This window comes from Brachycentrus maculatus, unplaced genomic scaffold (assembly GCF_059751285.1).
Source record: "Brachycentrus maculatus isolate JH-2025_06_01 unplaced genomic scaffold, ASM5975128v1 h1tg000166l, whole genome shotgun sequence".
Classification (NCBI taxonomy): domain Eukaryota; kingdom Metazoa; phylum Arthropoda; class Insecta; order Trichoptera; family Brachycentridae; genus Brachycentrus; species Brachycentrus maculatus.
The window spans coordinates 2342169-2395537 of record NW_028280919.1 but is presented as its reverse complement, the minus strand read 5'-3'; the positions used below and the strand labels follow the sequence as shown (position 1 = coordinate 2395537).

The window sequence follows — 53369 nt, the reverse complement described above, 5'->3', positions numbered from 1 at the left end:
AAACTATGTATTGTAGATTTCTATGAAATTTGAAACTACAATAATACATATTTACAACATTAAGATTTGAAAACTACGATGTGAAGATTTGCAAAACACAGATGCAGTCGTAAGTTCGCATTTTAGTGTTGTTTACATGAAAGTATAATAGAACATTTAGGCCAGGAAATAGATAAGCATGATTTTTTAGCCATCTTGGAAAATGGAAAGTCTATTACAATTAAGAAAATATTTAGTATTCTCCTACAATCCTCTTCTATTTCACAATTATTTCTGACTAATTTCATGATTTCAAGGAATAGTCACAAAATTATTAATTTGAGAGTACTAGGCTTGTTTTTTTTTAAATACACATTTATGCCCTACTAAAAAAGCTTGGAAAAAATATCGCTTATGGACTTAGTATTTATCCTTAGTAAAAGGCAAAAAGTTTATTTGTACAGAAGAGGAAACAGAGTTTCCCTTTTCTTGTTTTTGTTTAACCCGTAAGTTGTGAAAGACTATGACTAGTTTAAAAAATATTTTATTTTTAACATCAAGAAGTTTAGAAATCACTAATTTAACATATTATTACGATAATATTATATTAATTAAGCTGAACAATTTGAAGGTTATATTATAATAATGAAATCTTATCTCAATTAAATACACTAGTGGACTAGTGTTCATAAATTAATATTATTAAAACATATTATTGCGCTAGATAGATCGATGTATCTATTTTAGATTTTATTTGAATTAAAAACTTGAATGTGCCAACTATGATAAATAAATTTATTTAATTTAGTCCGTATTTATTTTTAAAACCGAGGAATGTATTGTTATCGTCGGATGAATTTCCTATTCGTTTATTTGGTTTGTGATTTAATTTTATTTATCTTAGTAGAATAAAATAAAGACTTTCGACTATACAATCAACCCTAAAGAATAATCCATTTGTTATTTGCTGTATTGCTTATAAATGTTTTTTCAAAATATTATATAGATTTTTATAACATTTTGAAAACCAATATAAAAAAAGAATATAAATATAAATATAGAAAACCTATAGAGCAAAGATAATTTGTTTTGTTATGCTATTTAATTCCGTGCATTTCGTAAAATAAGTTTGTTAAAAGATGATTCAATGGGCCTAGAAGAGTGGTTCATCTAAATATTAGCAGTTTCGCTAACCACAATTTTTTCTAGAAATAAATTAATGACTATGAGAGAATGAGAGACTGCTGTATAATAATTATGAATTGTATAATATTGGAGTACTCATAGGTATTTTACATATGCATGGTTTGTGTGGCCGATTAAGACTTCAATATTGTAGTAAGTCTACCCTTATCCGCACGCATGTAAGGTGATCAGCCTTGCACTTTAGGGTCATTTTATGGTTAAAAAAATTACTTAAACTATTTTTTCAACAAATTAAACCTGCGATACATACTCATGATAGCCAACCACTATACTTTGGATAGACAGATACTAGTTATACATATTAGGAATTATGGATAATAGTAGAAACACATTTTTGACAATGGTTTTACTAAGTACAATTTTAAGTTTAATTTTTTGTTTACTTAGCACCATTTGTATATTATACTTAGGTATGATTTCCGGTGCACATAAATAGCTGTTTTTTTGGTATTCTTGGTCTCCAACAGCTTTCGACGACTAAAACAACACTGTTCGCTCCCTATATTACCCCCTATACCTACATACGGTTTTGGTATTATTGATGTTTTTATATTGAGCGTGATATCTACAGTATAATTACTCAATGCTTAGAACTTGTTGCTAAATTCTATAATGTCATTAGATTTGCATGGGATGAAGTTATTCTGAAAACTAGATTTACATTATAATTGACAGTGTTAACAATAGTTTATCAAATATAACAGAAGAAAATGGTGTTATTTAATTTACGGCATAGTATTAAAAGAAAAACTGATAATAAAATATATGAGCAACTAAAAAATGTTGTGTTTCAATCATTGAATTTAAAATGAAATTAAGGTGTTCATGAATATGGGAAGTCCTCAGAATCCTAACAATTCTTTATTAGTTCAATTAATAGGATAATTTTTGGATAGGTTCAGAAGAAATTCACTATGATCTATGTTAAGTTTTGACTATCCATAAACTTTTTGATTATTTAAACTTGGAAAAATGTGCCATTCATTTTAATTTGATAACATGGTAATCATCTGCAGTAGAATTTACAACTGGCTGAGGTTGTTTCTATGGCCAGTGATGAACATTATAACTTGGTTTTTATTATTAATTGTTTTTATTAAATTGAATTAAGTCATTAAAATATAATTTAAAAAATCTAAAACCAGGCTAGCAGAATATTTATTTGACTTACTAAATGGAGCCTCAATATCATTTACCTACTTTTGTGAAGAGATGTATTCTTAGATACCAGACTACCAGACTTAGAGGACCCCCCAAATGTAAAAGTGGGATGGGATAATATGTAAGGTCACATGAGAAAATAAAAAGCTTGTAAAATTATTCTGAAATGTTTAGTGATTACTTAATAATTATAATACAGTGTACTTATTTGAAAAGTTATGGATACGTATTTTCTACATAAAAGAATCAATGGTTTTTTTGCTTATTCAACATGGTAACAAAAAATAGCATGTAAAATAATACCTAGCAGTCGTAATACTAATAATAATAGTAAAAAAACAAATATGTATTAATAAGACATTTGAGCATATTATTAATAGTCTAGTTAAAAGTATGTATCATATAAAAAAAGTAGGAGGTAGGTATCAACATTAAAAAAAAAAGTGTTTATCTTCAATTATGTTACCTACTTTCAAAAACAAGTTGGTAATTCCTTCAACAGCTATTTAACCTTCATTTAGTCGAAACCATGTCTTTTGACGCCAGGTTAAATCTTTACCAATTTTACTGTGATGGTAGCTTGGTGCTAATTTTGTATCTTTCAACAGTATCGTTATCTAATATAGACAATTAATTTCATCAAATTGAAATTCATTATAGTTCAGTGAATTTTGAAAATAAAGAGACATTTGATTTAAAATCTTTATGTAGTTTACTGAAGCAGACTGCAACTAAATGAAGGTTTAAAAAAAACTGTAGAAAAGGTTAATATGTACTTATTATATGATTAAATAATTCAATAAATATGTTAAATTAGTCATTATTGATAAACATTGAAAATACCAACCATCTCCTCATCCCACAATATCTATACAAATTAGCACATATTTTCATTTGTTCAATAGACCAGTTTTGCAACCTAAAGAACACTATATATATATATATATATATATATATATATATATATATATATATATATATATATATATATATATATATATATATATATATATATATATATATATATATATATATATATATATATATATATATATATATATATATATATATATATATATATATATATATATATATATATATATATATATATATATATATATATATATATATATATATATATATATATATATATATATATATATATATATATATATATATATATATATATATATATATATATATATATATATATATATATATATATATATATATATATATATATATATATATATATATATATATATATATATATATATATATATATATATATATATATATATATATATATATATATATATATATATATATATATATATATATATATATATATATATATATATATATATATATATATATATATATATATATATATATATATATATATATATATATATATATATATATATATATATATATATATATATATATATATATATATATATATATATATATATATATATATATATATATATATATATATATATATATATATATATATATATATATATATATATATATATATATATATATATATATATATATATATATATATATATATATATATATATATATATATATATATATATATATATATATATATATATATATATATATATATATATATATATATATATATATATATATATATATATATATATTACACTTTGTAATTATTGATCTGTAGAAACTGTTAAATAAAATTAATATGTCTGTCATCAAAAAAGATATAGGAAATCTGGAATGTAATTTTAGAATTTGGCAAAAAAATAGGCATAAACCATATTTATTTTTAGCCCTTTGAACGCGTTAAGCAAAAAATAAAAGTTGATTTGAAAAATGCAAATTTTCAATAAAAAATAAAGTATTCTATAAAATTCCTTTTAGATATTTGTTTAAGCCATGTCCAAGGCTTGTGAAAGCCATGGACTATAGTCGATTTACGCGTCCAAAGGGTTAAATACATATGAATTGAATTTTACAGCATCATTTACAAATAAATAAAATGTTTCGATTTGATTAATTGATTTTACAGCTTCAAATCATTCTCTTGGTTGTTTAAAGCAGAACAGAGGAAATAACAACCACGCAATAAATTTAATAAACTGCACTAAAATCACAGTATATTTAATATAAATACCGGCTATAACTATATGTGTATAACTAAATGAAAAAATAATATAATAATACATTTCAGAACACAATGATGACTTTCGTTAACAAATGTCACAAATATCCATTTTAATCTTTAACAAAAATAATGGATTGAACAAAAATTATCAAGGTCATTGCATAACATTTATTTTAACACAGGCATTATGTACACATGTTTGACAACAGAGGACTTTGCCATTTAAATCTGTTTACCATTGTCATCATAGTATCATTCCCCAAAAGATACCTGTTAAAATTTCAGACAAATTCATTGAGTAGTTTTGTTTTGATAGCTGTAAGCTGAAAGCAAACGAGTTTCTGTTTTTTTTTTACTGATTCTGAAAAACACATTATGAATTCTCAATTTGTTTTAACTTATTTTGTTGACAATAATAGGATGGTATTAGTAATGCAATCTGAAAACTTATTACCATTAATTTGTATTAATGTGTTTGAAAACATCAGTTTCACCAAGTTTTGTTATGAATATGTTTATATATTATAAAATGATGACGCTGAAATGTAATTGAGAGATTGAAAATTTTGAGAAGTAAATTGATCAAATTTACTACATAATTTTGAATATGTGGACTATGAATTGATCACTGCATTCGTTCTGGGCAATTTGTTGACAGATCTCATCTGAAATTTGGGATGCGGACCTGACTTGACAGTTTGTGAACTCCATATGCTATACATACATAAGAAGCGGATATGGTCAAATGAATGATTTGTGTATTACAGGTTAGAATCAGAAGATAAACAAAGTTTGATTGTTTTATTGTGTAAAAAAATGTTAATCATATTGAGGGACATTTTAAATTACTTTAAAACAGTCCCGCATAGAGATATTAAATGGCTAGACCAGGTTGGAGGTACCAAACCCCACCAGTTTCATATGCGCGTTCACCGAACCCTTAATTGAAAAAAAATATTGCTAGATTGAAATATTCCTTTCAAAAAATATACTAAACCTATTGGTGAAATGAATATATCGTATGTCATATAATTTTTCATAATATTTGATATATTCCTTTCAAATAATATACTAGATCTATTGGATAAATTAATATATTGTACGTCTTTATAGTAAGTCAGTGTGTGTTTTGACCTCCGCCGAACCTGGGAGACTGAGTCACCAAACCCCTGGGGTTCGATCGAACCGAGATTGAGGACCACTGGGCTAGACAAAGAGAAAGTAAACTGTTTTATCAAAATAATTTTCAAATCACCTAAAGTGAGTGTTTTTTTTATGCAAAATTAGTAAAAATTAACTCATGAAAATACACGAAAAATACTCTAATAAATACATTCACACACAAGAACACATAACGTTTAATGTTCTGAAAACAAACATATAATTATTATCACTTGCGAAATATTTAAAACAAAATAAAACTTAAATCTACATGACTATAATACATGTACATGCCATTTAAAAAAAGCTACACATTAAGTTATCTTATTTAAGTCCTTATAAATTAACTTTGAACAGTTTCCTATCCAGCGCCAACATAGCAGTTCTATATTCTGTGGAGAAATAATAATACACCAAAATAAAAGGTTCCGCTTCTTCTGATTTTTCTTGATAATTACATAGCATTTACTGATTTTTTTATGCTGTAATAAATTAGCAACCTTTGCCATTCAGGTTGTTTTATTTTTTATTGCCTTTATTTTTTTCACATGAATAAACATGAATACTTGGGGAACTTTTGTAAATAAATACATAAATAATATTAATAAATTATCCATAAATATGTTGGTAATTTATTAGTCATATAAAACTGTTTAGTCAGATTGGTTAGGAACGTTTTATAAATAAAATAAACAAGCAGAACATTACATTTTAAGAAATACCAATAACTGCTGAAATAAGTAAGCAATAAATAACTTTACACATAGATGTATGTAAAAGGTTAAGAGCTTATAAGTATTTACAATAGTAACTAGCTGATTTATAAAATATATATGTTTGAGAATTAATTTTATGTTCTGTGAATATGTATAACTATCATTTTGAAATGATTTAACAGAAAACCTCATAATAATTGATTCAAATCAAAAATGTATGAGACAAATCGAGATATAGGTAATAAATGAAGGAACATCCAGACCTCACATTTCCTACCACTAACCTCAAAAAATATTATTTATTTCACAGAAAATGTGACATTTGGACGTTGCCGTGTATATTATGAATAATTTCGGATACATCTTTAATAAACATATAACTTTGTGGGAAAAAGCAGTGTGCTTAGATTGTCATGAGGGAAAAAAATTAATGTGCAGTTTGTATATTTTGTACTTACAAAATCTTCTTAAACCGTAATCAATTTAATAAATGCATATTACTCATCTAACCCTATTGATAAATATGTTATACGAAAAAAAAAACAAAATATCAAAAGACATTTATTTTGAATAGCTGTTGTACTTAGGCAAATGGCAGGATTCCAGTTTCTCTGTTGATTCATCATGGCAGTGAGTTTTGACCCGAGTATAAAATTTTTATATTCCGATATTATCCATCGTATCAGCCAAGCATAGGCGGGAACCAGCGTCATATTTTTGCCATTTTGCATAAAAATGGCAGAAGTCAGTCTGTCTCTATCATCCAACATTGCGTTGCATACTTTCTGTCAACGTTACCTTCATTACAATTGATTATGGCAATGACAAAGATTATTACTGAACTTTAGTATGTGAATCCATTTTATGGAATACATGACACTTATTTCTTAAAGATGAAATCAATATAATATATTTTAAACACTATCAAGTTTAAACTATTTTTTAGCGATTCATTAAGAAATGTTCCCTTGTTTGCTAGTGGTGAAAGTTCATTTTTAACAAGTAATAAATTATGGAATTCACGCTTTTTCAATCAAATTACATTTTCATACCAGAAATATTCCAAGGAAAAAATTTTACACGCGTAATTATATTGATCCTCCACTTTCAAAAAGTAAAAAACAAATGAATGGCATAAATTATAGGGAAATATGTATATCAATATTTACAAGGGGGAATGAACAATAATTGTGAATTTTTTTAAACTGATTCTTAAGTTTAGTATGGAAATTAAAATTGATTTGTATTATTATTATATTGTATTTAATGGATTGATGACAGGAATAACAGTTTAGTGCAATCGAAATATGAAATGTCAATAACCTACAATGCGACGCCAGTCGATCTGATAATGCGACATCTGCAATTTGGAAACTGACTATACCTGATGGCCTGCAAATCGTGGCAAATACGAAAATAGCATTACGGTATATCAATTCAGCCAATACCAGATGGTTTGCCGATTTAAAATTGCCAATTCGTGTGTAGTTTTGGCAGGTATAATAAAGCAATTACAATAAAATAAAATTAATAATAATTAACCTTGGGAAGATGCCGATTACATTATCAATAGGGTTAAACTTGTGAATAAAAATAAAATGACTTAGAGTTCGATAAGAGATACAAAACATTTAGACCCGCTCCGCTCCATAGACTGAATTGAACAACAAAATAGTCAGCATAGTTCAATGCAGAATGATTTATAATACATATAATGTTGTATAATGCACATTACGGTAGATATTATTTTTAATACACAATTTTTTTTTTTAAGACATGTGGGATATAATATTATAATACGTACAAATAAATATGTTATTATCCCTAAACAAATGTACAATATAATAAATGTGTAGCTGATCGCCTTAATTGTTTCATAACATTATTCTCTTATTAACATATTTAATGTTTTATTAGAATATAAATTGATATTTATCAATAAGCCAGAAAACGTTAATACACTTGTAGAGAAAACCTTTTATTATTTGATTTGTTTTAACCAATATTCAAAGTGCATTAGAATTAGGCCTAGAATTAGGCCGGTGAGGTAGATTTCTGTGAAATGTTGATAGATTTAAGGTAGCAATCATCAAATATTGGTGATATTTCTGTCTGCATGGAAATCTATTCACCTTTTGTTAAAATACTGACCTATTGCAAGAATTAAACATAATTAGTGCGAAAAAAACTTACTTTTTTTACAACATCATATGTGTATTAACCAAAAATTAACACACATTTTGAATAAAAATATAACTGCAAGTAAAATGACAAAAATTGAATAAAGCACTTATTTATTTTGGCAAAAATCAGTTTTGCCAAAATAAATAAGTGCTTTATTCAAATTTCAACTATATGTGCGTAATCTTTAGAACTAATTTTGTTTGTATAATAAAATTTGTTCACACTTCCCAAGATGTTGATGGCCAAGTTTCGTTGTATGTGTGTACTAACTTAGTTTTTAAACAAGTTTGTTTGTTTTTTAAACAAAACCTTTCCTTCATGTGACAACAATCAAGACACTGCTTTTATATGATGCAGTGCCCTATGCACCATTCGGTGCGGTTAAGGGTTTGAAGAAGCTGAAGAAGAAGAAATATATATGTTCTTGAAAGATGTTTGATCCTTGCAATGGGTAAGCAAAATTTTGATTAAATATTTGTTTTAGAATCTTTCCAATTTACAATACGGTTGAAATACACTAATTTATAAATATGAAATAAAATACATATATTTTATCAAATTTTCTTCGCATTGAACTGCATCAAAAAAACGTTAGTTTGAAAAGGAATTCAGACCATTTCTCCAGCGGCGCGGGTGTTTGAATCTCAGACGTACTTCCAGCGATCGTTGGCGTCGTTCTGCTCCGAGTGGTAGACCTTCATCCAGTCGGTGCGCTTGGGGTGCGCCAGCCCGCAGACCGATATGCCCAAGAAGTCGGCCAGGTTGTTGCAGAACCCGCGCGAGAATGGCGAGCGTCCGCCCGTGGCCTGGAAGTGCTTGTATCGCCCGCGGTTCATGCATTCATTGGTCGTCATCCCCAAGCACAATGCCTAAAAAAGACAAAAAATTATACTTACATACATAGATACTGCAGCGCGAGTGGTATGTTTGCCACAGCACGCCTACCACATAGGGATGGCCTGTTAAGGCACAGAGTGGCAGGCTTCCGGGAGAGGCTGATGAAGAGCTCCAACCTCATCATAAAGCGGCTTGTGGAGCACAGATGGGGGCTGGACATGTGGCGGCACTGGAGCACGGTGCTGCCGCATGTCCAGCCAGCGAGCTAATGTTCATCTACATCTCTCTACATTTTTTAAATTTTTTTTCACCGTTTCTTTTTATCATTTTTATTCTTATTTGTTTATTATTTTTAATTTCATTGTATAAAAAAAAATTAAAAAAACATATATGGCTGACTAAGTATTGCACCCACCACTTAGTCAAGCTGGAATAAAGAGTTATTATTATTATTATTATTACTATAGACAAATCGGGTTCTTCAGTAACAGTCCATTCATGTTAAAAGTAAAATTAGACTTATAATAAATAACCAAATAAATTTAACTTCGAGTCCACTTTTAAAAATATTCCACATGTGATTCTTTTGTCTTGTTTCTCTGTTTCAAAATTCAATTTTGATACAAATGTCAAATAGTAATCATTTTATTTTAATGACTTGATGACGGAATGATTATTCTGAAACCGGTAGTCACGAATAAATGTTTATAGAAGTAGCATTACACAAAGTGAACAATGGATGTGAGGAGAGTGTTTTCATATAATTAGACTACCCACTTATGCTTAAAATTAATTATAACATGGAGACATTTTATAATCATAGCTGATTTTAAAATATACGTCTTCAAACTATAATAAAATGTATTAAAAATAAATATCAAGCCCTTATTGAACTTTTTACTATGCGATGGAATCTTTTTAGGTTAAAACTGAATGTTTTTTCTTCATTTGAAAAATATTTAGTATATTTAAAGAAATAATTAAACAAAACCTTTTCTTCAAAATGCAAAAACAACACTTTCTGCCCTGTAGCGGGTAAATATTAAGTTAAAAATATGCCGCTTTTGCTGGGATATAGTATTTTAGCATTTTCTAGGCATTCCGAAAATATGCACAACTGAAAATTGACAATTTTTGATTTATGACGTTATTGATAGGAGTGAGCGATATGAGAAGCTTAAGAGGGTTTTGCATAAAATAGACCGGAGTTGAGAGGGGGGTGTCATTTGTTGCTGCAGACCAATCCACAGGATTGAGACAAAAGACAAAAGAAGAAGAAATCACTAAAATTAAATTAAGTGGGGCGCATAGAGTTTGACCTACAAACCTGGTATGCTTGGCAAACGGTGAGCAGGGTGACCCAGAGAACATGCAGGACCGCATTGGCCACGACCCAAGCGACCCAGGCATTGCAGTGCCCAATCAGCATGATGGTATTCCACAAGCCATCATCCTCCGCGCTGATGAGACAGTGTTTACTCCAGAACTTGGCCGCTCCGTATATCATCCAGCAACACATCATGATCAAACACAGCAGGAATCCCATGAAATGCTTGTGGTTGTTTGCACCTAAAAATGATAGATAATTTGCATTCGATCCAAACACTAAATTTGTAGATCTGATTCCATATAATGCCGCCTAAATTTTACAGATATTACTAAATGATCGATGATATTACTAAATGATTAATCTTATAATTGCCATAACAGTACTAACACATCTCATGTTTCAGTGTCGACATTTTTAGTTTTACGCATACAAATTTCTTCCTTATTTTACTAGATAAGGTAGTATTGTTGATATTGTCAATATTGAAACATACATTGAAACATACATTATGACATATTAACACATTATTTTCGGAAAAACGGGAAACGCTTAAAAACGTGTTTTACATGCTGCCGGTAGAGTGCAGGAGATGCTTATAAGGGTTTTATTTGCTTACTTTTGGCAGAGCGAAGAGACGCCAAAAACCATTGTATAGATCAGAATTGGGTTTGTGGTAACTTATGATTAGTAACCGACCCTAATCAGTATACTAATTGGGGTCGGGGTTGATGAAAAAACCACCCGACACAATGTGTTCAGATATATAAATTATGTGAATAAAAATATATTTCAAATGAGTCATATTGAAGTTATTGAACAATAATAAAATACAAGAATAATGATGAAGAAAAAAAGTTTCCAGTAAATGTTTTTTATTTGGAGTTTTTGAACTGTGATGTAAAATATTACCATGATAAGGCAAAAATGTATCATTTATTGATTTGGCATTAAATTTGTAAATGTAACATGATTAAAATATAAAAATAAAACATTTGTAAGACCACTTTTTGAGCTTATTAATGACAACACGACTAGTTTTGAGAATAACATATGTTCTCATCGGCAGGCAAAAATGCAAGCTTACCTATTGATGAGAACATCTGTAGTTCTCGAAACCAGTCATGTTTACATTAATAAAGTCAAAAAATAGTCCTACAGTGTTTTCTTTTTATATTTAAGGCAAAACTATGTTTATAAACATGCAGCTTTCATTTGTAATTAAACACAATGATAATGTTTAGCTCTGTATTACACAGTTATATTAACTGACACTTACCGATACAATTTCCAACCCAGGGACAGTGATGGTCAAATTTAGCGACACATCGGTTACAGACTGAGCAGTGCTTCGAGCGGATTGGTCGCTTTACCAGACAAGAGGAACAAAAGAAGGCTGGTTGAAATGGGGATAGTTTAATAGCCATATCTACCATATTCTGTAAAAAAAATATATAAATATTAAGTACTACTACCCAAATACCTTGCAAAACAAATTTAATTTGTTATGTTGGTTCCGCCTCCATAGAAAAGTAATTAGCGTATTCGGCTGGCATGCGTAGGCTGGTATGCGGCTGGAAGTACAGGGTTCGATTCCAGGGGGGTCAAAATAAGTTTTTAAAAAATCAGTCTGATATTTTTTTAATATCACCATGAATTCTTATCTAAAGTTCAGAACTGATCACCTCACCTACGTATAATTAACAATCACGATTTAATTGTGTCTGTATGATACAGTCTCTATGCACCATTCAATGCGGATATCGATCATTATATAAAAAAATTGAATCATTAGTATTGGTAAAAGAAATCCCTCAAAAAAAAAGAAAATGAGTATATACAAGATGTTTATTATTAAAATGTTGTAATTGTTAATAATATGAATGTGCACTATTCATAAAAAATATTCAGCAAAATATCTTATCATACTATTAAGTAAATGATAATATTAATATGTATTGATTTGTAAAGGTATGTGTAGGCAGATATTCTAAATATGTAGATAAGATGGAAATACTTTATGCATGTATAATTTTCAAATACAGTAATTCATTTCACAATATTTTTGTGACTCACAATATATCCCTTGTCATAAGATTTTTTTTGGCGTTTCTAATGTATTTTATTTATTGCATAGATACATAATTTTTTTTTTACTATATGTATTACCGCTCTTTAGGGATGGCTTGTGTTGAGCCGAAATACTTACGTGTTAATACAATTTTTTATTTCTATTGTTTTGTGTTTTTTTTTTAAATTATTAGATTATATACATTACATCCAATAGAAACAATAACAATTTACAGTATAAAGGTTTTACAATAAAATAATTACACCTGGACCTAATTAAATCAAATTAAGGGAAACCAGTGCGGACACTCACTTTATTTCCATAAATGTAATTTTTTGGCAGCAATGGCATTTTTGTATAAATTTCACAGAGCAAATAACGTAAAACGATGGTGCATAGGGCACTGCATCATATAAATGTAGTGTTATCTTGATCATTAACACATGAAGGAAAGGTGATCAGCCCTCCGCTTCAGGTACCAGTCCAGGGTAATATTGAATAAATATTAGAGTGAAAAAATTACTAGTAATAATTAGTAATTATTAAATTCCCCCTGGGAATCGAACCCGGGACCTCCAGTAAGGTAGCCCAGCGTGCTAAACATTACACTACAGAGGCGGACGATTTTTTTTTAGGAAAGAGTAAAAAAAAAATAACAAAAACATTTATCAATTTCCCAACACTGCAAAAATAAAGTAAATCACAAAGGATATCCGTACGACTCAACAAACAAGCTTCTACTGGCTCGTATTACACTCATAAAAAAAACACTGATTTTAATTTTCTGTAGTGTGAAATGAAAATAGTAGCAGGTTTCTAAAGAGTTAACCCTGCTTTTAAAATAAAATTGATATTATTGAGGTAAAAATTGGATGGGTTGACGAAAGGCTGTAACTGTCCCTTTGAGCTACTAAAAAATTTTAATGTTTCGATCTATTTATTGTCCAACTCTGATCCCTTCATCTGCAATTGCCAATCACCAGAAAAAAATGATTACTTGAGATACCAACCTAAGCTATTCGAACAATGAAAAAATTAGAATTTTTGAAGAGTAAATCATTTTTGGCATTCTTGCGTTTTAGCAGTCTTGATGAAGAAAATGTTTATTTTACAAATATATAAATATTCTATGAAAAAAATCAAATTTTCCTTACCTTCACTCTGTCTTCTTCAGTTGCCACAATAATACCCGGGTCTCCTTTCCAAGTTTTGATGAAGCAATACCACAATATTCCGGAGCAAAGAAAAAAGCCGATACTTGTCATTACGCTCACCACCGGCATGAAGAATATTAGCCACGTAACATAAAACCACAGTTTGGTAGCCAAGTAGACACTCAATGGAAATACATTCTTCAGTTCTCTGTAGAATAGTATGCTACCCATGGTATGTACGACGGCATACATGCAGGTCAGTATAAACATCTTTATTAAATACAACGTGTTCAACTGGAACACTTGCCCAACGAAGTAGAATGTAATAAAAGGAGCAGAGAGCATTGTCCACCATCTAAAACGCTGTAAAAAAATAAGTCGTTAAATTCCATCAAGTGTATGCCGAAAGAATGGTAAAATGGTCTTAAAATGAGAATGAAGAATACCTATAAAGACATGCTAAATTAATGGTAGTATTACTGTTTTTACACTGCTTTCTGAATTGTAGTAATAATTTTTTTTATTTTTCAGTTTTTGGGTTCTGAGAAGAGATTTTGAGAACATTATTTTTTTTATTGTATTGAAAATGCCCCAATAGGATTTTTTTTAAATATGACACCCTTACACAATATTGTCAACTTTTTTTTTCAAAAGACAATATACTTAAGAGAAAAATCTTTGATAAGCCTCAAATATGGTTTCTTGAATGTTTTCCGCAGATACTTTGTGGCACATTTTATAATATCCTTATAAAATTAATTAACTTTGTTTTCACCACTTCTTTTTATTAATACAATTCAACCTTCAACAATACATTGTCATCATCAGGGTTTATTTTAAATCAAAAACATTAAAAATATTAAAAAAAAACTCTCACCAAAAATATCCACATACTCCATAGGATTTTTATGGAGTGTGTGGAAGTTTTTTTTTATTTTTTTTTTAAAGTTTTTGGTGAGAGTATTTTAATGTTTTTGATTTAAAATAAACCCTGATGATGACAATGTATAGCTGAAACCGGTAGGTTGAATTGTATTAATAAAAAAAGTGGTGAAAACAAAGTTGATTAATTTTATAAAGATATTACTGAAATGGTTCCCCATTTTACATACTAAAATTTTGCATGAGTCATTAATGACTCATTGTCTTTAGAAAACATTACTTTTCATATCAATTGAAAAACTATCAATAAAATGCAACATACCCTATCATGTGCGAGTCTTCTAAAAATATTGACTTTGCTGTTAGCAAACACATGTTCCCTCACTATATCAGCGACCTCGGAGCTGATCCACAGCGATCCTAGTTGAGTTTGTAACATGCTGAGTGGAGTGTCACCCCTAAAATTTGGTGTCTCTAAACTTGCTTTGCCCTGTAAACATGAAAAATGTGATCTAAAAATTTTGCATTATGTTTCATTGTAAAAATATAAACTCACGATAAATAAAATTTGAGTTTTTAGTGTTTAGAACAAAGTTGTTAGTGAAAAATGTTATCTAAAAATTTTGCATTTTGTTTCATTGTAAAAATATAAACTCACGATAAATAAAATTTGAGTTTTTAGTGTTTAGAACAAAGTTGTTAGTGAAAAATGTTATCTAAAAATTTTGCATTTTGTTTTATTGTAAAAATATAAACTCACAATAAATAAAATTAGAGTTTTTAGTGTTTAGAACAAAGTTGTTAGTGAAAAATGTTATCTAAAAATTTTGCATTTTGTTTTATTGTAAAAATATAAACTCACAATAAATAAAATTAGAGTTTTTAGTGTTTAGAACAAAGTTGTTAGTGAAAAATGTTATCTAAAAATTTTGCATTTTGTTTTATTGTAAAAATATAAACTCACAATAAATAAAATTAGAGTTTTTAGTGTTTAAAACAAAATTATTACCAGATCAAATAATAAATTATTTTTAAGGTAATAATTTTCCATGTGCTATAGGTGGACCATTGATGGACCAGTTCTTAATAAACAAATAAACTGACACAATTGTCACATTGGAGACATTCCAATTTCTTTGATATTTACAAGATATTGTTGGTGTATATGGGGGAAAAAATGGAAGCTTTTCGTGACGTTATGTTTTGTTACTTTTTTATTATTTTTATGAATTAACAGTAATTAATAATCTTTGGGTATCTTTTATTCATTTTATCATACACATATTTACAATGAAAAATTTACAGTTAGTGTCCTCACTGGGTTTTCCCGCGCCGAGGGCACATTTTTCAATTCCTGTTTATTAAATTATTTGTATATAATGAGTCATGCAATCATGGATGACATCGCTAAATAATATAATCTATTTCAAATCTACCCATCTCTGTTATCCAATTATTAATGGCTATCTAATACATAGTTTTGTTTTTTTAATGACTATGGATAATGGAAGCAGGTTATACAGGTTATTACATAAACCAAGTGTAGTTTATGTGTGATTTTGTTTGATATGTTCCTGTGTTTTTGATATTGTGGTAAATAACTCGACACTGCCTATAACGCCCAAGATGGGTGAAAAGCCATTAAAAATAAGAAGACATTGTGGTACTATGTATGTTTTCATATATAGTATGTTATTGGTGATTTCTGTGTTGTCTTGTATGAACAAATGAAGTTTCTATTACTCTAATGGTTCACCAGTACATCCATCAAACAAATTATGAAAAATGTGCAAATTAGTTTAAGGTTTAGACATTCTAATATCACCAGCACATGCACTGAGAGTTATAATCGATTTTTGCATTTACCTGCACAATTAGGGTGGAAATTGCATTCATATTCCGAGCCAATATAGCCCAATGGAGAGCTGTATTTCCGTGTGATAAGTCTGTCAATCCTGTTGAAGCACCTAAAGTGATAAGCAACCTAGTGGGGTCTACGGCTGACACCTTCCAACAAGACCACATGAGGGCTGTCATCCCTCCATTATCGGGCATGTCAATATTAACTCCCTGAGTCACGAGGAACGCGACCACGGGCGTGTGCCCGAACTGGGCGGCCAAGTGAATACATGCACAACCTTCTGCATCTTTGAGAGTAGGATCAGCTTTGGCTGTCAACAGTTGCAAAGTCGCCCCGAGGTGACCTTGCCTAGTTGCCCAGTGAAGAGGTGTCGCGTTTAATTCTCCGCCTATTGCGTCTACCTTTGCGCCCTTTTCCAAAAAGTATTTTATGATCGCTTTCCTGTTATTGATTGCGGCCCAGTGGAGGAGTGTGACAGTTTCACTATCTGGTTGATTGACGTCCCACCCCGCCTCGATAAGTTCTTTAACCCTAGCGATGGCTCCGTACTGCGTTGCTTTGACGATATCGAATCCACTGTAGTCTTGTTCCGCAGGAGCGGACGGCGCATCTGGCGGCAGTAGTCCCTCGCGCTCCTGATCTGGCTCCGCGCAAGTACCGCTCGCGGCGGCACTGATGGCACTCTTATACATGGTATTCACACCATTTACAATGTTTATATTTACTAAATATTCAGGGACACAAATTAGACAGCTCTGACTTTGTCAGTGATGATAGGTTAACTTTAGTGTTGCTAACACAAATAACAATTTCCAATATTAATGTAAATATTTTACTATTTTCTCCTGGCAACATAACTCATAGTAAATAGTAACTTCCTAGATACAGTGCATTTTGCAATGAGTTGTTCGGATTAGAGAACTGTTCGGATTACCGTGTGTTTTGAGAAAAATTTGAAAAAAAAAAAAAATTTTAGTCTTATTTTTATGAAAACGTTTTTCATTTTTATTTAAGTACTAGACGTTTAATTTCAAAAATACATTTTGTTATTTTATGTTCAATAAATCAGATATTTTCTTTTAAACCAACGAACCTAACTAGTCACGAGCTAAATCACGCATTTGTCTCAAAACCATAAATTTTTCAATGTTCTTGACGACTTTTTCAGTCTAGATGATCACTATGTTGAAAGCTTACACATCTTTTTTACTGTAATAATGTTTTACGTTGTTAAATAGCTGTACTGTTATTTGGCATATAAATTTAATCAATTTTAATACAAACATTTGTTAAATGTCCAAAAAAGAATTCAATATATCATCCCTCACTCAAAATTAATAGTAAAAAAACTACGAAAAACACTATGAAAAATTTATATAAATGACTGGCAAGTCCTATCGCTTACGGAGTAAAGCGGTTTACTATGTTTTACTTCAAGAGTGGCCAACCCGCGGCCTGCGGGCCGGATGCGGCCCGCAGTGCCCTTACGTGCGGCCCGCGGTCATGTATGACGAATATATTTTAAAACCAATATTTTTTTCTTATGTCTGTATGCGGCCCTTGGAAAAATTTTAGGTTATCGTTGCGGCCGGGGATGCAATTTGGGTTGCAGGCTTGTTTTAGTTAATAACCACAAATAACCCATTTACAGATAGAAGCTTGTTAAGTGCAAAATATATTCATGCGTAACCTCATTCATTTACATCCAGTAAAATCAATTTCACATCATATTTAAATAACGAAAAATTCGGACGGATCACACAAAATCAAATTAAATTTTCATTATTAGTTTTTTCATTTATAAGATTTAAAATTATTTGTTATAAAAGAATACCTTAAGTAGGTGGAATTTTGGATTTGGGATCGTTCGGATTCCTGTGCAATTCGGATTACGGACCATTCGGATTTTCGAATTAGCGAGATGGCACTGTACTGGTTTGAAACTTATGATTTAATTTAATGGTGAAATCAGCAGTTATTTTTTAATTCAGTTGTGAATTTTGTAAAAAAATAGTTATTGAACCAAGAAGATATTTCCTTTGTACTTTGGAAACATTTTTTCCGATATAATCGGATAGAGTTTTAGCAACATTTTTATTTGTAGCCTCTCGTTCGGGAATAAGCGGGAATTTTCTATGTTTGTCTGATTTATGTCAAACTGTGGTCGAAAGTCAAACAATATTCGAACGTAATTTAGATTTACTTACATTAATTTATATATTTGGCAATTATCTTGTGTTTAAGATGGACAAAAAACGTCGTTCTTTCAAAGCCCCTCCATCTAAAAAACTTCGGTTTGTAATTTAACAACTTTACAATAGAATAATGATTGTGCAAAGCGGTATGTTTATTTTATTTTATTTTAGAAGCGGTGATGATGAAGAAGATTTTCCAAGCTCATTTGAGCAACAATTATCTGAGATGGATTTTTCCGAATCGTCATCGTATTCTCAGGAGGCCGAATTGGGACAAGTATGATAAAATTTGAGTTTGTTTTTATTAAAACTTTTTTTTACAATTGCTCAATATAAAGTTCTAAATTTCTCATCCAGGGTCCAGAAACTCGGAAAACAAATATCAAATGGTCCAGGCCATCTCCACCAACATTGAACCCCAGCATAGATGGTTTAACCTTTCAACAATTGGATATTGATCATTACAATGGAGAGCCTCTTGTTGGAATGCCAGGATCGCAGGTAATATGATTTAATCAAATGTGAATATTTATGCAGTTGTTATATTGAGGTTGAACACTTTACTTCGGTCATTTTAATTTTGCTGTCTAATAAAACCAGTTTATAAATTCTGTTTCAGTTAGGACCCGTGCCAATAATGAGAATGTTTGGTGTAACGATGGACGGCAATTCAGTTTGTTGCCATGTCCACGGCTTCACACCCTATTTCTATGTTACAGTACCAGCAAACTTCAAGGCAGAATCCTGTCATCAGTTAAAGGTGAATTTTTATTATTTATTATTTATTTTGTATCAAAATTACTCACATATTTTTCATTTTTATCTGACACTGGTGTTATTGCTGACAGTTATAGCTTTATAACTATTAAAATTTTAAAATAATTTTATAATTGGCACTTTATCGAACATCATTAAGTTTATAAATAAACACTTTGTTTAGACCACATAAGTGTATTTGTGTTCTACTAGTTTTGGAAAACACCGAATCTCCCATTGATGGCTGTGATTGTGTTAGTTTGTATGAGTTTAGGCATGCATCTCCATGTGGTAGCAACTCCAAGCCCAGTAGTAATCATTGAAAAATTAGGGGGAGGTCACAAAGAAATTTCGGATGATCTATTGAAATAGGATTGAAATGTACCATTTTTTTGTTTCTTTTTCTTTTCTTCAAACCCTTATCCGCACTCGATGGTGAATAGGGCAGGGCACCTCATCATATAAACACAGTGTTATTTTGATCGTTAACACATGAAGGAAAGGTGATCAGCTCTCCGCCTCAGGTACCAGTCCAGGGTTATATTGAATAAATATTAGTGAAAAAAATTACTTACCTTTGCTTCATCCTACTCTAAAACTGAAGATTAGAAAATAAAAATAGGGAGCGGAGAGCTTCATGTATTGGTAGAGTTTATAACATAAAAGTTCATAACTTTAGAGTTCATAACTTGTGTGTGGATAGTGATTAGAAGAATTTCATATACAATTAGCACCAACATTTTAGGCAACATTGCAATGGAAAGGTGTGTGAACAACAAATGCTGCTAATGCCAGACCTTTATTTGACTTGGCTCGGAGCCTAGGCACTTACTCAAAATGTAGTGCGGAATAATATGTTTGTGTAATCTACAAATATGTTTATTCTCGTCTTTTTTCAGTGTGACAGAATGTTAGTTGATCCTGTTGGTCCGGTGCTGAAAGAAAAAATACCTCGGCAAATGGTATCAATTGTTCATGTTTATTTTCCAGACTTCTTTGAATAAAGCCGTTATTGAGGATTTGCGTTCTAATAAGGAAAAGATATCAGAAGCTGTGTTGGAAGTAAAGTTAGTCCAAGCCCTATCCCTTATGTTCTACAAAGGAGATGACTTGGTGAACTTTGCCAAAATATCAGTGGCACTTCCGCGACTCATTGCTCCGGCCAAGCGACTTATAGAGCGAGGAGCTGACTCATTCTCTTTGATGGACCCTTCTTTTTACGAATCCAACATTGATTTTGATATCAGGTAATAATGTTTGCTTTCTATCCATTATCTACTCAATATTTACTAAAGCAAGCTCCAATTCTGACATGAAAGCAATTGAAAATATATGAGGAATATAAACACCATATCGCTCACTCCTTTCAAGAAGGTCATAAATCAAAAATCGTCAATTTTCAGTTGTGCATGTTTTCGGAATGCCCAGAAAATGTACTATATCCCAGCAAAAGAGACATATTTTTAACTTAATATTTACCCGCTACAGGGTAAAAAGTGTTATTTTTGCATTTTGAAGAAAAGGTATTGTTTAATTATCTTTTTAAATATACTAAATATTTTTCAAATGGAGAAAAAAAGATCTGTTGCACGGTAAAAAGTTCAATAAGTGGCTTGATATTTATTTTTAATACATTGTGTTATATTTTTAAACTTTAAAAATTTCTCCTGAAAAATCAAGTTTTTTGATTTATGACATTCTTGAAAGGAGTGAGCGATATACCCTAATTCATAATGATGTACAGTACTATGAAATATTTGTCATAATATAGTATAATGATGATATTTACCAAAATATATATAGAATTTAAAATGGATAAATATTGCTACAAAGTAACTGCCAAATAAATTAACACACTAAGGACGGGAAAGGTATTTCTACATGTTTGGTCGGTTGATACTTAAGGACGGGAAGGGTATTTTTACCTTCTGCGCCGGCCTCATTTCAAAGTCAGAAAGAAGGAATTATTTAATATTTTTATATGAATATTATGTACCAATCTCTTTGTTAAGTAAGGTCTTAACTATATGTACACAATTATTGAGTTCTGTCACCAGCGCTTTGCGGGCGTAGAAAACATCCGTTCTGAGTGTGTTAATGAAAGCATCCATTTTACTTCATATTCAGTTGATCTTAAAATTCAAAATTATGGGTCAAATAAAGAATTCAAATGCATAAAATTGAATTTATCCACCTCCATAGTGTAATGGTCAGCATACTCGGCTACGATTCTGAAAGTCCTGGGTTCGATTCCCAGGGGGGATTAAATAAATATAAGTGATTTTTTCACTCTAATATTCATTCAATACTACCCTGGACTGGTATCTGAAGCGGAGGGCTAATCACCTTTCCTTAATGTATTAATGATCAAGATAACACTGCGTTAATATGATGCAGTGCCCTATGCACCATTGGGTGCGGGTAAGGGTTTGAAGAAGAGAAGAAAATTGAATAATTGACAGTGATAGATTGCAATATGGTGCTTGGTGTTTCACATTATCCTGTGTTGGTTAGTTATTTCAATGGTAATTTAATATTGGCCAGGTTTATGGTGGACACAGAAGTAGTAGGGTGTAGCTGGATCGAGCTGAAGCCCGGAGAGTGGAGGATGAGGAGCAGGGACCAGCACAGCCCTCTTCGCCCGCAGTCTCGCTGCCAACTAGAGGTGGACGTGGCTTGGAACTCTTTTATAGCGCACGCACCCGACGGAGAGTGGGGGAAGGTGGCTCCATTCAGAATCCTCAGTTTTGATATTGAGTGTGCTGGAAGAAAAGGTAAATAAAAATAAAACAATCCATAGATGTTTTAACCTAACATTGGGCACTATTCCGTGTCTGTCTGCAGTGCTGGTCGGGGTTGTGGGCGTCTGTGTACCGGCCAGCGTCGGGTCGGAGTCGGATCTAGCTGACTAATTGAATTAAATACTAATCCTTTTCACTGCCTGCACCGGGGTTCTTCTAGAAAATTTGGTGACGTATTTACAATCTTGTATTTATTTAGATTATCAGTGACAGGTACATATATTGAAAGCTTTTAAATGTAAATTCACAGTAAAATCGGAATACAAGTTTTTATATTGTTTCACATTTTCAATAAATTTCGCAACTTAGTTAAAAAAAAATTGCTTAGCAAGAGCAGATCTGTCAGGAAGCCTAGATACTTCTGTATCAGATCTGGTCAGCATGCGGTGGGACAGCTTTCAATATAACATTGGGTCTAATTTACCAAGTTTACTGTCTGAACTATTGAGCCTTAAATGGATGCAAGTTATACCACGAATGTTCGCTTTTATTGTTATGTTTTGTAATCAGTCAAGAGGTTAGATACGGTCAAGAGATGAAGACAGTTCAGGTACACATTTGACATTAATCCCGTTAGATTTTTTTTGGAACTTGCACAGAGAATTTCCCAATAAAATAATCAACTCATAAATATATCGAAATTCCATATTGTGAAGTCAAAGTGAATCACAATAAAAAATATTATTGGAAAATTTATAGTGTACAACGTACGTAAATTGGTTATTGAATTGAATTATGTGCATAGATGTATGTATATTAGAAAAATATTCTTAAATATTTTTCCACATTCCATGCTTATTTATTTTCTAATAAATATAAAAATAATATATTTTTGTTTTAAGATTTGCCATTATGTACATATCTGGAATTAAAAAATTTATGAATACAATTTTAATGATTATTCAAATTTTAATGTATACCCTAAGAAAAAAATTAAGAAATTAAGGCATTTCATTTTTATCTTGTGTTCTATATATCTCTTATACAATCCTTTATTTTATTTTTCCCACATATTTGCATTTCTCGTGTACATATTGATGTTCTTTCTCATTCTTATAGGTATATTCCCGGAACCAAATCACGATCCTGTCATTCAAATTGCCAACATGGTCATCCGGCAAGGAGAACCGGAGCCTTTCGTCAGAAATGTCTTTACCCTCAACACTTGCGCTCCCATCGTAGGGTCACAAGTTCTAAGTTACCATTCGGAAAAGGTTACAACTTTCTCCTTTTATCATTTCATCATTTCAGCATTTGTCATACTCTCTCTATTTTAAACTCTTGTAGGCCGATTCACACAACACGCTTAAAGACTGATTTTTAACTTTACAAAATCTGATCAAACGCTTCTATGACCTGTTTGTCAGATTTTACAGCTGTTATCTGTCATTTTGTGATGCCGTTCACCATTCACTATTCGATACATTGAGAGAATAAAATATTTAAAATTTAATATTGCTTAATAATGATCTCACCATTATCAAAACAAAAATTAGTGTAACATGTTTTTTTATGATTATGCATAACTTCTTCTTCAAACCCTCATCTGCACCCAATGGTGCATAGGGCACTGCATCATATAAACGCAGTGTTATCTTGATCATGACCGCATGAAGGAAAGGTGATCAGCCCTCCGCTTCAGGTACCAGTCCAGGGTAATATTGAATAAATATTAGAGTGAATAAATCACTTTTATTTATTTAACCCCCCCTGGGAATCAAACTCAGGACCTCCAGTACGGTAGCCGAGCATGCTGACCATTAACACTACGGAGGCTGACATGCATAAACTCGAATAAAATAAAATTCTCAACAATCAATTCGGCAGTCACTTTGTGGTATTGCATTTTTTATTTGAATTTCACTTTGTAAATAGCACTATTAAAATCTATTGTGACACCTACTTAATTTTAAGAAAATATGAGTTCTATATGTATTTTGTAATTCCTCAATGTGAGGAGGTTTCGTGTGACATGTTTCTCGGTTTATTCCAGTTAAGTAAACATGCACAGGAAGGAGAGTTATCAAGAAGTGAGCCTTGTTTGGGAGGTTATGAGAGAGCACAGCATGTGATACGCCTTTGTGCTGTGATCGACTGTAACGCTGCTTCCATTTCCTATATCAATCACAGTTCTGCCAACTTGCATATCTTAGATATTCATAATTCATTAATTTGTATTTTGTTACCAGGAAATGTTAGAGAAATGGGCTGAATTCATCAGAGAACTAGACCCAGACGTGATAACAGGTTATAATATAAACAACTTTGATCTACCATATCTACTCAACAGATCTAAGCACTTGAAAGTTAAAGATTTTGACTTTCTGGGACGGATAAAAGATATCAGGTTATTATTATTAATGGTTATTTATAATATCTTCCTCATTTCGCTCACTCCTTTCAAGAACGTCATAAATTAAAATACTTAATTTTTCAGAAGAACGTTTTTAAAGTTTAAAAATATAATACTATGTATTAAAAATAAATATCAAGCCACTTATTGAAGTTTTTACTGTGCAACAGATCTTTTCAGGTAAAACCTGAAGGTTTTTTCTCCATTTGAAAAATATTTAGTATATTTAAAAAAATAATTATACCTTTTCTTCAAAATGCAAAAACAACACTTTTTGCCCTGTAGCGGGTAAATGTTAAGTTAAAAATATGCCGCTTTTGCTGAGATAAAGTACATTTTCTGGGCATTCTGAAAACACTCGTAACTGAAAATCGACATTTTTTTATTTATGACGTTCTTGAAAAGAGTGAGCGATTTGTTTATCAATAGTATCAACTTTGAATATAGCTCTAGGGCCAAATGCGTACATCTAATTTTTGATATTCTCTTGTGGATAATTGAAAACTGTACATATTCAGGTTGATGTTCAAATTTGTTTGGCTATTCAGATGCTAATAATGTTTTTCTCTTTCATCGTACCATGTGTCATCATCAACCACTTTTGAAGCACATATTGATATCCAAAACATAGATGTGAATATCGATGAGAAATACATACATACTATCAAAATAACGTAAAGTAACCAAAAAAAATACTATCAGCAATTTATGTGCAGTTATTGTCCACCTCCATAGTGTAAGGGTTAGTATATTTGGCTACCATGCTGAATGTCTTGGGTTCGATTCCCATGGGATTTATTATAAATAAAAGTGTATTTTTATTCTTATTCTTAATATTTATTTAATATTACCCTGGACACTTGAAGCGCATGGCTGATCATAAAAATACATTGTCTTCATATAAAAAATGATTGGCAGTTTCCTTTGAAATATTGGGAGCATATAGGGGTTAGTAATAGAAGTAGTAGTACATATTACATTTTAGGCAAATTGCAATAAAAAAAAAACCATTCATACTGTATTTTTTTTCTTCAGATCAGTCATCAAAGATTCAGTTCTACAGTCCAAACAAATGGGCCGGAGAGAAAATAAAAGCATCAACATGGAAGGTCGAGTGCCTTTTGATCTGCTGCTGATTCTCGTTCGAGATTACAAATTGCGTTCCTACACCCTAAATGCCGTCAGCTATCATTTTCTCCAGGAGCAGAAAGAAGATGTCCATCACAGTATCATCACAGATCTCCAGAATGAAAGTGACCAGACTAGAAGAAGGTCACCATTCAACTCTTTTGTATTCAATTATTTTTCAAAGCCTTTCCCTTATAACATTTTGAGTGTGTTCAAATCCTTGTTCACAAGCCTGGGTTTCTGCACTTAGGAGTTATTTTTATATTGACGCCTCAACATAGATGAAGAAGAATATGGAACTCTCTATATTTACAGGGCTTACAACCTATCATAGGCTGGTTCAAGTGTAACATTCTACCCAGGATTGACAACCATACTACTCAAATTTTTAGAACTTTAATTTATACTTATTTAAATTTGACCAGTTATACCAGTAAAAAAGTGTATGGTTGTCAATCATGGGAAGAATGGTGAATGGTTACATGTGTATAAAGTGATCACTTAAACCAGCCTATCATAGGTCGTAAACCTTGTAAAGAAATACCCAGACTGCCATATTCTTCTTCATCTTTTGTCAATATATATCTTTGTTTATTTGAAACTGCGAAAGAAAAAAAACCTATGAAAACCGGGAAATTGTTGCGTAATTTTTTTGTATTTCTTAGGCTGGCCATGTACTGCTTGAAGGATGCCTATTTGCCTCTGCGGCTATTGAATAAGCTCATGTGTGTTATTAACTACATGGAGATGGCCAGAGTGACTGGAGTTCCGCTCACCTGCCTTCTTACGCGAGGACAACAGATCAAAGTTGTCAGCCAGTTGCTGAGAAAGGTAAAAATATTGTAAATCACGTACACATTGTGCCTGCTTTCCTTGTCGTATTGTGTTAACTAAACATTACAATATGCCAGCCTTCCTTGTCGTTTTGTGTTAGCTAAACATTACTATCTGCCAGCCCTCCTTGTCGTATTGTGTTAACTAAACATTACAATATGCCAGCCTTCCTTGTCGTATTGTGTTAACTAAACATTACAATATGCCAGCCTTCCTTGTCGTATTGTGTTAACTAAACATTACAATATGCCAGCCTTCCTTGTCGTATTGTGTTAACTAAACATTACAATATGCCAGCCTTCCTTGTCGTATTGTGTTAACTAAACATTACAATATGCCAGCCTTCCTTGTCGTATTGTGTTAACTAAACATTACAATATGCCAGCCTTCCTTGTCGTATTGTGTTAACTAAACATTACAATATGCCAGCCTTCCTTGTCGTATTGAATCAACTACACATTACATCACCCGAAACCAGAACTCACCTAACTGCATATAAGAAATATTTACAGAAGAGGAACTAAACTTTGGAATTTGAGTTCGCTTAGGGTGGTGACTGACCGGAGCCATTATGTCGTAACGTAACACGTTACGATGCGAGCATTCAGGCAGTCAGTACAGCCAGCCAGGCTCGTCGCGAGCGATGTTACGACAAAATGCTGGTCAGTCCCTACCATTTATCGTTAAGTTTTCTATGAAATATTTGGATTCAGCAGAAATGGTTATGAAGCTATTTATTTAAGTTTAAAACTTTTGTATAGCAAAATCAACACCGTAAAGAACATAATACATTAATAAAAGTTAAATTGCCTTAAATGTGACTTAAAATAGTTCTCCATTCAGGTGACAAGTATATCCTTTTCCTTTTTAATGCCAAAAATATAAATAATTAACGCCTAACCTCTTAATCTGTTCTTATAGATTAAGAGGTTAGGCGTTAATGCATTTTAATGTTTAATTTGATGATTGGTTCAACAGGGTGAAGTGTAATGTTTGTTCACGTAATTTTAGATTTTTAGGTGAAGCGATGCAAATATATAATTCATTAAAGTATTATTATTGATTATCATCTTGTAAATAAATATATAACCCACCTCTATAGTATAGTGGTTAGTGCATTTGGCTACCATACTGAAAGTCCTGGGTTCAATTCCCAGGAGTTATAAATATTGAGATTTGATTTTTCACTCTTAATGTTTATTTAATACCACCGTAGACATGTACCTGAAGAGCAGGTCTGGGCATCATGTCTTCACGTAATTAATGATCTAGGTGACACTGTGCTAATGAGATGCTGTGCCCTATGCGCTATTGGGTGTGGAAAAGAGTCAAGAGGAAGAAATTTACAAACATATTTTTAAAAAAAATTACTCTGTGTGTTTGAAAACGTATCAATTGAAAGTGAAATTTAAATTGAAAATGATAGATATTATTACAAAGTGACAATGTGACTGCCGCATAAAATAATGAGAAAAGTATTAAATTATGTTTTTTTACATTGTGCAATGTAAAATCGTCATTGTCCAACATTTTGTTTTCATTGTGTCCTGTGTTGTTTACATTGTGCACTGTATGTTTTAAATTGTGAGATGCTATGTTTGCATTGCGCATTGTTTTGTTTGCATTGAGTGAAATATTGTTTGGTCCAGGCTAAAGCGGTTGGTTACTTAATGCCCGCCTACCACGGATCGGGATCCGAGGAACAGTTTGAAGGAGCCACTGTTATAGAGCCCAAGAGAGGATACTATGAAGACCCTATCTCCACACTGGATTTTGCATCTCTGTACCCTAGCATCATGATGGCACATAACCTCTGCTACACCACCTTGCTACCCATCAATTTGAAGGATAAACTCAAGTAATTTTTTATTATTCATTATAACTATTAAGCGCCAATTTTATATCTGTCACAATGATAGCTCTCCGGTACGGCTGTCCAAACTCAAAATACAGGGACATTTTTTTTGAAAAACTTTTTTTTGCATTTTTGGACTAAGTAGAATCTAGTTAGTCTAAAAATGCAAAAAAACATTTCTCAACAAAAAATGTCCCTTACTGTGTTTTGAGTTTGGACAGCCGAGTAGCGTACATGTTAACAGTTTATTATTAATTATCAGAAACTGGATCATTCACCCTATGGATGATATGCCTGCGGATAAAAATGATACTTTTGATGATATATTAATATTATAGTTTTTTTTATATGAAAGAATGTGGAAGTCTGAACATCCCCGTGCTTACGAGCTGGCATTTGGCTGGCTTAAGTGATCACTTAATTCATCCTTCTTCTGACCCCTATCCGCACCCAATAGTGCATAGGGCACTCTATGTGTTATCTTGATTGTTACTTATATGAAGGCAAGGTGATCACTCCTGCGCTTCAGGGACCAGTCCACGGTAATATTTTCACTTGCTAATAGCTTAATTGATATATTGACTTTTGGTTCCAGTTTGACTGATGACAAAATAGCCAAGACCCCCACAAACAACTTTTTTGTAAAGGCGTCGGTGAGGAAAGGTCTCCTTCCCGAGATTTTGGAATCCCTGCTAAGTGCGAGGAAGAAAGCCAAGGCGGAGTTGAAGGAGGAGAAGGATCCGTTCAGGAGATCGGTGCTGGACGGAAGGCAACTGGCTCTGAAGATCAGCGCCAACTCGGTGTACGGCTTTACCGGAGCTCAAGTTGGGAAGTTGCCTTGCCTAGAGATATCAGGGGTAACGTATAATAACAATTTCATGTGATGTTAAAAAGATCAAACTTACTTTTTCTATGGAAACAAATGAAGCATATAATGAAAGAATACTCAATGCCCATTCGATTTTTACTTCACACGTTTTTTTATTGTTTTGTACTCAATTAATTCATGAGTAAAACACTTCTTATTCCCATCTGCACCCAATGGTGCATAGAGCATTGCATCGTATGGATTCAGTGTTATCTTGATTGTTAATAAGGTTATACAAGGTGGTCAGCCCTGTACTTTAAGTACCAGTCCATGGTGATAAAAAACATTTATGTAGCTTCCAAAATTTTACTAGTGTGGTTGTCAATCATAGGTAGAATAATGAATGTGATAATGACAAACTCAGATTTGTGAACAAAGATTTGGAGACACTCCAAATATTTTTTATTAATTTTGTTTTTGTAGAAGCATCTTTTGTTGTTGTTATAATTTTGAATATTTCTTAACATACTTACTTCAGCCTTCTTCTTGTGTCTAGTGCTGAACGAAGGGCTCCCTCTTCCGCAGTTGTCTTTTGGATGTGACTCTTCCAGTGCAGGCCCGCCACTTTTTTAATATCATCAGACCATCTCTTGTCTGGGGCCTATCCACGCTCCTGCGACCTGTTCTGGGCCTCCAGTCAACCACCTTTTTTGTCCATCTATCCTCAGACATATCGCTCACTCCTTTCAAGAACGTCATAAATCAAAAATTGTCAATTTTCAGTTGTGCATGTTTTCGGAATGCCCAGAAAATGTACTATAACCCAGCAAAAGCGGCATATTTTAAACTTAATATTTACCCGCTACAGAGCAGAAAGTGTTGTTTTTGCATTTTGAAGAAAAGGTATTGTTTAATTATTTTTTTAAATATACTAAATATTTTTCAAATGGAGAAAAAACCTTCAGGTTTTACCTAAAAAGATCTGTTGCACAGTAAAAAGTTCAATAACTGGCTTGACATTTATTTTTAATACATTGTATTATATTTTTAAACCTTAAAAACGTTCTCCTGAAAAATCAAGTATTTTGATTAATGACGTTCTTGAAAGGAGTGAGCGATATGTGTCACATGACCTGCCCAGTTCCACTTGCATATCTCTTTACAAATTATGTATTTTCCAGAGTGTCACGGCGTATGGTCGCACAATGATAGAACAAACCAAGCAGGAAGTAGAACAAAGGTATACCAAAGACAATGGGTATGAGGAGGATGCAACGGTTATTTACGGAGACACTGATTCTGTGATGGTGAAGTTTGGAGTGAAATCTCTAGAGAGAAGTATGGAGCTCGGTCGAGATGCTGCTGAGTTTGTTTCCTCTAAGTTCATAAAGCCCATCAAGCTTGAGTTTGAGAAAGTTTACTATCCGTATTTGCTGATCAACAAAAAGCGATATGCAGGTACATATATATTTATCAATTAATTTAACCCTTAGGTCCCATGTTGGATGTTGTTCGACATTTTTTTCATTATTAGTATTATTTATTTAAATTCCAAGCTTATATTTTTGTCATTCGTATCTATTACAACAGTATGTGAAGCAGAGGAAAAAAGATTTTTTTCTAATTGGAATGTAACTGTCTACCTAGATTTTTTTTTTTAATTTTGGGAGACCGGAAAGGGTTAATTCACTGGTAATAAATATTAATTCAATATTTATTACCAGTGTCTGATATGAATAATTTATTATATCAGACACTGGATTATTCACCCTACGCATCCTTAGATTATTATTTTTTGAAATTCCATATCTTAAATAATAAAAAAAAAACTGAAATACGAAAGTAATCCAACAACAATGCACGTACATATATGTTTATATCTTTAAAAAATTAATGCAATATGGATGTTCAATAATGTGCGGAATGATGAGTGATACACAAGTGATCATTTAAACCAGCCAAATGCCGGATCATAAGCCCTAAGATGCTCTGATTTCCATCTTCTTTCATAAAAAAGGGAAAAGTGATACATGTTTCATATCATTTCAATTGAATCTTCAATTGAAGTCATGCCTGCAAGCACTGCGCGATTTTCAATTTTCAATTTCAATTTATTCAATTTCAATTTATTCAATAAAAAAATAATATATACATAACAAACAATATTCAAGGCATATATATTAAAAGTAAAAGTAAGCAAGAAGACTTAAAGGTGTAGAAGAATCCCGCTTCGGAAAACTCCTTCGGACACATGGAACAGATCAATATCCAATGTGATATTGTCCAACATAGCGGTAGCTCTTCCTACAGGCATAACCATCGGCAGGTTGGTCCTGTGTATAGGAATGTGAAACAATCTATGCCGACGCTGTCTTAGGTAACTATCGGGAACATACAGATCAATGCTCTGGATAATTTCAGGATTATCGACCATACCGCGCAACAATCGATAAAAATGCGTAATTAAATACACATTCCTTCTAGTCTCTAAACTATTGTAGCCAAGCATACCCTGGAGAAACTGGGTCGGGTAGAGCCAAGGATAATAGCCGTACTCTCTCATGTAGAGATACCTCAAAAACTTCTTTTGGACTTTCTCTACCATAAGAGAGTACATAAGATTGTCTTAGATACTAAGACATAAGTACCACGGTGATCAGGCTATGATGTTCCATTTAACCACTTTTCAATTTGTTTTTTGCAATAATTTTAGGACTATATTTCACAAGACCAGATAAATATGATAAAATGGACTGTAAAGGTATAGAGACTGTACGAAGAGATAATTCTCCGCTTGTATCTAACATGATGAACACTTGCCTTCAGAAACTGTTGATTGATAGGTGAGTTGGTAGAATTATGATTCATGTTTTTATTCATGTTATTTAAATTTTTATTAACACATTGTTGTCGGGCGGTTTTTTCATCAACCCTGACCCTTATTATACTTAGACAATGTTTTTTTTTTAGCATCTCTCGCGTTTTATCAAAAGTAATCAAATAGAACACTTATAAGCGTCTCCCACTCTCTACTAACAGTATGTAAAATACGTTTTTTAGCGTTTCCCACAAACGATGTTATTAATATTGTAAAAATTACTTTCTTAAATAACATTTTGTTAATTGTGTTCACATATATCGCTGGTTAAATCCCAAAGAGCCACAATGAAATATTTTTTTTTACTCTTTATTTAAAAAATGGTATCTAAATCGTCAACAATTTCATATTCGATAAAGACACCCATGATTCTAAATTGAATGGACATTTCTAACGCTAGAATCATGGGTGTCATTGTCAAATATGAAAATGTCGACGATTTAGATACTATTTTTGCAATAACGAGTTTTAATAAAAATGCACTGTGACCCTGTGGCATTTAACCAGCAATATGGAAAAGTATAAATGTACATAGTTAAAAAATGCACTCTTTATTATTTTAATATTCATGATTTTACCCAGCCCGGCCCTAATATCATATTAATCTATTTTATTTCACAATTTTAATATTACTCTGCCTCTTTTGATCTCTTTCTGCCAAAAATTATTTTAAAATAAATCTGCTAAACATTTTATACTCTCTTTCCTTTCAGAGATCCGACAGGCGCTGTGAACTACGCCAAACAGATAATATCGGATCTCCTGTGTAACCGGATCGACATCTCCCAACTGGTTATCACCAAGGAGCTGACAAAGAGTGATTACACGGCCAAGCAGGCCCATGTGGAGCTGGCCAATAAGATGAGGAAGAGAGACCCGGGTACTGCACCCAAGTTGGGAGATAGAGTTCCTTACGTATTGTGTGCGGCATCTAAAAATACACCTGCATATATGAAAGCTGAGGTTTGACCAATGAAAAAGCTGATATTACTCGTATTTATATTATATAGAATTGCGTCTCATCGGCCACCGGAGACTTTGTATCTTATATTGTCATACAAAGTCAATACAAGGTACCCTGTGTCACCCTCCGGTGGCTGATGGGACACAATTGAAATGCCTTGTTTCGATCACCCATGGCCGACACTGGCAGTCAATGTGTTAATTTTCAACAACTAACTAACTAACTAACTAACCATCACTAGGCAGAGAGAATAGAACGCCACACCACTCTGTCTTTGCAAACATTCTTCGGCTCTTCCACGTTCATGCATCTCCTCATACATACCTGCCGATTGTTACGACTCCTAACCTAACCACTTTCAAGTATTTGGCATACCTGATCGCGCTATGTTTTTCTTGGTCTTCCTCTGCTCCTTTTTCCAATTACATTCACCTCATAAATTTGTTTTACCGTTCTTTCCTCACTCATTCGTTCTACATGTCCAAACCATCTCAACACACCTTTCTTAATTTTATCGATAATGCTTATCTCAGCTTTGCATTCCTTCCTTATTTCACTATTCGAACATCGTTTTGTCGCACATACTTCTGAGAGATCGCATTTCGACTGCATTCAGTCTACTTCATCCTTCTTTTGCCCACTCCATGTTTCACTTCCATGCATTAGAGTTGAAACCAGGACTCCGTTGTGCACTGCCAGTTTAGCTTCCGCTGATAGGTTTTTATTTGCTATAACTGATAACTGAAATTTGTAATAATTTTTTTTTTTCAGGATCCCATTTATGTATTGGAAAACAGTGTCCCTATTGACTTCAACTATTACCTAGAAAACCAGCTATCGAAACCTCTCCTCAGAATTTTTGAACCTATTTTGGGAGAAAAGGCAGAATCCCTATTATTAAGTATGTAACCTATGGACTAATTGACTTGAACAGATATTTTATTTAATATATACACCATTTTATTTTCCCATACTGAACTTTTTTATTTATTTATTTCATCTGAAAAAAAAAGTGTATAAAATCTCAAAGCCCTTTGTCAGGATCAAGATATTCTAATGCTTCAAGTTTCAAATAAATAATTTCCATTTTACTAATGAATTGAACTAAACTTACAGGGGGTGATCACACCCGAACTAAGGCAATGGTCACATCGAGGGTAGGTGCCCTGGCCGCATTCACCCAGAAGAAGGAGACTTGCATGGGGTGCAAGACTGTACTGCCCGGAGACTCGAAGAAGGCCTTGTGTGACCACTGCATGAGCAAGGAGCCGCAGCTGTTTGGGAACGAGGTGCTCAAGCTGCGCTCCATGGAAGACCGCTTCTCTCGGCTGTGGACCGAGTGCCAGCGGTGCCAGGGTAGTCTTCACGAAGAAGTGTTGTGTACAAGGTATTATTTGCCACATAAATTTGGCATTCAAAATATCAAAAGCTCATCAATTCAAAGTCAAAGGAACCAGAATTTTAACCCTTTCCACTCTGACCATTTTTTCTCATAACTGATCAGCTACTCTGATCAAAAAAATGCGACGTTTTTTTACCATTAAAATTAATATTTTGGTTCCCTAATTTTGGTACACTCTGTTCTGGCAATTCGTATGACCATGTTAATTAAGATTAACTGTATTTATCTGAAATATTTTTTGGAAGAATATACTTGGGTGATAGAGAAATCCGTGATTGAACTTATACCTGCGCCGGGCCAGACATTGAGGCCCACGGAGCTGCCTACCAGAATCATACGGGCTAGAATGTCTGGCCTAAGAGTTAAAGATAATTGAATTTTGTTTTAGCATAATTGAAAAAAAATCCATGCATACGCTGACATGACAATGTTTCAAAAGTAATTTGTATTTTTTTTGTTGTTGATAAAATAACATGTTGTTGATAAAATAACATAACAATAACATGATAAAATAGCAGTGTATGAAATCGGATATTTAACCTTAGACCATAGGACTTGTTTCAATATACGTCAATATAGAACTATCGTAAAATTTATAACAAGAAAAAATCACATTTTACCAAAAACATTTGAAAATGAGTGCAACATATTTTGTTCAGAACTTTATATAAAATACGAATATAATACATAAAAAAAGATACATGTTAGTTGTCACTACATTCTTTACATGTGTTTCCCCGGTGCTCCCCACAGATTGGATGTCCGTCATAAATTTTACGAATGTCCCAAAATGAAGGGTTAAATCATTTGAAAAAAAATATTTTTCTCTTTACTGTTAATTTTACTTCAAATTTAGAACTAGATATTTTCTTTATATTTCACTGGAGAGACCAAAATCTGAAAATATTTTGTTTTACAATTATGCCAAAATTCGATTCAACATATTACATATTACTTTACTAAGTAATCAATGGAACATTTAAAGAAATTTTGTCCGTTTTTAAGAGAAACACATATTTTTATTTTGTTTCTCACGCATTTCCTTCAGTATCATACATAATTTTCTATTTTTTTCCCACTAATGTAGAGTAGGTACTAATTTAGAGTAGGTTCTGTGAAAGCACGCCACTGCCCAAAGGTTTATAGGGTACTTCTACGAAAGTATTATGTACAAAGATACATGAAGCGGGGATCGCAAACTATTCATTTTTATTTCTTGCTCAAAAACACATATCGCTCACTCCTTTCAAGAACGTCATAAATCAAAAATTGTCAATTTTCAGTTGTGCATGTTTTCGGAATGCCCAGAAAATGTACTATATCCCAGCAAAAGGGGCATATTTTTTAATTAATATTTACCCGCTATAGGGCAGAAAATGTTGTTTTTGCATTTTGAAGAAAAGGTACTGTTTAATTATTTTTTCAAATATGCTTGATATTTTTCAAATGGAGAAAAAACCTTCAGGTTTTACTTAAAAAGATGTGTTGCAAAGTAAAAAGTTCAATAAGTGGCTTGATATTTATTTTTAATACATTGTATTATATTTTTAAACTTTAAAAACGTTCTCCTGAAAAATCAAGTTTTTTGATTAATGACTTTCTTGAAAGGAGTGAGCGATATGTAATACCAATTTTCTTTTGATTTTTTTTTAAATTTAAAAAAAATTACTAATTTAACAACTTCATTACTTTTCAGTCGTGATTGTCCAATATTCTACATGCGAAAAAAAGTTGGAATGGAACTAGATGCTCAAGAAAAACGAATGCAACGATTTGGAAACCCTGTATGGTAACACTATTTAGAAACTCCCAGTGACCCGAATTTAAATTAAATTGCTATTTTTCAAACTGTTTAAAAAAATAATGCAATAAACAATAATTTTTTTCAAAAGTCTTCTTTCATTGTTATTTATCATTATTCAACCTGTACATATTTTCAATTACCTAAACATTATTCAACCTTAACCTTTTAACCGCATTCACTTTGTTCCTGAGAGACGCCCGTGCGCAGCGGTATTTTGCCGTTTTTTAAATGATTACTTTTATCATGTATTTAGTTAAGAAACGATTTATTTTCTTAAACAAAAAACGTTCAATGGGATTCATTGTGCCTTTTTGGTACTCTATAATACACTCGTGTCACATTATTCTTGAAATATAAACAAATAAGATCGTAACATAAATAAATCAAAGCACGCATCGTGTGTCACTCTTACCCACTGGCGATGCGTAGCGTCGAGAGTGAGACAGATATAGGGTATGATTATGGCGCGAACTAATTACCGACCCGCAAGAAAAATCAGGGATCTGTTCTTTTATTTATCCTTGTGATGTTACTAATTATTAGTCAGATATTTCAACAGATGTCATAAGGCCAAGGATTGACGTATTATTTTATCCAAAGTTCCACACCATGAAAAAATCCCTCCAAGTTGAACTGAGGTTCGAAACTTGGAGCAAAGTAAAAACACAAACGGTTATGTCAGCCGCGTACAGGGAATGTTTTGTGAAAACACATACGGTTATGCGAGCCGCGTGGATCCGGTTAATTTAAAAATAAAAGATCACACGATTATTTTCAATATTTAATTTAATGAGACATAAATAAAATTGTAATACATAGGTTTTAAATACAGACATATTTAGAATGATAAGGTTTATCTGTTTTCTGAAATGGATGAGAACATAAAAAAATTATGCACTGTAACATTATTATTATTTATAAGGACAAAAATAGCAGCTTCGAGCTTTGCCTTGTCAACCTTATACCGAAAGTCGAGCATTGAAAAAAATCTCCCAAAAAATACTTTGCAAAAATAAAATAATTATACAATACTTTTTTTTTTATATCCAGCTGATATAAAAATCTATTTGAAGTATTAAGACTAGCAAGACGTGGGAATATTTGACAGATCTACTTAAGTTTTTTTTAAATGGAAATACATATAATAAAAAATTTCAATTCTAAATAAACATTCAATATTTCATACTTTAAACACGATACATTACTATTTACAGTAATCAATAAATGCACGACATCAAACAAAAAGTTTTTTTTAAATTTTTACATATGTATGTAGTTTTTGAATAGTAAAAAGATTCACCATGATAAATTATGTTTTGTGAAAAATTATTTGGGCTACATTCCATTTTTTTTATACATGTGGAGCATAAAAAGTATTCTAAATTTTGTCACCACGTTAAAGTATATAAAAAAAAAAGTATGTAAGAAAAGTAAGTTGTCAAATTTAATTTTGATAACTATGCCTGAAAGATTAATTTAAATGAAGGCATTATTCAGTAGTCGGATTTGAGAATTGCCCGGTAATACGCCCCACCTTGTACATACTAAGATTCTTTTTCTGGTGTGTATTTAGTATATGTAGTTGTTTCACATTTTACAGTAAATAAATTGAAACATAAAATTTAAGTACACAAAATATGATTTTATTGGCAAAATATTTTTTTACCATCCGATATATTACCTCCGTGTGGAATGCATATTTTACGTATTGTTTTCTTGGATAATAAAACAATATTAATATATTCTCCATGCAATATTCTACTATGGCAAGAAACTATATTATGAAAATGCTAAAATCCATAAAGTATATTATTGCCTTTTTAAATTGATTAAAAAATACTTCATATCACATTTGACACATATACTGTATAAATATTTACCTTCGTATTAATAATTTTTAATTTTTCAAGAATGGTAAAAAATATGTATAAGCAGCCTCTAGCAATCTTTCTAGTTAAAATAACCACTTGCATATGCAAAATAATATTTCTTAATAAATTGGAATACTGACAAATTTTAAAAATATGTATAAACATGCCTAAAATATAAATGTATATATATATTTTGTTTCAGTTGAACTTAATATGTAACAGTATGAAGTGAATATATCTACGCTTATTTTTATTTAAATTTAATTTTTTGATTATGATCAATGTCTGATATCTTGAATTAAATTAAATTTATGTAATAAAAATAATCAAATTTCAATTGTAGTTTCGTGTACTGCGTATAAATTTATAAATAAGTAAGCTACTTAACAAAAATACACATATATTAAATTTAACTTAAAGAAGGCTTAGTGTGTTGGTTTGGTAGGATTATTTCTTCGCCTGAAGGGCATTTGACAGCCAGTCCATGGCCTGGTCGAGCCCTTCTCCCTTGGTGGCAGAAGTCTTAAATATCTGGAATGTTCTGTCCTTCAGGGCGTCCAGACCGAGAGCTTGATGGACCTCGGCCACTGTTAAACATCCCGCCATATCCTGTTTATTTGCTAAAACCACTAATATAGCTCCTGCCAATTCTTCCTCCTGTTAAAAAACGATAATAATCAAATGAGGTATAAATAAAAGAGCAATATCACTCACAGAATATTGGGTTCGGCATATAGTAATACCCCGTTAATACTCCGTAATTCGTGATAAGATGGGTCTATTTTCCACATATATAAATGACAATGGTACAGCAAAACATAACAACTATTTTCATCTAGTGTCTGCACGAATGTCTGCCATTTTTGTATATAGAGTTGGCGTTAAGCGTAGTATTACCACACTAAGGACGGGTGTTTATTACGCCTGCGGACTGCTGGTGACAGGATTTGATAATTATGTACATAAAGTTAATACCTTAACAAAGAGATTAATACATAATATTCATATAAAAACATAAATATGCAATTCCTTCTTTTATGATTTTGAAATGAGGCTGGCGCAGAAGGTAAAAATACCCTTCCCGTCCTTAGCATCAACCGACCGAATGGGTAGAAATACCTTTCCCGTCTATAGTGTGTTACTGTACTCTACATAGAAGTATTAATTTTTTTAGAGTATCTTTGCTAATTAAGATAATGCCGATTACTAATAGAAAAATATATCCAATGTCACTTACTCTAAGCATGTGCAGAAGTTCATCTTTAGATATTCCTATTCTATCTCTATCGGCAGAGTCCACTACATAAATTATAGCATCTGTATTTCCATAATAGCACCTCCAGTACGGTCTGTAAACAAATACAATTTTTAAACTTTTCTTTTTTTTTTTAAATAAGAGAAATATTCGTATTTTTATTATTTACACAAATATTTCAATTTCATACTATTTCTATGAGCCTAAATGGCTTATTATTAGAAATAGGTATCAAATTATGGTAGAGTGGATTCAAACCGAGAAACTCTGATTTATGAGTCCGCGACACTAACCACGGAACCACAACCCGGCACTTCTTTAGAATATGACGGCTGTCAAGATATTGACAGTGTTTTTCTGTGACTTTTGTACCTTACTGCTTAAAGGCTCTCTTTTCTAGCAGTTTTCAATTTAAACATACTTTATATATGGACATAATGTCCTTTCCCGCAGTATAATTACTCGAGTTTTACAAAACCATCTTTTCCATACATTTATATTTGACTGATGGTTAAAGCAGTCATAACCATAAATGTGTTAAGATAATATACTGTAGTATGAAATGTGGCCATGAAATACGATAAGATATAGGGAAATAATCCAAAAAATTATGAAATGAAAATATACTAATTATTTTAAGTATATTTGAAAATATACTAAGTATAAGGCACTGTAATAGACCAATGCAACTTTTAACTCGATTGTTAACCCATTTTGGATGGGTGTTTTTTACGCTTGCGGACCGCTGGCGACGGCGATCTGATAATTGTGTACAAAATATATTAGACCTCAACAATGAGATAGGTACATAATATTCATATAAAAACATCAAATAATTCCTTATTTTCTGACTTTGAAATGATGCCAGTGCAGAAGGTAAAAGTACTCTTAAAGGTGGAGACTGACTGGAGCATTTCATCGTAATATAACACGTTACGATGCGAGCATTCAGGCAGTCAGAACACCCAGCCGAGCGCTCCATCCATAGTTTCGGATGCTCGCCGCGAGCGATGTTATGACGAAATGCTCCGGTAAGTCTCCACTTTAAGCATCAATCGACCGAACGGGTAAAAATACCTTTCCGTTCTAAGTGTGTTAATTATATGAAGCCAAGGTGATCGATCAGTCCTGTTCTTATAGGGTAATGTAAAATAAAATTACAGTGAAAAATCTTTGACTCATTTTAACCAACCAGGGAGTCGAACACGGGACCTTCAGAACGATACCCAAGCGCAGTAATCGCTACACTATGGAGGCGGAGGTATTCTGATCGCAATTGAAATATTGACAATTTGCACAAAACTAGACTCTTGAGATATTAGTCTTTCTTTTGCAATTAAATCCCGAAAGGGTTTGTCACAAGAATACAATTATTTTTAGATATAGACACTACGTTTTATAGATGTGAAGGATATGTAATAATGTGAGTATGGAGCGGGAAAATAATAAACATCTGTATGAAAATGCAGATATCAAAGGCAGATATAAACGCAACAAAAACTATAGAAAATTTTGTACCTTATACTAGTTTGCCCTCCAAGATCCCAGACTTGAAATTTCAAGTTTTTATACTGTACTTGCTCTACATTAAACCCGATTGTAGGTATTGTAGTTACTACTTCGCCGACTTGCAGTCTGTATAGAATGGTAGTTTTGCCTGCTCCATCGAGACCTAAAATGAGTATACGCATTTCTCGAGCTCCTAAAAGCCCTCGAAAATAGCTAAATAACCCTCCTGAAAACAAAAAACATACGATAAACAGAGTAGGCGGTACATAACCTAAATATCGATTGTCATTTAAGTTAACGAGTAACGACAAATATCCCAAATACTTAGATAACTCCGTGTTATTTCTACGTACCCATGATAATTTTGAATCCTATTTCATATATTTTACGAGTTTTCAAACGTAAAAATTAAAAATACATTAACACTAAAGTAAGTGAATCAGTCTAAGCAGCAAAAAACGATAACTAGAGTTTAGAATATTGCACTCGACATAACATATTCCTAGATGACATGTCCGTATTTGATACTGTCACATTCTAAGCAAATATTGTTTGACGTGTAAGCAAGTTAGCAAACATGAATATAATTATTTAGTTACTTAGGTTGTTACTCATGACTAACGACTAGATAGAATTTGACGTTTGCCACTAAGTACCTACCTTACGTGAAAAACCAGGTACCTACCAAGGGAAGAGACGAAGAGAGAAAAAGAGGGAATTTAGATAAACGGCACACAATTTGTAAAGGAATATGTAATATTTCCAACTATTGTTGTTTTGATATTCCTAAATAATAAAGACCATGTTTATTCTAAAGTATACTCTTTAGGGATAAAAGGTAGATAGCCATTTTATTCTAGGACATTACTGTGCATATGGAATCAATGCAAATTAAACAAAAATATTTCTTCTTCTTATTTCGTCGAAGGTTCGACATTAAAAAAATGGCGAATAGAACTTTGAATTGTTTAATACTGAATTTTACCGATTATAAATAACAAAAACTTTAAGGAAGGCGATTGTTCTTATCAGCAAGATAATCGAATAAATTTGTTACTTTACCTAACGCAATAAGTCAGAGTATTTACAGGGTTATTGACGTTTGGCGATTAAAAACAATCACCGTGTAAAATTTATTATTTTACACACGATCGATAAAAGTTACTCAATATAGTGATAACGCCTTTTAGATTTTCAATTAAAACATCATATGCGGCATCTATAGTCGAAACTTTTAATTTTTTAAGGAAGTTACGTTGACTTTATGAATGCATTTAATTACTTTTCCAAATCATTTGCCTTACTTGGAAAATCTCGAAAATATCGTTTTTTATTTTATTATATTTCATCATTTAGACTTTTTATTCGGTATGTTTGAGTAAAGCCAAACATTTGTTCAAAAATTCTGCATTCACTCTACTTAAGAGTAATCTTAACATAGATAAATGTGTTTAAAAATACAGCGTTAATTAAGCTTTGAATAATCTTTTTGAGAGACACTCAAAAAATTTTGATGATGAAATTTAATTTATTATTTCATCCGTCAGAAAAGTATACCTCCTCAAGCAAAAGGGTTCAATGTTAAAATTAATATTATTATTGAAGAAAATGTGAGCCCGCAAAGACAAGTATTGTGGAATTTTAGCATATATATAATATAATGATGAAAATGTTTTTTTTATCCTCATGTATTAACAGCTGAAGATTTGTATAAGTTTAGCGAAATATAAGGGTGCTGGGTGTGAGTGACTCCCTTGTTCAGTTACGATGCGAATAATAATTCGGCAACCCGTTATGAAAATGTGACTTGTTTTGGTTGGAATGGCAGGGTCAACGGTTTCAGCAGCCCTGCATGGTACTTGTATCTCCTCAAGCGGGGCTCTCAACATTTTATGCTTCGTAATAACGTTGTTTTGACTTATTTAAACAATAAAATTCAGTACATCATGGAAATCAATTATTCTTTAAAGCATAATATACATATTTCCATTTTGACAATAGGACATTTGAAGTTTGATGTAATCATTAGTTACCTAATTACGACTACTAACTTGGTGAATTTGATAACGGGTTTTTATTTATATCAATGTCTTTATTTTTTATATATTCTTAAACAAAGATGTTTGAAAGCATTAAATCTCTGTTTTACGAAAATTATCTTTACATTTTTTTCTACGAAGTCCAACGACTATGCCGTCCGCTTTCAAATTAGACAACGAAAACCGTTTTTATTTCTTTATTTTTTTATACTTTAACGGAAAACTACAAATGAAAACCTGATCTTCATACATTTCTTCATACTTCAAATCGACCATTTTAAATATTCAATATATTTTAAACGGTATCTTTTGCCTAGAATTTTCACTCACGAATTATGTGAAATTAAAGTAACTTTAAACATAAAGAGTAAATCCACTCACAAGTAGGTGTAGGCTATAAAACTTATAATGTTGAAGTTTATGTAGGGTCATGATAAGCGGTGTTGCATGAGCCGTAGCGAGTCTCTTGGACGTTAAGTAAATCCGAATCTCCGAATTATGAAAACACCCTATTTAGAGAACTAAACAGGGTATTTCCCAACATTATGTAAGAAAAGTTTTGTTTTAATCTAGCGTTTTTTGAATTAATTAATTAATCGGCTTGTACGCTGATAATAAAAATACAGTGGATATGTATAAATCAGTGAAACCTTGTATTACACCAAAAATGTTTTGAAAGTAGCAGACATAGGTTTTCCTTCTCTGGTTTTGGCGCATCTGCCTTATATTGCTGGCATTTCTGTCTGATGATTAAAAAAAAGATTCGATTAAAAAAACCTACTTGCGTAGTTTTCTTAAATGTTCAGACCGGAAGCATCCATCTTTAAGGTATTTTCAGGAGATCATAAATTCAATAGTGCCTGCTACAAATCATCGAAACTCGGAGGGTAGGTATCTATCTCGTTATTTCAATTGTGTCATAATAATCGATGTTGTTAAAACTTAACTTATGTTTTTTAACAAACAAAAAAATTTGTTGCAAAATAATTTTGAAACTAATGTTATATTATGTATAACACTCTGATAACATCATAATCCATCTCGGAGAGATGGTTTACCTTTTAAATTTTAAATTTTTAAAAAATTATCAGGTGTTTAAAAATATTAAATTTAAATTATTTATGTTTTTTATATTTTCTCATTTGTTTATTTTAAATATGCTTCTCACCTTATGTTTTTCTCAATTATTTATTTTGAATATGCTTCTTATGCCTATTTATTATACCTGATTCTTGTTTTTATATTTTGCCATGTATTAGTTTTGGTTATTTAAAAAAATCTTTTTTGTTACTTTATCAATTGTGTTCCAGTCTTGTTAACCTTAATCCCATGTCCCTAAATCAGAAATAGAAACTACTCATCGGGAATATTATATTATATGTGTATTGTGTATATGACTTATGTATGTAATATGTTTTGAAAAAATAAATAAACAAATAAATAAATGTGAAAGATGGTAGCTTATGTGGATATGTTTTAAAACATCCAGAGATTATTGATTACAATCAAAGGTCAGAATTCACGATCACTCGAGCCATGACTCCAGAACCTCTCTCGTATCACATATCAGTCGAGTAATCGTAAATACGTTATGTGCCTAATACGTATATGCGTAAGCGTGTTGAATGTATCAGAATTTAAATATTAAGAGTGCTTAATAGCCTGTGATTCATGGCTATCATTTTCGGAAGTGGTTTTGGTCTCTGAAGGGTAATTTTTCATGCCAGAATGCGATGAGTACTACACAGAGTAGGCGCGAGAGGAGAATGAGCCTATCTGACTGGACCAAAGTGCATTCCGCACTCGTGACGTCATGACGTGAGCATCTCGCCATATTATTATTCCTTTTTTTCCAGAGCCTCGATTCTTTGTTTAAATAACGGTGTAATAAATATCTTCTTGAAAGTCATAATCGAGAATCTGCCATAAAATATGAGCAAAGGTATTTTTGTCATTTGGTATCCATTTTTCCTTTGCAGGGTGAGTAAATTATATAAATATAAATATAAAATATTTTTTTAATTTATAAATACAGAAATTTTTTTGTGTCATACCTACTTTTTTATAGGCCAGTTTTCTTTAAGTATAAATTAAATTGTAGCAAAGTCGGCTCGAATCAAGAAACTCACATTCAGAGTCCGCGACACTAACCACGGGACCACAAACAGATATTGGAATAGTCAGTATGGAGAGATTTCTCTCAATTAAGGTAATTTTTATCATTTTCGTGATTGTTTTTTTTTTAGAAAATTGTAGTCAAATATTATTTATGAATTCTATTGTAAAACAAATAGTGGTTAGGGTAGGTTAGGTTAGCATGCTGGAGGTCCCGGTTTCAATTTCCAAGGAGGTCAAAACAAATATAAAATTTCATTAATTCATTCAGCGGTTAATAATGTGGTAATATCTATCTATTTTTAATTTAAGTTTTTCTTGATAAATACCACTATTTCTTCAAATCTATTGTGACACGTGTTCCGATGCATGAAGCGAATCGCATCTAAACATATGTTATAATAGATTTTAATAAATAGTGGTATTTACCAAGTAAAACTTAAATATAAATATAAGAGATCTCGTACTAATACCATGGACTGGTACCTAAAGCGTAGAACTGACCTTGACGTCGCTTAAATAACGATTAAGGCCGTAGCTGATTATTTTGTCTTCGTGTAATCAATGATCAATGTAACGCTGCTTCGATGCTATGCAGTACCCTATGCATTATTTGGTGTGCATGAATGTTATCAGTTCGCATGTAAAAAAATATATACCTTAACATTGTAAAATATTTTATACTCACGTACAATTTTATATGTCCGCCTCCATAGTGTATTGGTTATAGGAATGGTAGCCTAGCGCGCTAGGCTGGAAAAGTCCCGGGTTCGATTCCCAAGAGGTTCAAAATAAATATTAGTGAATTTTCAGTCTGACCTTTATTTAATATGACCTGAAGCGGAAGGCTGATCATTTTTCCTTTGTGTATTTAACGATCAAGATAACACTGCTTCTATACGATGCAGTGCCCTATGCACCATTGGGGTGCGGATAAGGGTTAGAAGAAGACAATTTTATTGTATTTACCGTATTTGGTTATAACCGTTGGGGAAAAAAACATGGAAACCACGTTATTCCCGATATATAAAACTGCTTGTCTTACACCTCCAAAACTGTCCATTTTTGAAAGTCCAGTTTCTCGTTTCATCAGCATGCGTGAAGTGATCTTGTGCACCAAGAAAAAATCCGCACAAATACGGCGGCAAATGTATAGAAAATCAGGGGACCCGTTATTGAGACAATAGCGTGAGGATCGTTCGACTATTGTTTTGAAAAATAAAGTTTTATACTTACTTACGCAACCAATGAAGTCGTAATTTTCCTTATTTTTATTTTCTTTCTGTGCATACATGCCAAGGCACATAGAGAGAAAGTTTACATTTTCCGTTTAAAATTGAATAATTCACACTAAGTATTATACATAAATATGTGGGCACAGACAAGAAAACTTAATATAGTATTCAAATGTAATGTTACACTATAACATATTTTTACGATGTAAATAAACTTCGTAACAAATATTTAAAAAAATTATATACTTAAAAATTTAATCGAATCTAGTAGTTAATTGAAAATAGATATATATATATATTTTTTTAAATTTTACATAATTGATTGTCCGCCTCCGTAGTGTAATGGTCAGCACTCTCGGCTACCATTCTGGAGGTCCCGGGTTCGATTCCCAAGGGGGGCAAAATAAATATAAGTGATTTTTTTACTGTAATATTTATTCAATATTAACATGGACTGGTACCTGAAGTGGAGGGCTGATCACCTTTCCTTCATGTGTAAAAGATCAAGATAACACTGCGTTTTTATGACACAGTGCCCTATGCACCATTGGGGTGCGGATAAGGGTTTTATTATTTATTATTAATTGATTTACCTATTTATGCATGACTGTGGGAGAAACAATAATGTCGAAAAATATATATGTACATACATTCTAGTTAGTTTTTTGTAATCTATATTACATATATAAATATATAATCTATATTATGTACTTGTAAATATTTCCTGGACTGGAATTACTGTGAAAATATAATTCATCAACGACGTCGTGAAGATAACTTAAATTTTACTTCTATTCGATGAAAAATTAAATATTCTTCATTTTTTTCGGTTAATTTAACTTCCTGATAAAACGGACGGACAACCGGTAAAAAAAAAACTGAGGTCTTTAAAAATAAATGTTTAAAAGTAAATGTTAACTTTATAGTTTACCCATTTATATTTACCATATGGCTATTATTCGCAAAATTAAGAAATACAAATTTGTTATTTTTATATTTGTCCATCGTTTGAGTTGGATTGGATTCGTAAGTATTTAAAAAAGTAAATTAATTAAAAATAATTGCAATACAAATTTGTTGAAGCACTTTTTTCTACTTAAAAGCGCGAAATAAAATTTGTATTACTATATTTTGGTAAGCGATTGATAAAAATAATGTGTATTTCAAAAACTGTCATTAAAACACACGGTTATCAAAATATATGACAGAAAGATCTTCTCTACCAATACTTAAATAATTTGGTTATTAATTTCTACAAACATACGTCTTTTGTAGTGATAATGTCAATATCCACGAAAGGGTTGAATAAAAGCTAGCATTTATGCTAGCTTTTATTTTATTTAAATGTCTGCTCGAACACTAAATGAATCGTGCATCACAAAAAATCATGTTCAAAGTGGAAAACCGTTCTTAATTACCAATGACATTTAATTTTTGATAAACCAAGAACGTGATGTTCTTATTATTTATAAAGCTTCAGTCGATGACGACCCGGTAGATACTTATTTGAATATTTGGTATCGCTACGGCCAAAAAATGATCGTGATTTTTAACAATTTAAAAAAAAATCGTGATTTTTTAAAAAAAAATCGTGAAAAAATGATTTTTTTTGACAACTCAACATACCTACATGAAGAAGAATATTATATTCACATATTTGAGAAACGCTAGAAAGTATCATTTTCATGTATTCTACTGAAGTCAAACACTATGTTTCGAATTTGTTCAATATATCTATAAGTTCCATTAGTATGGTTGTCAATCATGGGTATAACTGGTGAATATTACACGTGTGTAAAGTGATCACTTAAACCAGTATAGGCGGTCATAGGACGGTCGTAAGCCCGTAATATATATATATATATATATATATATATATATATATATATATATATATATATATATATATATATATATATATATATATATATATATATATATATATATATATATATATATATATATATATATATATATATATATATATATATATATATATATATATATATATATATATATATATATATATATATATATATATATATATATATATATATATATATATATATATATATATATATATATATATATATATATATATATATATATATATATATATATATATATATATATATATATATATATATATATATATATATTTATTTTCATCTTTGATGAAATGTAAAAAAATAATAATAAAAAAAAGAAAACTTATTCACCCCAAAGCAGGTTAGCTCTGGAACGGTGCAGGTTGATTTCGATACATCATGCGTCAGTGTCACCAGTCCCCAGTCATCAATACTCGAGAGGGAATAAGTTATTTTCCCGCTTGGAATCGGGAGTAACATACATACCTACCAGTCTCCAGTATACATAATACTTTGTCGTAAGCGCAGTTACGGGACCGGGCTACGTCGAAAAGCGCACATTATGTAAACCAGGGGAGCTTAACCGTAAAACAAAGCGCTTTTCGCCCAAAGCTATAATTAAAATTTCATTTGGGATGTCTGTAATGGGAATCAATACTGTTATGTTTATCAACTCTTAAGGGCTTACTCGCAATAATATAATTCATTTTGAGAGCCGGTTCTTTGCACCCGATTTAGTATATAAATATATCGTAGTCGTACAGGAGAAAGTGACCAACTAACACAACGTAAAATGTTCAGGAGGGCCATTTAAGCCACTTTTGCTTAGCAAGAAAATAAACATCAATGCAGTTAGTCATTTTTAACAAGTCAATATATTATACTTACAAGTTAAAAATCGCTTTGGGTTTTTTCAGGGCAATATTAAGCTAGTAAGATATCAAATAGTCAATGATCACGTTTTTCTAAAAAAATGCACTTGGTCACTTTCTCCTGTATGACTGCGATATATACAAATATATTGGATTTTTTGTTTGTTTTTATTTAAAGAATATATATTAATATTATATTTTTAACAAACTCTTTCAATAACTCTTTTCTTTCAAAACCGTTTATTTATGTCGAAGAAAAACTAATTTTTCAATACGAAAACGATGCTTTGTCAAATTACGTCTTAATTTAAAAAAATTAAGTTGCGATTTAACGTATGTTGGGCCTTTAACTACAGTAATAATAAATGTATATATATATATATATATATATATATATATATATATATATATATATATATATATATATATATATATATCTGTATATATATATATATATATATAAATATATATATATATATATATATATATATATATATATATATATATATATATATATATATATATATATATATATATATATATATGTATATATATTTTTTTTTTTCTTCATTTACGTTAGTAAAATTTAACCGTTTTCAAAGTGGATAAGGGGATGGATATATTCAAGGAAACTAGACAGTCTATTCAAAATATTTTTTTAGTGGTCATTATGGGTTAATTTGTGTTTTTTGCATACTCTATGCTTTATGCTTTTATTTTTTTTCTTTTTCTTTATTTTAAATTCTTTTGCATTACATGACATAAATTCGAATACAAAAAATATGAATAAAATATAAATATGAATACAAAAAAAGATCCCACAAAGGCATGGCCTGTGTGTGGGTATACAATATAATTTAGGTCATAGTAAAGGGTATAAGGGTATAGGTATTATAAGTAGAACTAGAATAATAGTGTTAATATAAAATACAAAACTATCGGAAAAACAAATAATTATTATTTGTTTAAAATAAAATTAAAAAATTAAAAACATAAAAAAGATGAAAAAGTAAAAAGTTAGAAAGGTTTGAAAAAGTACTACAAGAAAAAGAAGCTTAAATCTGTCTCTTCAATAAACAATCTAAGCAAAATTTTAAATCTACACAAACTTAGGTAATTAACATCTAACAAGTAGTCTTTGTGGAATAAGTTGAACAGTTCTGGAGCTATGAAAAATTATTAAAATTACAAAATATTATGTATTAGAAACTTGTGAACTTAAAAAAACGTGTCGAAAATACTCAAATCCATTGAAAATAAATCTTTCCGGAATATTCAAGCGCGTAGCTGGTAATTGCACAGCCCTCGCGCCCGCGTTTCGTCACCCCGGCGCACAGGATGGAAAGGGAGGATTCCTCAATCGCAACTTTTTGTTCCGAGGTCGGGGTCAATGTCCGAGGTACACCTTTAGGGAGTACCTACTCCGTACTACACATTACATGTAACTGCCTCTCCACGACGGGACAAGGCAAACACTTCACGGCGGGAATGTGTGACACTGCGCGCCCGGACCCATTCCTGAACGCAACCCGAGCTTAGAGCTTAGAGATCTTGCAACCTATTATTAGATCTTGTAGAACCTACATACATACATTATACAGTGCATACTTGCATCGTTTTCGTTATGGAAATCTATTTTTTTAAATGAGATTTGTATGAATTATTTTCCTTGCTTGTTATATACAAGGTTTATAGATCATTTAGTGGATTTTTGTTTCTTCCAACTAAATAAATATGTTTTTATTTGAATATATGTCGGGAAAAGGAGGGATAATCTAGTATGGAAAGCTATTACGTGGATACATTTTTTCACTTAAACCGCCATTTTTTCGCTTAAATCAACCATTTTATCATTCGGCAGTCTTCGTGGTAAAACTTATCCATGATTATATTTTGTAAATTAAGACCATTGTTAACTTTGTGGCATCTTAATAAAACACTCTCCTTATCATTGTAGTCTACATTTGACCTGATGATTGAATGATTATTCCGAAACCAGTAATTAGTGTTTTTAAAGAGGTATTACACAAAGAGAACAATGAATGATACGGAGAGTTATTCATTTTTAATTAAAGTGTTACTTGGTAAAAACAACTATTTCTTCAAATCTATTGTGACACGTGTTTCGATGCACTCCACATAATTTTCAAACACCGTATCACACAGCTAAGTCGAAATTTTAGAGTTGTGTCTTTGGGGTGCTAAATGATAGATATGGGGTTGCACCATTCACATTTGGGTCATTGCGCCATTTGGTGCGGGGAAAACCTCGCGCTAAATGGTGCATAAAACACTGCATCCTATAGAAGCAGTATTATATATGTAGATCGTTAAATATGTACACGAAGGAAAGATGATTTTATATATTTTTTTGACATCTCATCAAAGATGAAGAAGAATATTGAGGTTTGGGCATTTACGGGGCTGACGACGAGAAATGCCCAGACTTCCATATTCTTCTTCATCTTTGATGAGATGTCAAAAAAATAATATGAAAATAACTCATGTAATTGGAGATAATCCAGATTTTGTGAACAAGTATTTGGACACACTCAAAATGTTGTAAAGAAAGATGATCAGCCCAGCGCTTCAGGTATCAGTCCAGAGTAATATTATATTAATTATAAATAACAAACTATTTTACTAACCATCACGCCGCTTCTCTGAAAGGTTAGGCGAAGAGAATAAAACGCCACACCAATCTGTCTTTTTAAACAATCTTCGCCTCTTCCACATTCATGCATCTCCTCATAGAAACCCGCTAGTTATTCCAACTCTTGACCTATGATAATATTTTTCTTTTCTTATTTTATTTTTTTTTATTTTGTCTAAGAATACTTTTCTCTTGGCTCGAATACCTGCAGTTGATATTGATTCAAATTCAAAATTGATGTAATACGTATTTTTTTTTCAAGTTATAATGTTGGCGGATAGGAACGAGGATGTATAATTATTTCCTTTTTTTCTGTATTATGCAACTACATGAATTCCGATGCTAGTATTACAATATTAATGTTTGTTAATGACATCTATGAGGAAAATCCGGTCACAATTAAATTGCAGATTTTACTAGATGCTATTATAATGGGCATTTTATAATTTTGATATTGCATAACGGGGAGGTTACTCGCCAACCATTGCAAAAAATATATATTTATGTTTCAACCAGTTTAGGTATCTATCTACACTTACTTGAAGAAAAAAAAAACTAGAAAAAACCAGTGCATCTTGTTATGTTATGTTATTTTAAATCATATGATAATCGATATAAAAACGTATCTCTGTATGCATGCGTCTGTTATTAGTCTGTCAATTCTCAATATTTCGTATGAGTATCACGTGTGTTATATATTTTTAGAGAGAATTTTTTTTATTTTTTATAGTTGGCTAAGAATCGAAAAAACGTAGATAATAGCAACATAATGAGAGCTTTTGTTGAACGGATGTTTTTAGAATAAAAATGTCAATTATTTCCAAATTTGTTGTAACGTTGAAATTTTCATGTTCGTTTGATATATTTGTTGATACATATCTCTAAAATTATTTAATATCACGCTAGAATAGGACCTAAAGTGCAGGACTTCTAGTAATTAACGACCAAGATAACGCTGCGTCAAGTGATACAGTGCACGACTGGGTGCAGATATTGATTAGAGAAGAAGAATATTATTTTTAATATTTTTTTTTAATTTTCGTAAATAAACAGTTGATGGCAAAGAACACAATCACACAATAATACAAGGGTAATTAAGTCTACCAATACACTCACCGATAAATCTCAACTTTTTTTAAATTACCTAATATACAAATCTCTGACTCTGAAATCTGAAATCTAGCTATGGCTTATGCAACACTTCTTATCACGGTTTTATAGCCTATATCTGCTTGTAATTGGAATTGATATTATGTTTAATGTTACTATAATTTCATGTAATTCATGAATGAAAATTTTAGACAAAAACACTCGCTACAAATGTCAACAAATATTTATCTACAAACATAGTTTGAACATACTCCTCTAAGTAAAATGTTTAAAATCACAAAAAGTTAACATCAGTTTTTTTTAAATGTGCACATTGATAAAAACCGACTATTTATATTTTGTTTACAGTTAAAAATCTCTTTTTCGTTGAAAATAT

General features: G+C 31.5%; 3 protein-coding genes across 5 annotated transcripts; 1 reads left to right on the top strand and 2 right to left on the bottom strand.

Annotated features, from left to right (window-relative positions):
* Positions 1-5387: 5387 nt before the first annotated feature.
* Positions 5388-17469, bottom strand: Hip14 (palmitoyltransferase Hip14). Of its 3 annotated transcripts, none has more exons than XM_088261785.1 (7): positions 16694-17462; positions 15150-15317; positions 13946-14308; positions 12000-12159; positions 10721-10962; positions 9171-9425; positions 5388-5701 (listed from the first exon to the last, which is right to left on the bottom strand). In XM_088261785.1, the coding sequence occupies exons 1-6, from the start codon at positions 17378-17380 to the stop codon at positions 9201-9203; spliced, it is 1845 nt and encodes a 614-aa protein (XP_088117911.1). In that variant the 5' UTR covers positions 17381-17462; the 3' UTR covers positions 5388-5701; positions 9171-9200. The 3 variants fall into 3 exon arrangements, with proteins under 3 accessions (XP_088117911.1, XP_088117912.1, XP_088117910.1); XM_088261786.1 differs by having other exon boundaries at positions 5388-5696; XM_088261784.1 differs by lacking the exon at positions 5388-5701 and having other exon boundaries at positions 6174-9425; positions 16694-17469.
* Positions 17470-18833: 1364 nt separating this feature from the next.
* PolD1 (DNA polymerase delta 1, catalytic subunit) lies at positions 18834-36556 on the top strand. Its single transcript, XM_088261783.1, has 18 exons — positions 18834-18982; positions 19055-19160; positions 19241-19384; positions 19503-19643; positions 20630-20886; positions 22184-22413; positions 23500-23654; positions 24630-24787; positions 25829-26065; positions 26587-26752; positions 28405-28613; positions 29206-29467; positions 30600-30876; positions 32132-32261; positions 33010-33259; positions 34032-34161; positions 34377-34647; positions 36359-36556. Exons 1-18 carry the CDS (start codon positions 18933-18935, stop codon positions 36453-36455), a joined length of 3270 nt encoding a protein of 1089 aa, XP_088117909.1. The 5' UTR covers positions 18834-18932; the 3' UTR covers positions 36456-36556.
* Positions 36557-37237: 681 nt separating this feature from the next.
* Arl1 (ADP ribosylation factor-like 1) lies at positions 37238-41568 on the bottom strand. Its single transcript, XM_088261726.1, has 4 exons — positions 41455-41568; positions 41111-41327; positions 39575-39686; positions 37238-38994 (listed from the first exon to the last, which is right to left on the bottom strand). The coding sequence occupies exons 1-4, from the start codon at positions 41456-41458 to the stop codon at positions 38785-38787; spliced, it is 543 nt and encodes a 180-aa protein (XP_088117852.1). The 5' UTR covers positions 41459-41568; the 3' UTR covers positions 37238-38784.
* Between the last annotated feature and the right edge of the window lie 11801 nt (positions 41569-53369).

Bases quoted from the DNA above. Each gene is read 5' to 3' on its own strand.
- Hip14 (XM_088261784.1), bottom strand. From the start codon at position 17,380: ATGTATAAGAGTGCCATCAGTGCCGCCGCGAGCGGTACTTGCGCGGAG. The intron at 12,160-13,945 runs GTAAGGAAAATT...TTTTTTTTACAG, and splicing joins CTGAAGAAGACAGAGTGAAG to AATATGGTAGATATGGCTAT. The intron at 10,963-11,999 runs GTAAGTGTCAGT...TATCATTTTTAG, and splicing joins CTGGGTTGGAAATTGTATCG to GTGCAAACAACCACAAGCAT.
- PolD1 (XM_088261783.1), top strand. From the start codon at position 18,933: ATGGACAAAAAACGTCGTTCTTTCAAAGCCCCTCCATCTAAAAAACTT. The intron at 23,655-24,629 runs GTTACAACTTTC...TTTTGTTACCAG, and splicing joins TAAGTTACCATTCGGAAAAG to GAAATGTTAGAGAAATGGGC. The intron at 24,788-25,828 runs GTTATTATTATT...TTTTTTCTTCAG, and splicing joins GGACGGATAAAAGATATCAG to ATCAGTCATCAAAGATTCAG.
- Arl1 (XM_088261726.1), bottom strand. The intron at 39,687-41,110 runs GTACAAAATTTT...ATTTGTTTACAG, and splicing joins GGAGGGCAAACTAGTATAAG to ACCGTACTGGAGGTGCTATT. The intron at 38,995-39,574 runs GTAAGTGACATT...GTTTTTTAACAG, and splicing joins AACTTCTGCACATGCTTAGA to GAGGAAGAATTGGCAGGAGC.